We start from the raw sequence: 55,787 nt of genomic DNA on the forward strand, positions 1-55,787 counted from the left end.
CCATCCCCACTGTAAATCGAGAGGGGCTGTGTACACACGTGACGCACACACACTTGTACATGCACGCATGTGTGTATATACAGGCACATGTGATGCACACACTTGTACATGCATGCACATGTTACACAGGCACGTATACACGCATGTATGTGTGTGCACATACACATTTACACAGGTGTGTGCACGCATACCCAGGTACATGCGTACACATACACGTATGCACACGTGTACATGCATGTGCATACACATCACACGTACATGCATACACGTACATATGTATATACGTGTATACACGTGCACGCAGGCACACGTACACACATGTACGTGTGTGCACATACACGTACACAGGTGTGCGCACGCGTACACAGGTGCATGCATACACATGCACGTATGCACACGTACATATGCATACACGTGTATGCTCGTGCACACAGGCACACGTACACGCATGTGCGTGTGTGTGCACAGGCACATGTACACAGGTACGTGTGTACACATACACGTATGCACACATGTACATGCATGTGCATACACATCACAGGTACGTGCATACACATATCACACGTGCACACAGCATGTACACACCGGCGTGTGCACCCATACACATACACGTGCATACATGTGTACACACAGGCACACGTGCACATACATAGACCTGTGCACTCAGGCATGTGCACATGCATGCACACACGTGCACACACGTATACACACATGCGCGCATGCATACATGTGTGTACCCACATGCACGTGCATACATGTGTACACAACACACACACACACATGCCAGTCAGGAAGGCAGTCACTAGGGCACTGAAGTCCTGCCTCTCGGGGCTCGTGTGCGGCTGAGGCTGGTATTCTCTGCTTCCTTCCCCTCCTCCCCGCCCCGAGGCTGTGGTCCCCACATACCTTGACCAGTCGGGTCTTTCCCAAGAGAAAGGAGTCACATTTTCTTTCCAAAGCACCTGGAGCCTTTGGGGTCTTGCCTCCACTGGTCACAGGATCAGCTGGGAAGGAGCTGAGAAGCGCCCAGAGGGCCCCCTGCCCCGCCCCGCTGTCGTCAGCGTCTGTAACGGGGCCCCATCCTGCTGCCTCCCTGCAGGAGGACCCCCGACAGCTGCGACCACTAAGCTTGCAGAGCAGTGGCTGCACCGTGTCCCTCAGTAGGGGCATCCCACCCTGGGGAGCTGAGCCCTGGAAGACGGACGAGCCCGGGGCGGCAGAGAAGCTTCAGGGCAACGACAGCTGACCCCACTCACTGTCCCCAGGCACCCCCCCACCCCGTGCATCCCCGTGTCCCCATGCCCCCATAGCCCCTCTCCTGGGACCCGCCAGGCAGATGCTCGGGGAAGAGAGAAGACGCTGATGCTTCTGCAGAAGTAAAACGCCAGCCCCACTCACACTTCCCAGCCACTGTGCACCACCTGGCCCCAAAGTCCCACAGGCCGGACACGTGTCCAGTGGACGGTGAGCCAGGACATCCCCAGACACAGAGCCACACAGGCCCCGGGGTCACCAGGCGAGGGTGAGAAGAGCTTTCCCTCGGCTCCTCCCTCTGCCCCTCACCCCGCGTCACAGGTGTGGGCCCCGCCAAGACCAGCTCGACACACACCCGACGTGCCACGGGCACCCCGCTAGGACCGGCCCCGGCACTGAGGTGGCAGACGCTGACCCTCCATCCGTCAGGCCAGTGCTTCTGGTGGGGACTTGCTCAGAGTGCCAGGCTTCCCTTGCAATGAACTAAACCCCTTCTCGACGTAACACGAGGTGGGCAGTCAGCAGTGGTGAGCTCTGCCCTCGGTGGTGCTGGCGGAGACTCGGAGATGGGGAGAGGGACAGGGACAGCATTACGACAGGACAAGCCCTTCCCCTCCAGGACGGGAGGGGCCGGGGGCAGGCAGGGTCTGGCCAGAGCCACGCCAGCCTTGGATGCTCCTGGCTCGGCTCTGGGTGGGGGTGTGCGTCCCCCTAACCCTTCTGACCCTTGTCACCCTGTACTCGCTGGGCTGGCTGAAAAGAGAGGCCACAGCCACCACCCAGGTCCCACCCCGGATGGAGTACCTGAGATGCTCGCTGCAGAGCAGACACCGTGAGCCCCTCATGTACCCATGTGTGCGTCTGACGCAGCACACACGGAGGAGGAGGCCGACCCAGAGCAGCAGTAAGGGTCCCATCACGGAGACGCCATCCCAGAGGGGAGCACAGGACAGAAAAGACACCAAACAGACATTAGCCAGACTTTTCCCAAATCTATCAGCTCAGACGGCCAAGAAGCTCCATTAGCCACAAACGGAAGAAATATAACAAAAATACCACAAGGCTCATCACAAAAGGTTCTGGAAGCCGGTGGTAAAGAGAAACTTAAAAGGCAGCCAGATAAAAAGAAAATAATGCTGTGGAAAAAGGTAAGAGCGAGATGCATGTGGGAACCCGACTGCAGAAAAGTGTTATCTGAAGACTAGTGTTATCTGAAGGGACACTGTGAAAACTTAAAAATGTATGGTAAGCCTCCAGAGAAAACAAAAACACAGAGGTAGCAGTTGCCTGGTGGTCCAGTGATTAGGAACTGTCTGCCATTGCAGGGGACATGGGTTAAATCCCTGATCGGGGAAGATCCCACAAGCTGTGGGCAACTACGCCCGTGCGCCAGGAATACTGACACCCGCACCCTAGAGCAGGCTCTGCAACGAGAGAAGCCGCCTTAATAAGACGCCTGCACACCCCGACCCGAGAAAAGCCCGTGTAGCAAGAAGAGACCTAGCACAGCCAAAACTAAATAAACAAAAATAAATGAATTTTCTGAGACCTAGAGGCCTAACTAACAAGCCTATAGCAGCAATAAAATGGAATGTTTTCTGATAATAATTTCATCCAAACTAAGCAGGACAGCAAAGAAGAGAACAGGGAACAGAGAGTGCAAATAGAAGACAAACTGCAAATGTGAAATTAAATCCAACCATACCAGCAATTACACCGAACACAGACCCCGAGCTCCTAAAGGACAGTTGCTAGGCCAAACGAAAAAACAAACAAAAAATTCTAACTATATGCTGCTTAAACACATACTGAAAGTTAAAAAACAGGAAATATATGTAATATGCAAACATAACTCTGAGACAGTTGATACGGCAGGATTAATACCGCACTAAGTGACCTTTAAGACCAGGAGGATTACGGTGTCAAGGCAAACACTGCAGCTGATACAGGGTTCAGCTCCCCCGAAGGACCCGTCATCCTAAAGGCGTGCGCCCCCAGCAACGCAGCTCGGAACGTGCTAAGCAAACACTGGCAGAATGAACAGGGGAAACAAATCAGCAAAGAGAGTTGGAGATTTTTCACACGATTCTCTCAGCAATCGATAGACCCACCAAGGAAGAAGTGCAGTTATGCAGAAAATGTGAGCAACCTTTTTCACCAAAACTGACTTAATTGCCGTTAAAAATGCACACAAAGCAGCTGACGAAACAGACTCTTTCCCGGCTCAGGGTCCCGGCTCAGGGTCCCGGCTCAGGGTCCCGGCTCAGGGTCCCGGCTCAGGGTCCCGGCTCAGGGTCCCGGCTCAGGGCGACTCTCAATAAACCGCCCGACGGTGTCTGTCCTCTCACAGAGCTCACAAGCAAGGCCTGAAAGAATGGCCAAACTCTTTGCAAGGAGCTCACCTGCAGCCCAAAGTTCCAGAATATTCAGAGGGATATACAACTACCCAGCACCCAAAGGGTCAAGTTCACAACGTTCTGCCTCCCATCAGAGGTCATGTAGGTGCAAAACTCCAGGAAAGATGACCGCTCATCCACAGAAACAGACCCAGAAGTGACTCGGGTGATGGGATTAGCAGATGAGCACTGGCGATCACTACGCAGAATCGCTGGACTCCGTGTTCGAACGCCGGCTGGAAGCAAGGCTGGCCATGAATGGTTGCAAACGGTGTCTTTTAAAAGACACACGCCTGGACTTCCTGGCAGCTCAGTGGTGAAGACTCCACCTGCCAGTGAAGAAGATACGGGTTCCGTCCCTGGTCCGGGAAGATCCCAGAGGCCATGGAGCAAGTGAGCGTCTGCACAGCTATGGAGCCAGCGCTCTAGAACCCAGGAGCTGCAAGCACTGAAGCCGGAGCCCGCGCTCCAGAACAACAGACGCTCCACGGAGAGAAGCCTGAGCTCCGCGAAGGGGAAAACCCGCGCAGCAACGGGGCCAGCACAGCCCAACGTGCACACAGAAACAAAACCTAAAAAGACGCACATCTGAACCCTGCAGAGATGAGCCACAGCGCCTGCGGTGCAAGACGCCACGGAAGAGACGGCGAGGAGCTCGAAGGGCAGCAGCAGGAGCTACCCCAGACAGCACACAGACGAGAGGCAAGCAGCTGAGGGCGGGACTTCAAGTCGCCGAGAGACCTGCCGCTGGAGCCCCCACGGGAGGAGGGCGCACCGAGGAATGTGCGAGGAGGTGCTCTCCCAAGCTGGACACAGACCACGGACCCCCGGGTCCAGGAAGCGCAAGAATTCCAAGTAGGAGTGCCATGAGAAGACACACCAGGAGCACCGTCATCAGACGCTTAGACTAGACGAGGGACAGAGGCAGCAGAGCAAAGGACGCAGGGCGGCAGGGCGAGCAGAGGGCAGAGGGCAGAGGGCAGAGGGCAGGGCAGGCAGAGGGCAGGGCTGCGCCCCGCGGGGCCCATGGGACAGAGGACGCTGCACGAGCAAAAACACCGCTTTTGCAGTGTGTATTTTCTTTCCATTTTAATTTTTTTAACACCAAATAAAAAAACCCCAAAGAGAAACAAAAGTGTTTCTAAACTCAGAAGCTGAAAGAATTCATCACCAGCCGGCCAGCACACCTCACGGCACAGTGAGAATGCAGGTCCTTAAGCCTGAAGGGGACTCCGCTCTGGACTCGGGCCTGCAGGGGCTCAGCCGGAACCACGTGGGGGACAGAAACACTGCTCCTCGTCACTCAGATCTCCATCCAGGACAGTCACCTGAAGCAAAAGCGACGAGGCGTCCTGGGACTCGTGACACACAGGTGACGGCGGTGGCCGGGAGCGGGGACGAGTGGCGGCCCCGGGTCAGTGCAGAGGCGGCGACGCCAGGAGAGCACAGCAGAGAGACACGGCCCACAGTCCAGCAGAGGCGGGCGTGGGCTCAGAAACAAGCCCCCCGGCCTACAGGTCAGCAGAAACGCCACTAAGGGGCGTGGAGGGCACGGTGCGGTGCCTGGGGGACTGAACCCAGGCGTTTCAGCACCACACTGAACGGCCAGCAGAAACTGCCAGACAGGACGTAAAAGTGAGACCTGACCACGCGACGCTAGCAAGCACACCAAACACGGATGCCAGCGGGCCAAGGGAGAGGGCGACGCCAACTCCATCAAGAGAAGGTGGGGTGGACACCAGTCTCAGAGCCCAGCTGGTCAGCGGGTCTAAGCGAGGTCATGCACGACAGGGATGTCGCTCCCAGGAGGACGTGGTGACCCTAAGGCGTGCGGCTGACCAGAGGGCTTCCCCGTGAACAACACATGTTGGCAGGACCACAGGGACACGGGGGCCAGCCCACACGGCTGTGCCCCAGGTTCTCAGCACGTCTCTGCGTGACCCACAGGACAAGGGAATGAAACCGACCTGCACTTTACACCACGGGAGTGTAACGCGGGTCCTACACACGAGGGTGCAACCTGAAAGTTAGAACTCGTAGAGAAAAACTTAGGAGAAAGATGTTTGCGATCTTGCGTGAAGTAAAAATTTCTCAGATACAGCACTAAAAGCAGGATTCCCTTGAAAAGCTGGTAAGTTGGGCTTCATCAACAGTAGTAACTTCTGTTCTTCAGAAGACTCAGTTAAGAGAATGAAACACAATCCTAGATCACAAAAGACACTGGCAAGTCGTCTATCTGATGAAGGCCTTGTATCCAGAATATATAAAGAACTCCCCAAACTCAACAATTGTGTAAGAATCTAACATAATAAGTGGGCGTCCCTGGTGGCTCAGACGGTAAAGAATCTGTCTGCAATGCGGGAGACCGAGGTTCAATCCCTGAGTTGGGACCCTGGAGAAAGGAATGGCTATCCACTCCAGCAATCCTGTCTGGAGAATCCCATGGACTCAGGAGGAGCCTGGCGGGGTACAGTCCATGAGGTCACAAAGAGTCAGACATGACTGAGCAACTAACACTTTCACATAACAAACAACCTGAACGCGCAGAAGGTTTGAACAGCCACTCGACAAGACGTGATGAGGCCGGCAAGCAGACACAGGCCTGCAGAGCAGCGCAGCCCCCAGAGAAACGCCGATTCGATCCGTCACAAGAACCTACTGCACACTTGCCGCAGTGGCTAAACCAAGCGGCCATTCCAAGTGCTGACAAGGACACAGAGCGAGAGAAGCGCGCATGCACGCCGCCCATGGGAACGCCGAACGGCGTCACCGCTTTGCACAGCAATCAGGTTTAAAAACCAGATAAACACACATCAACACAAATGGCCCAGCCACCCCACAGCTAAGCTCTTACTCGAGAGAGGGAAGCGCATGTCCACACGGAGACGTGTGTGCAAGTGTTGACAGGGGTTTTATTTGTAAGATCCAAACGTCCATTAGCCAGTGAAGGGGTGAACAGGTGATGCTCCATCTATAATGATGGGAACACTAGTCAGCAATGAAAAGGAAATCACCGACTCGTGCAACAGCACAGATTCAGCTCAAATATGCCGGTGGAAGGAAGGGACCCAAAACACAGTCCTATGGTGTGATGCCATCAGTGTAGACTTCTAGGAGGAAGGAGGCATCTACAGCTGGCAGACGGTGGCTGCCTGAGCGGGGCGGGTAGAGAGGGATCTGCAGGGGCCTGAGGAGGGTCTGAACACAAGGAATGTTATCCTCACGGTGGGCGCGTCCTGTGACCACAGAAACCGCCTAAACTGTGCTCTTCACGTCCGTGCAGTTTATGGTTCGTCGATTAAACACCAATAAAGCTGTTCGTAAAGCAAGGACACAGATGGCGAGATAATGACAGAAAAGAAGATCAGCTTTACGCGGGTGGTGGGGCTACGAAACGTCCTGCAGTCTCGTTTTTTCCAGCAGTGTTTTGGCTCTCCTGGGTCTCTACACATTTAGGAACCAACTGCTTGAGGTCTTCAAAGAAGCCAGTTAGAATTTCAGTTTGAGAAGAATCGGCGTCTTCATGACACTAAGACTTAAGATCACGGATGAGGTCTCTCCACTTCCTTCAGCCTTTTAGTTCTTCAGCAGTGTTTTCAACATCTGTGTCTTGCACACACGGCAGTTTGTTTTGGGTCCTATTCTAAATGAAATCACTATGAGTTTATTTTACGGTAGCTTGCTGCTGGCACACAGAAACACAGCTGGCGTCTGCACGTCCAGCGGCCTTCTCACTTCCCCTGTTGATTCCAGCATCTGTCTTGCAGATTCACTCAAGACTGTCTGCATAGGTGATTATGTCATCTGCAGATAAAGCTCTTATCATCAATCCTCAAGTTTCTGTGACATCTCCGCGATACGCTAGCCAAGTGCAAGAATCACCGAGGCTCAGGGCGCCCTGCGGGGGCGTCGAGGCCCGCACCGCTGACTCTCCCCGCTCCTCAGCTCAGGGTGCCCTGCGGGGGCGTCTGCCCCCAAGAAGATTCCCCTCCCTCTGAGCATAGCTGCCTCGACGGCAGGGCCGGTGCACCGCGGGATCCGCATGCTTCTGCGGTCATACGGTTGTGGGACGTGCCCGTGATGCCCAGGAATGGGCTAAGGGAGTGCCACGGTTGGGGGCGGGGGGCGCGTGCTCCTCAGCTCACAGAGTCTCTGTAGGAGCTGGACAGGTGGGCGAACATTGTAACTGACGGGGCTCGGCTCCCCGGGCGACCAGGCTGTGGCTTGGAGCATACTCGCCTCAAATGAGAACAAGGGTTTTCTGAAGAATGTTCGGTTATTCTCCAAAACCCCCCAAGGTCTGCACTGAGTCCCTGAAGGGGCTGCCAGAGGCTCCACGCGGCACCCCTGTCTTCCAGAACCTTCCACACCCCATGGGCCCAGCCAGGTCCCTGCTTCTGGAAGTGTGGTCCGGGGACCAGCCGCAGCTCATCCCCCGGGAAGTTGTTAGGAAGGCAGGCTGCCCCCCAGGCCTCCCCAGCCCAGCTGAATGGCTGATGGGCTCTCAGGGTGAGCCCCAGTTCTGCACTCTAGGTGCGGCTGGGGTTCACGCAGCCCCCTCGGGGCTGCGGGGGTGCTGCTCTAGGCCTTGGTGCCCTCTGGGAGAGCCACTGGCTCCGGGCTCCCCTCAACATTCAACCTTGGGAACAACTCGGGCGTGCACCTGCTTACCTGCCTCCTGTGCGGTCTCTGCAGCTGCCTGCACGCACTCGGCCAGCTCTCCACCGCAGACTCCGAGCCGGGCCTCCTCGAGCCCTCGGGAAGCGTGGTCCTGAGCTTCCAGCCTCCTGCCGGGGGCGCCCGGGGTGTGGCCGGAGGGGTGCTCCCAAGGATGCATGTGGGGTGGGGGGGCGCCCGGGGATGTGAGGCGGGGACGGGGACAGGCACCCGGCCATGTGGCCGGAGAGGGGCTCCCGGGGGTGGGGGGGGGTGCCTGGGGCGGGGCGCCGGTCCTAAGAAAGCTGGGGGGGGCGGGGGTGGGGGACCCAGCGGTGACTTCTCACTCCGGCAACCCCACGCAGGGCCCCCGGGCTGCGGGGTGGCTCTTCCTTCTATGCTCACAGCCCTCCGTCCCCACATGAGGGGCAGGCGGGCCAGGGCGTTCGAGAGCCTCCGAGGGCAGAAGACTGCTGAGCAGAGAACCCCGCGGCACCCTGAGGGTCTGCGCCTGAAGCCGTGGCTCTTTGGGTCCTCTTTGCACCGTCTGAGGGTGGTCGGTGAGCAAGGGGGTGGACAGAGGCCAGGACACTTCATGAAGGCAGTGCGACCCCATGAACCTGGGGTCGGGCCTCAGGCGGGCACCCCGAGTCCTGCCAGCCCCACGGGCACCGACTCTCAGGGCAAAGGGTCAGGAGGGGCGGGGGAGCCGTGCACAGATGACCCAAGGGCTCCGGGCCGCAAGGAAGTGCGGCCACAGGGCTGCTGGCCCCTCACTTCTAAAGCATGGCTGGAGGGAAGGAGGCCTGAGCCAGGGCCCTCGGGTCCTGCCAGTGCCTCGGGAGGGGGCATCCTCTTCTGCCCTCCACCGGCAGCGCCCCCGGGAGTCCCTTCTTCCCTGAAGACATCAGCCCACCAGAGGCCAGCCCTCTTGCACCGGCTCTGGCTGCCTCCAAGTCTGTATGCCCTGGCCTGAGCTGTGGAACCACGCGTGTGTGCGTGTGTGTGTGCGTGCACATGTGTGTGCGCGTGTGTGCGTATGTGTGCGTGTGTGAGTGCATGTGTGTGTGAGTACATGTGCGTGTGCCTGTATGTGCGTGTGAGTGTGCATGTGTATGAGTGTGTGTGAGTGTATGTGTGTGAGTGCATGTGTGTGCGTGCGGGCGCGTGTGTGTGTGCGGGCACATGCCTATTCGCTCAGTCAAGTCCGATCTTTCCCCGTGTGAGTGTGTGTGCGCGTCATGAGTGTACGCACACGTGTGTGTGTGCACGTGTGTGTGTGCGTGCGTGTGTGTGCGTGCGTGTGTGTGCATGTGTGAGTGTGCGTGTGTGTGTGCACGTGCGCATGCTTAGTCGCTCAGCCAAGTCCGGTCTTTGCAGCTCCATGGGATGTAGGAGGCTCTGACCAGCTCTGAGCTGCTCCCCTGGAGAATGGGCTTGTTGCTGTTGTTCAGTCGCTAAGTCCTGTCTGACTCTTTGCCCCTCCATGGGCGCAGCACGCCAGGGCCTGTTAAGGTTCCCATTTGTTGTGGGTTGAACTGTGCCCCCAAATTCAGATGTCAAAATTCTAAGCCCCAAGACTTCAGAATGTGGCCTTAATTGGAGATGAGTTCTTTACAGGGGTTGCCAAGGTAAAAGGAGGCATTGGGGCAGCCCTGATCCAACATCACACACACACACACACACACACACACGAGCACACAGATATATGAACACCCACACAGACACACACACACACACATTATATCTGTGAGCACACAAGCGGAGAAGGGGTGGTGCTTCTTCAAGGCCGGGATACCAGCAAACCCTCAGGAGCTGCAGGTCTGGACCAGAAACCCCTCAACTCTCAGAAGGACGCAGCCCCTCCGGGACCTTCATCTCAGACTTCTGGCTCCAGAGTCAGCCCTGGAGGCCAGAGCAACCCTGCGTGGTGAGTCCTGAGCATTCCAGCTCTTCTACTGAGCTTGAGAATGCACGTGTCCCTCCAGCCAGGCACCTGCTAGCCTGTGTGGATTGGGGACGGACCAGCACGTCCCGCGCTGCTGACCTGCTCTGCTCCATCCCACCCCACTCAGCCACCCTTCCCTCCAGGCGGCCTTCTGATGTTTAGATAGAATCCTGCATTCACCCACCAGGGCTCCAGCCTCTCGGGAACCTCAAAGGCACGACCCTGATGTCAGCGCGTGGCCTTCATCCTCTTGTGAGTGGGGCGGGGTGCTGAGACAGGGCCACACCCGGCAGCGACCTTCAGTGGGGCAGAGCCGCAGTGGGGACAGCGGCCTGGCCACAGGCTCCCCTGGCCCCCCGCCCCGGGCCCTGCGGCTGCAGCTGGTCCACAGCAGACGCTGAGCGACTTCTCGAGGTCAGCAGGACGGGACTCAGTCACCATCACCTGTGGAAGCCTCCAAGCCAACAGCAGACACTCTGAAGATACACCCTGGGCCGAGTTCCAAGCCCGTGAAGCCTGGCTGTTTGATCAGCTCTGAACCCCACAGGTCCTACCTGCACAGGTGCGGGCTGGGGGGCCGGGGGGAGCCCCGCCCAGGACGATGCAGGCGCAGCAGGCATCAGGCAGCCAGGCTTCTCGGGCCTCTGCAGCCCGGCCGCAGGCCCAGCTCCCGCGGTCACTGCCCTCCAGCACCCTTGGGCCCCTCATCTTGAGGCCGGGCGGGCAGCAGCACCCCTGCATGCCCACAACACCCTTCTCCTCGCGCAGGTTAGCGACGCCGTGACAGGCCGCTCCTGTCTGGGTCTGTCTGGCACGGAGGCGGCAGCCCCGTCGGGGTGGGCTTGTGCCACACTGGCCCCCGCGGGGACCGCCCGCCTTCCCAGGCCTAGTGTGTGTGCTTGCAGACACACACGTCTGAGCTGGCTGGTTCCACCCCGTGTTCCTATGACCCTGTCCATCAAGCCCCAACCTAGGATGCCTCTTCTTCCTCGAAACTCAGGACGTGGAGCGTCTGTGGGCAGACAGCCTGCTGGGGTGGCCGCTGGTCCTCACGGGTTCGAGGCGATGCGTCACCATCTCATGCAATCCCTGTCACCTCTCTGCGTGCACGTTCTCAAATCCATGCTGACGCCGTCACCCCTCCCCTCCACCCCGGGATGGTCCTGGAGGGTGGGTCTGGCAGGTGATGAGGCCCAGGCAGGGGCTGAGCCCTCAGGAACGGGGCCGGTGCTCTTTTAAAGGCGGCTCCGGAGTGATTCTGGGCCCTTCTGTCTTGTGGGCACTCGACTTTGTGAGCCATCCAGCCTGAGACATCTTTGTTACAGCAGCAGAGAGGCTGGGACATTGAGTTCTGGGCTCTTCCCTGGACCCCAGTCCTGCCTGGGAGGGTGGTTCCCGCCAGACGCCAGGAACCCGCCCCTAGAGGGGAGGCTACGGAGAGGCAGCGAGACGTGGTCTCTGGAATGAAGCTGGAGCCCTGAGCGCGGTGGTATTGAGGAGCCAGGGTGGGCTGCAGGCCCTGGCAGAGGGACACGGCCAAGCCTGTGGCTCAGAGCGGAGAGAGCGGTGTGGCCGCCCCTGCAGGGGACGCAAGGTGGGAAAACCGAAGCTTACACGGAGGGGGAGGGGAAGGGGGAGGCTTGCCATCCGGGACTCGATCCCGCGGGCTCCTCCTTATGCAGAGCCAGGGTGCCACCTACCTGCACGCCGTCCTGCGCCTGAGGGTCCTGGGCCTGCTTGGTGACTTGGGAACTGTATTCCTCCGCGTTCCGAATGCACAGTCTTGCAGGGGGTCATCTCTGCAAAGATCCCAGTCCGCCGGGTCAGGGAGCGGGTATTGACCGCTGAGGTTTCCGGCCATCCGGGGAAATCGTTTTCCAATGCGAGTGTGATTCAAGCCCTTTGGTTCCAATCGATTCGCGCTCCAGGTCGGCAAAGCGCCGGGACGCTTCGCTCCTTGCCCGACGCGCGGACCCTGGATCCTGCGCAGGCGTCTCTCCGGCCACAGAAAGACGCGCGTCTCTGCAGCCCGAACCCAGACGAGGATCGGGTACCTCGCTGTCCGGGCGCACAGCCGGAGGAGAGAGGGCGGAGACCGGGCGGGGTCTGAGACTGCCCACCAGGGCGAAGCCGGGGTCGCAGCAGGACCCCCGCTCCCAAGCCAGGGACGACTGGTCAGGGAGATGTCCCCAGATGGCCAGACAGACCTCGGGAGGGGCGGCTGCCGGGGGAGGAGGCGACGGAACCGACAAGAAAGTTCCAGACTACTGGTCTGGGGAGCGGGGTGGGTACAGCGTCAAGGTGGAGGTCGGTGCAGCGGAGGGAGGCAAGACCCGCCTCGATCCCCGCCCGCCGCCCACCTCCTTCCCCATTGCGACTGCCCTTCCCGGGCTTCACTGGGGCGGAGCAGTGGGTGGGCCGAGGGAGCCCCAAGCTCCAAGCAGATGCCGGTGCGCGGGGCAGCTCTGGGGTGCAAGCTGGGGTGGGAAGGCCACGGAAAAGAGCCCTTCCTGGAGAAGGAAATGGCCACCCACTTCAGTATTTTGGCCTGGAGAATTCCAAGAACTGTATAGTCCGTGGGGTCGCAAAGAGTCGGACACGCTGAGCGACTTTCACACTTGGTCTTGCGAGGCCTGGGACCAGAGGCGTCCCGGGTCCCAGGCGCCCCAGGCCCCAGGACGCGCCAGGCCGCGGGCACAACGCGCTGCTGGCGGGGCACCGGCGCCGCCGTCCCGACAGGGCGGTGGGCTCCCGGGGCGGGGTGCCGGGGCGCGGGGCGCGGCCACGCTCACCCTCCGCCCACCCGGGGCGGCACGGAGGCGGAGCCAGGGCGGGCGGGCGCCCCCGTCGGCCGGCGGGGCGGGTCCCGGCGACAAGATAAGAGCCGTGAGCGCCGCGGGCCCGGAGCTGGAGCTTTCTCGGACGCCGGCTGGCGGGTCTCCAGCGGCGCAGAGGCCGGGCGCGCAGGTGAGTCCGGGCCACCCCCGTGGGCCGCGCCGCGCACCGGCGTCCCCTGAAGTCTGAGGCCGAGGGCGCGGGGCCCGGGCGGGAACCGTCGGGGCGGGGTGCGGGGGAGGCCACAGGTAAAAGTAGCCGACAGTTGGGATGCACAGAGCGCTGCAACAGGGCAACTGGCCATCTGAAGGTGAGGTGGCCGAGAGGTGTGAGCCCGAGAAGGGCGCGGGGCTTTTGTGTGTGCCCCGCCCCCGGCCGTGTCCCCTGCCCCTGCCCTGCCCCAGGCTAGGAGCGGGCACTGGGCAGAGGGGCGGCTGGCCCTGTGAGGCCGGGGCTGCTTGCTCCCTGTTGAACTAGACCTGGGCCTGGTGGGGGCCGCCCCCAGATCCAACCCGGGCGACTTTCAGCATGGCTTCTCCTCTCAGGGCTTAGCCTTTGCAGTCTAAGATGGGGCAGGGATGCCCAGGAAGGTGGGGGTGTGTGCAGGCTCTGGGCATCCAGGCTGGCTGTAGGGGCAGACTGCAGCTCTGCTTCTGTCCTGGGCTCAGAACCACGCTGCCCAAGCAGCACGTTTTGCTTTCTGTACCCAAAGCTGGCCTGTGAGGCCGTGGCTTCAGGCGTGAGGTGGGCTCACCCCACATGCCGAGCCGGGGAGTCCCCAGCAGGTGATCTCTGGCTCGACTGTGAGGGCCGCTGTCAGAGCAGTCCGCTGGGGTCTGCTCGAGCCCTGCCTGCTCCCCTGGACCCTGCCGAGGCCAGTTCCTCTGCTCCTCCCCACAGGTCCCTTCTGTGCCTTTTCATTCGTCTCAGGAATGTGCTGTGATGAGTTGTGTTGTGAGTTTCTGTCCAAACTCGGATGCAGAGGAAAGTCACCCCGTTTCCGCTGCCTCCTGCTGCCTTCTTCTTCAGTGTGTGTGTGTGTGTGTGTGTATGTGTGTGCACGCGCACACACACCTGCAAGCGTGTGCAGTTGAAACATCCAGACGCCAGAAGAAGTCATGTTTGAAGCTGCCCACGGCCTTGAGGGCCCACCTTGCTCTCCGGCATGACTATGTGACTTCTTCCATCCCCCCTGATTGCGCTACCCAGACTGTCGTGAAGGTGACTGGGAGGTGATTTCCCAAATGAAGCCGCTCCATGCGGGAACTAGTCCCGTGAGCTCCCATCCCTGCCTGGGCCGTCCCGGGACCGCGGTGGATGTGGACATGCAGCCGCTCCTTGACGGAGACTTTTGTAATCGCTACTTTGAAACTTTGACTTCCTGTGGGTGACCCTGGTTTTAAAATTTTGCTTCTGACTTTGGTTGCTGAGTGTAAAGACTGCGTGTGCACTGTTGTGAAGAGTGACTATGGAAAACCATTGGAAGATCATCACCTTACGGGGGCAGTGGGGGGAGCGTGGAGGTAGCCTCTTGCGTTATCACTGAAACCACATTAGAGGTGCCGTCACCCTGCCCGTCATGGAATGGGCTGGGGGAGGGGAACGGGGCAGGGGTCTGAGGTCCCCATGGCCTGGCTCCCAGCCCCACGAGGAGTGGAGGTCATCCGCTCATCTCGGCTCTGTCTCCTTAGGTGCTGGGACAGCTTGCGTTCTGCCCCCGAAGAAGCATCTGGAGCGCCACCCCTCCCTGCTCACTCCACCCGGTGCACCACACTTCGGGCTGCTAAGCCTGTGCGTCCCTGTGTGTGTTTCTCTTTCGCGCTGGCTGAAGACCGAGAGGGCAGCAGCACAGGGTCCCGGAGTCCAGGAGGCCATGAGTGAGGGCAGGTGCTCCGTGGCCCTGATGTCTTCCACGGCAGCTCCGGCCAAGGAGGCCAACGCCACGGGCCCAAAGGCGATGGAGCTCGTCCTGGTCAAGGAGCAAAACGGGGTGCAGCTCACGAACTCCACCCTCCTCAACCCCCCGCAGAGCCCCACGGAGGCCCAGGATCGGGAGACCTGGAGCAAGAAGGCCGACTTCCTCCTCTCGGTGATCGGCTTCGCGGTGGACCTGGCCAACGTCTGGCGGTTCCCATACCTGTGCTACAAAAACGGCGGGGGTGAGTCTGTCCACCTGCCTCCTGCCCTCCTGCCTCGGGCGCCGAGGGCGCTGGAGGCCGGGCTCCAGGGGGACGTGGCGGAGTGGGGCGCATGGACCTTGCACGGTAGCGCTCAGAACAGTCTCGTCCCCTACCGGTTCTGTCCGTTCGAGGACGCTGAGGCCAGGAAAGCAGGGGCGTGGCTGGAGGCACTGTGACTCTGCCTCCTGTTTCCCAAAGTGGCCTTCACTTTGGAAAAGAAAATTCTCCAAGGCCTGGAGAACAGCCTCTTTGACCGACCGCCCAGTGCTCACAAAGTGTTCGGCAGCCCTTGTGCTTGGAGCTCCAGGATGCCCAGGGAATGTGTCTCCTCCCCTCCCCAGCCCCGCCTCCCCTGCACACCCAGCCCTGGAACTGCTCCATCTGCGTTCAAGGCAGAAAACTAAGAAATGGGCCCGGGTCACCCTCAGAGTCCAAGCTGAGAAGCCGGTTAGATCAGTGCTCGTTCCCCGTGAGTCTCCTAGACACTGCCACCCCATCGGGGTCACTCCACGCCTCGCACTCGGGACTTCAGGAAACTTCCTTGGGGAGGGCCTACCAGGGCACCCGTGAGCAGCTGGGCATTTCTGAGCAGGCACAGAAGTCGACCCGAGACAGGCAGCCCTGGGGGGTCTCCCTGCCTCTCCCGCCCCTCCCGGGAAGAGCCGTGGCAGAATCACTCTCCCGTGGGCAGAGCGAGTCGGCTAAAGACGGCTGAGCTGGTGGGGCCCCAATCTCTGTGCTCAGAGCGCCGTCGCCCAGAGAGGCCCCAGCTGGGGGGCGGCTCCTGCCAACAGAGAGCGCTGCCACAGCCCCAACGGAGGCAGGCTGGTGTCCTGGGGACCAGGCTGCGTTGGACCCCAAGGGTCCACGGCTCACGAGGACAGACATCCCCACTGAGGAGAGAGAGGGGACCCAGGGCCGGGCAGGTGGAGAGCAGAGAGCAGTGAGGAGCAGAGCTGCCCCGGGCCCGGCTGGCACGCTCCGCTCTCGGTTGCTGCGCGTGCCTGGGGGCGGCGGTCCCCAGAGGGATGTGTCAGGGTGCGGTGACAGCGGGAGCCAGGCACAGACGCAGGAGGCCCAGCCTGCAGGGAGCTTCGAGGAAGGCTGACAGCGGCCGTGCCCGGGACGCGCGTGGACGGCGGCGCACTTGCTGGGGTGACAGCGGGCTGGCGCGCCCTCGGTCCAGGCTGAGCGTGCTGTCGCGTCCCCAGGTGCCTTCCTGGTGCCCTACCTGTTCTTCATGGTCGTCGCCGGCGTGCCGCTGTTCTACATGGAGCTGGCCCTCGGGCAGTTCAACAGAGAGGGGGCGGCAGGCGTCTGGAAGATCTGCCCCATCCTGAGAGGTAACGGAGTGTGGGCCAGGGTGCGCGGTGGGCTGGGGGCGAGGGCGGGGGGCAGGGGCGTGGGCCAGGGCGGGGCGGGGGGCGGGGCGGGGTGTGGACCAGGGACGGGGGCGGGGCGGGGCGGGATATGGGGCAGGGGCGTGGCTGGGGGCACAGCGGTGCACGGCGGGGCTGGCGGGGACGCCCCACGTGCCTGGCAGAGTGTGGGCCAGGGTGCGTGGTGGGCTGGCGTGGGCCGGGGGCGGGGGGCAGGGGCGTGGGCCGGGGGGGGCGGGCGGGGCAAGGCGGGGCGGGGAGGGGCGGGGCGGGGCGGGGAGGGGCGGGGCGGGGCGGGGCTGGGGCGGGGCAGGGCGTGGCCGGGGCACGGCTGGGGTGGTCGCTTAGCTGGTCAGCCACAGCTGTGTGTATTCTGTGCTGCTTTGCTGGGTGTCTAGGCACTTGGACACATCCTTTTAATGACCGAGGGTTTGCGAGCGTGTGTCCTTGCTCCCAGGCGAAGCCAGCCTGCAGTTCCTGGGTGGTGGTGTTTTGTCAAAGTGCTAACACGGTAGAAAAGGTAACACAGCCTCCTGTCTGCAGTTCTGTGATCCCCTCTCTGTCATCTGCGCTGGTTTGCTGGGGCTGCCATACAGAGCGCCACAAACCAAGTGGCTTAAATAACAGACGTTTGTTGTGTCGAAGTTCCAAGGTCTGAACTCAAGGGTGCTGGTTGGTTCCTTCTGCGGCTGGGGAGAGGGCGCTGGGCCTGCTCCCAGCCTCGCTCCTGCGGTCGTGGGGGCCGTCTTCTCCCTGCGTCCTCACGGGTGTCTCTTCGCCCAGGCTTCCCTGTTAATGGGGACATCATTCGCAGTGAACTAGGGCCCACCCTGACTTGATTTTCCTCTGTGAAGACCCTGCCTTCAGTAAGATCACATTCTGAAGTACTGGGGGTTACAAAACTCTTCCACGTTGGAGGCCACAGTCCAACCCGCAGCGCCCTCTGCCTCCCACCTGTGCGCCCGGCCATCGCTCTCCGTGGGTCTGCCTTGTCCATCTGTCACGGATCAGCTGTCTATCATCCGCCTGCTTACCTGACTTAGCGCGTCTATCGATCCATCTTCTGTTTCCATATCTGCCGCCCTTCTGCCTCCAGGCAGCTGTGCTGCTGCTGAGGGGCAAAGCGCATGTCCCCGGGGAGCCGTGTCAGCCCCAGGTGCCCTCGTCACTCTGCTGTGACCGTGAGCAACCTGGCCGTCCCGGGGGTTGGCTGTGCACGCAGCCCTGGGGCAGAAGGACCAGAGGCTCAGGCCACTCTCCCTGGGATACGGGGCTGGATCTGCTCTGGCGTTTGGTCAAAGGCGGCTCCGAGTCCCCCAGGCCACAAGCGGAGGGTTTGGTGAACAGAGTCGTCACCTTCTGGAGATTTTCAGCAGCCACCGACAGCCAGCTCACGGCCAGGAAGCTTCTGAGAGGCGCTCAGAAGCCGTGTGGCTTCCTGACTCTGCGGCTGCCGGGCGAGTCCACCGTGAGCCAGCTTCTCCCGGGGAGCACAGGGGACAGAAGTGCAGTGAGAAATTATTCCCCAAGGACGGGGTCTACCCCAGAGGAGGCCTTTGGTAGGGACAGCATAGATCTTGTCATCGCTGCTACTGAGCATGTCTCCCGAGAGGGGCCGTGCACCAGGGCCTGTCTGTGCTGTGTACGAGTCACTCCAGTCGTGTCTGACTCTTTGTGACCCCATGGACTGTATATAGCCCTCCAGGCTTCCCTGTCCATGGGACTTGCCAGTCAAGAACGCTGGAGTGGGTCTCCGTTTCCTTCTCCAGGGGTCTTCCCGACCCAGGGTCCGAACCCAGGTCTCTTGCCGCTCCTGCATTGCAGGCAGATTCTTTACCGCTGAGCCACCAGGGGAATCACTCCTGGTACTGGATCTGTTTAATGTCTGCACATAAGCAAACTGGAGTCACTCTCTTTCTGCTTTCAGGGTAGGAAGAGAGTTTTAATGAAGTGTCCTGAGCAGGAAAATAGCTTCTCCTAAGGGTCAGAAAACCTATGACAAACCAAGACAGCGTATTGAAAAGCAAAGACATCACTTTGCCGAAAAAGTCCCTATAGTCAAAGCTACGGCTTTTCTAGTAGTCGTGTACGGATGTGAGAATTGGACCATAAAGAAGACTGAGCACCAAAGAATTGATGCTTGAGAGCCCCTTGGACAGGAAGGAGATCAAACCAGTCCATCCTAAAGGAAATCCGTCCTGAATATTCATTCGAAGGATTGATGCTAAAGCTGAAGCTCCGGTACTGTGGCCACCTGATGTGAAGAGTGTACTCACTGGAAAAGACCCTGATGCTGGGAAAGATTGAAGGCAGGAGGAGAAGGGTGCAGCAGAGATGGTTGGATGGCATCACCGACTCAGCGGACATGAACCTGAGCAAACTCTGGGAGATGGTGAAGGACAGAGGAGCCAGGCGTGCTCAACCATGGGGTCTCAGAGAGTCAGACATGACTTAATAATTGAACAACAACAAACAAGGAGGGTTAGACCCACAAAAAACAAGCCAACGCGCTCCCTGCAAAAGTCACTGTGAAGATAAGCTCCTCCTGGCCACAGGCAGGCAGGACCGGGCCGTGCCCACGAGGTTCCAGGGTACTGATGCCCAGGCCAGTCCCAGCAGCAAAGCCGGGAAAGAATGTGGAAATGAGAGAAGTCTGTGTGGAGCTGGGTAAACTGAACCGCAGCAGCGGGACGCAGCAGTGCTTGCCCAGCACCGAACAGGACAGAGGTCTTACCGCAGACCAGCCGTCCACCACGGTCAGGATGACACGGCTCCAAAGACTGCTCGCCCCTCCGTTCTGCTCCAGCGGTCAGGAGCCCCTCAGCGACTCTCCCAAATTCCAGGTCTTGTGACCCTGCCCAGGGCACTCTGACAGGCCCAGGGGGCTCTGCGTGGTCAAGCACGGCCCCGGGAGATTCTGGGTGGTCATGCATGGACCTGGGTGATGTTGGGTGGACCCAGATGCCTCTGTCTACCCTGACTGGCCTGGGGGAGGGACGGTTAGTGAGGTGGCTGTGAGTGGCCTTAGGTGGCTGTAGGCAGCCCTGCTGGGTGGGGCTTGTCTTGGAGGCCTGGCTGGTCCTGGATGAGCCCGGGAGGCTGGGGGCAGCCGTGGAGACCCTGGCCATCCTTTCGTGACTGTTAGTGGTCTTGTTTGGCTCTGGGAGACATGGGGTATTCCTGGGTGACCCTGGGGCAGCCTTCAGGGCCCTGTTGGCAGGGTGGCCTGGGATGTCCCTGGGGGACCCTGAGTGGCTTGGGATGGCCTTCGTGGACTTGGTGTTCTGTATCCTTGGGTCTTCCTCGATGGCCCTGGGTAGCGGTGGATTTTTCTGATGGTTTTATTTGGCTGGTGGCCCTGGATACCCCTGGGTCAGATTGCCCTGGTGACCCTGGGTGGTCCTAGGTGACTTGAGCCTGGGCGACCCTGACTGGCTGTGAGTGGTGGTGGGCAGCCAAGGTGGCCCTTAGTTCCTCCGTGTGTCTGCAGGCGACCTGGCTGTACCAGGGTGTCCCCTTCTGGCCATGCAGGTCTGGTAGGCCTGGGATGGTGCTGGGGGCGGGGGAGTGGCCCCTCCTCCGTGACGACGGCGGGACCCACCCTGGGCCTCGGCTCCCGGCGTGCTTAGAGGCGCTGCCTGGTTTCAGGACGCCCCCGGCAGCTGCGTCCCGGGGGTGGGGGTGGGGGCAGGGCGGCGCTGACGGGCCGCTCTCCCCAGGCGTGGGCTACGCGGTCATCCTCATCTCGCTGTACATCGGCTTCTTCTACAACGTGATCATCGCCTGGGCGCTGCACTATCTCTTCTCCTCCTTCACCGCCGAGCTGCCCTGGACGCACTGCAACCACACCTGGAACAGCCCCCGCTGCTCGGACGCCCGCGCCCCCAACGCCAGCGCAGGCACCAACGGCACCTTGAGGACCACGCCCGCCGCCGAGTACTTCGAGTGAGTGGGGTCTCCTCGGGGCCAACGTCCCTGGGAGGGGAGGGTGCCGGCCCGGGGTCACCCGCCGGCCTGTGCTGCCCCCGGGCTCTGGGGAGGCGCCTCCCTGGCCTGTGTCTCGTTCCGCTCCCCGGGGCTCTCGAGGGGCTTCTTTCTGACCCCACCTCCAGCAGCTCAGCTCCGCTCCTGGGGGAAGACCTCGCAGGAAGGGGAACCGGACAGGCTCCCCCCAGCCCGGGCCAGCTGCCCTTCCCCACGTCATGACAGAGGCCGCTTCTCCTGAGAAGCACATTCGCAGGGCCTGCCGCAGACTCCTGAAGCTCCTGGTGGCTGGGGGGGTCTTCCTTTGGGACTGAAATCCCGGTTGGGCACAGTCTGCTCACGTTTCTAGGTGGAAATGAGCCCACCGACAATTCAGAAAAGTGAACCTCAGCCCAAAATATAATTCTGGTCTCAATCGCAGGTGGGCACAATTTCAAAACTTGCTCTGAGGTAGGAAACCATGAGCGTAAACACGAGGGCCATCTCACTGTGAAAGTTATAAACTCCGTCCTGGAGGAGGTGATCATACGCCTGGGGGTGTGAGCAGAGCCGCTGCCTGGCCCCAGCCGGCAGAGGGGCTTCCAGAGGACCCCTTTAATCAGCAGCCGGCGGTCCGGGGTGGTCCGTGAGGGGCGGGCCCTGTCCCACAGGGCCAGCGGAGCTGGGCGAGACCCCAGGTGTGCAGGGTGGGGCCAAGCCCTCGGGAGCCGGGAGCATCTGTCGTGGGGGTGTCAGAACGACCCCGCCCAGGGGACAAGTGAGTCCACAGAACCTGCGGACATCTAGAGTCTGAGGTTGTGTGTCCAGATAGTCGGAGTCTCGTTCTCAGCTCTGGGGGCCCCACGTGGGGAAGGTATCTCTAGGACCAGCTGCTGCAGAAGGCCACAGTGATGGGCAGGGACACAGTGCCAAGGGTTTGGGTGGGGGGCACTGGGGGGCTGCCAGAGGGGACCAGGGCCTTCCTCAGGAGTTGCCAGGAACAGCGTGGCTAGCACGCAGGTGGTGTGCGGTGGGACCTGTTTAAGTTTTTCGAAAGAGACTGCTTTTGGTGGTTTGGGATTAGCAGGTGGAGGCATCTGGAAGGAGGGGAGGGGTGTCCCTGATGGGGAGGTCAAAGGGCCACTGAACGCCCGCCTGCTTGGAGGAGGGGGCTCCAAAGCAGGGAGGTGAGGGCCTGGTCTTGGGAGCTCTCAGCAGCGGCCAGTGGGTTTCAGAGCAGGGCTCCAAACGGGGGTCCACTTGGGGTCAGCCGCATCAGATCCACCTGAGAGACGCCGGGGCGGGCATCCCCATGGGAAACACAGACCCAGTACCCTGTCACCTGAGTGTGGTCAGGACTCAGAGCGACAAGCAAGCAAGAGGCGGTAGATTCATCCAGGAAAGGACGCAGAGCTTTTCGTCAGTCGCTCCACCCTTGAGGAGCTTGCCCCACCCCGCCGGCTCATTGCCGCAGGTCCCAGACTTAGGAGCTTCTCATCCACAGGGCAAGGCGTGGGCTCCTGTGTGCTCCCCCGCCGTCCCGCTGAGCCCGGACCTGGCCCAGCCTTGACCTCAGTGTTAGCCTGTGATGGGAGAGAAGGGGCCAGAAGGAGAGAGGGAGGGGGCCCTGCGCCAGAAGGGGGAGAGCAGACATAGCTACAGTGCCTGGGGATGGCCCCGCCCCCCACCCCATCCCCCACTCACAGATGTCTGGAGGGAGCTCTCACTAGAGCTGGGTTTCTCATTTCACCAACAAAACCGCAGCAAAGCTTCCAAGCTGGGCTGTTTTCTACAGTTCTAAGATGGATTTTGGTGCCGTTCAGAACGTTCAGGAAGCTGTCAGGTGTGGAATGTGCCAGGTGAGGCCATCTTGGGGACACTTAGGAGAAGAGCATGGCTACCCACTCTAGTATTCTTGCTGGAGAACTCCGTGGACAGAGGAGCCCAGCGGGCTGTAGTCCATGGTGTTGCAAAGAGTCGGACACGACTGAGTGACTAACATTTTCTTCACCTTCACGTTTTGTTTGGGAGTTCTGGAAAAAGTTGATTTATGTAAGTGATTTTCAGATAAGAAAAATAGAGGGGAAAAAAGGTGACTAGTCAGTGATTTATTATTAAGAATGCTAAAAGGAAAGAATATATGTGATAAATGGATTTTTTTTAAAAAAAGAGCTGACTAGGGCAGTCTGCTTGGAACTCCCGTCTGGAAGAGAAGGGTTGAGATGGAAAGCTGCCCGCCCCTTCCTGGGAAGGGCTGTCAGCAGGAGCAGATGTCCAACCGTAGCTGGAGGTGACCCCGGGACAAAGGTGCAGCCTTTGAAGGTTTACAACGCAGTCAAAGATCGGTAACGACACAATCAATTATTAAACTGCGCCAGGAACACCCCCAGGTGATTCCACTAGCAGCGAAGACTGGGTTTCCCTGAGACAAGCTCCAGTGACTGTCAGGTCTGGAAAGGTTTTCTGGAATTTAAACTCAGTGTATAAAGCCTGGTGGGCCACCATAGAGGCCAAGATAGCTATTAATACAGTCACGAAGTTGTAAAGCTGTGAGTCCTACAAAGTGCAAGCTGACTCCAGAAACCCCAAGGTAACCGCATGTGACTCCAGCTCCATAAACACTTCAGTGTAAAACCGCCTTCGCCTGCTTTCCAATATGCACTTGTCGCAGCTCAGCCACTCAGTCGTGTCCAGCTCTTTGCAGCCCCATGGACTGCAGCACGCCAGGCCTCCCTGTCCACCACCAGCTCCCAGAGCTGGCTCAAACTCTTGTCAGTTGAGTCGGGGATGCCATCCAACCGTCTCATCCTCTGTCGTCCCCTTCTCCTTCTGCCTTCAGTCTTTCCCAGCATCAGGGTCTTTTCCAGCGAGTCAGCTCTTCACATCAGGTGGCCAAATTATTGGAGCTTCAGCTTCAGCATCGGTCCTTCCCGTGAATATTCAGGACTGATTTCCTTTAGGGTTGACTGGTTAGAAAGCTATGTATTTAAAGCTGCAAACTAGCCTCTAAGAGACCACTTTAACTGCCTCCTGCATGTTTGATACACTATGTTTTCATTTTCACTCGTTTGAAGTATCCCCTTGTCTGCCTTGGCATCTCTTCTTTAACTCACAGGAGATGCTTGGAAGTTTGTTCTTTGACTTTGAAATATTGGGAGGTTTTCTAGATATGTTTCTGTTATTGACATCTAACTTAATTCTGACTTGCTGAACTAGTATATTTTAAAGCTTCATTATTTCTAAATATCCTGAGGTTTGTCTCATTGCCCAGTATATGGTTTATCCCTGTGTGTGCCACGTGCACGTAAAAGGAATGTGTATCCTGCCGTTGATGGGTTGGAGAAGGAAATGGCAACCCACTCCAAGACTCTTGCCTAGAGAATCCCATGGACAGAGGAGCCTAGTGGGCTGCTGTCCATGGGGTCACCCAGAGTCGGACATGACTGAAGCGACTTAGCATGCATGCATGCCGTTGATGAATGGACGTGTCAACTAGGTCATGTCTGCTCCCACACCCTTACCCTCGCCTTGCTCTGCCCGCCACAGTGAAAGGCGTGTTGAACTCAACTGTAGCTGTGGATTTCCCTGTTTCTCTTCACAGAGACGGTAGGCCTGTGTCTCCACTAGGGCTGGGGCCTGGCCTTTCTGGAGTGGGGGACGGGGGTCCCCAGGCTGTGAGGCCAGGTCCTTGCTGCCGTGCCTAGCGGGGCAGCAGTCCTCCGGGCCGGCCGGCTCCTGGGTGGAGAGGCAGCCCCTGGGACCGCAGCCCCTTCCTCTGCAGGCGCGGTGTGCTGCACCTCCACGAGAGCCACGGCCTCGACGACCTGGGCCCCCCCCGCTGGCAGCTCACCTCCTGCCTGGTGCTGGTCATCGCCCTGCTCTACTTCAGCCTGTGGAAGGGGGTGAAGACTTCCGGGAAGGTGAGGGGCAGGGCTCGCCAGCTGGGGAGTGGGCAGGGGGCTGTGGTTGAGGAATGGTTTCAGCACAAGGGGAATCACAACAAAAGATTTGTGCCGATGAAGATATTTCGGTCACTGTCTGGGTGCCCAAAGCAACGATGGCCCAAACGCAGCCATCACCTGGGCCGGCACTCACAGTCATGATCCAGCCCCCGGAAGCCTGCCAGTGGTGCTACCCTCTGCCTCGCCCGTGACCCAGGGTCCATCTTTCACACATGACCCAGGTACACATTTGCACAATCAGTGAGATGCAAATCACTCGAATTTTACACATCGGAAATCCCGCCACTGGTGCCTACAGCCGTGGCCCAGATGCAGACAGAAGGCCCCTTCCCTGCCAGGCTGTCTTGTTTCAATCCCTGGGAGAGACAGGAAAGAGGGTCCTGGGCGGGCCTGCTCCAGGGGGCATTTGCCGAGCTGACATCCTGGGACTGTTCAGACAGTGGGCTTACCAATCCAAGGCCCTCTGTCTGAGCACAAGCCAGCAGGGTGCCCTGAGCCCAGCCCTGCCCACAGTGGCTGGTGCGGTTGGACAGCGTGTGCTCTCCCCAGGTCGTGTGGATCACAGCCACCATGCCGTACGTGGTCCTCTTTGCGTTGCTCCTGCGAGGCATCACTCTCCCGGGGGCTGTGGACGGCATCAGAGCGTACCTGAGCGTGGACTTCCATCGGCTCTGCGAGGCCTCGGTGAGTTCGCCCTCCGCTCACGGCCCATCCTCCGGGGCTGGCAGGTCGGGCCGTTGTTCTCTCTGCATCTTGGGCAGGAAACGCTTCACGTGGGGTGACCTGCCCTGCCCAGCAGAGTTCACTGTCCAGGTGCGCAGGGACCATGTGGGCACAGCATGGGGCTGAAGGGACCAGGGTAAGAGGATTAGGAGGAGGGGTCACCCCGGCCTCTGCAGGGACAAGCCAGGGCAGCTGCCCCTTAACCTCCTCACCTGGGCTGTCCACTCCCTGGAGAAGCCCTCCTGGGTGCTCAGACGAGCACCTGGGGGTGGGGGCGCCAGTCTGTGCCCAAGGGTGTGGGCGCCTAGCTGGACCAAAGCCCGAGCTCTGGCCACAGCATATGCTCAGAGCTGGGCTGAGATGCTGGCTTGCATGAACCAGGCCCACCTCGGGGCGCCAGACTTTGTGGTCAGACACCCCGGTGCCCACACAAGGTGGTGATGTGACCATCTCGTGGACAAACGAAGTCCACTGTCCGGCTGCAGGTTTCCTCAGCAAAGGACGACACCGTCTGGGTTTAAATACCAGGACTTGGCAGGGCAATGGAGGAGGGCTGGGCGGGGAGGAAGAGAGAAAGGAGAAGGCCGGAGAAGGCGGCAGGGCAGGGGTGGGGTGGTCACTGGCGGGAGCAGGGGCCACTGGAAATCCAGGTGGACCACACTGGAGCAGCTCTCTAGACCTGGGGCCCCAACAGCCGCCCGAGGAGGCTGGGTCACTGGGTGGAGCAGTCTTGGCCAGGTGTGGGGGCCCCGACACTGCCAGCTTATGAGTCGGGGGCAGCGCTTATGGGGCAGGAGGAGGTTCCACAGTGGGGAGAGGGTGGGCAGTGGGAGCGGAAGAAGGGCAAGTCGGCAAGGCTCCGAGCCCCCAGGGGCCCCGGGAGAGGGGGAGTTGGCGAGCAGACACTGAGGAGCAGAGAGAGGAAGGCGCCATGGCCACGGGCCCACAAGCTCACAGGGGAGGGCAGCCGTAGAGCCCGCCAGGCAGCTCACGGAGGACCCATGAGACTGTGAGAGCCGCACACGTGTCTCCACGGAGCCAAGGGAGACGGACACGGACGGCTAGGGGAGCGTGAGGTCAGTGGGGATCCCGGGGCCCCACCGCACGGCCGGGCCCAGGGCGCCGGTGGGTCAGCGGAGTGTCGTCCTCAGGAGAGCCCGCGGTGGGTGAGGTGTGCTGGTGGGAGGAGGTGGCCGTGGCATCAAAGGCCAGGTGGGGCATGACCCAGAAATCAGAGAAGAGTCAGGCGTCGGGCGGAAGACCACGCAGAACAGCTATCAGCCGTGTGAACAGCTGCGTCTGTGAAGCAGAAGGGAGTGGAGACCAGAGGTTGGCACAGGTGAGGTTGCTAGGCAGATGGGTGAGACAGACAGACAGCAGAGTTCAGGTGGACGCATGACAGGCGGCAGACAGGCAGACAGTGGGCGGTGGATGACAGACGTCGGTGGCAGGCAGTGAGGGGTGCGGCTGCCCTGTGTCCCCTCCTCTAACGTCCCATCAGCTTGCGCAGGAAGGGACAAAGTCAGGACAGAGCGTGCACAGCCGCTGGGTTCCTGGGAGCCCTTGGGCCCAGAGGCCGGGCCCCTGCATCCGCAGCTCAGAGGGCAGAGCCGTTCCTGTCCCCTCTACAGGGTCCTGGCTGACCTTCGCACCATCACCTCCAGGACAAGGCAGGAGCTGGACTCACCAGCTTGGTGGCCATCCTGGGCTGTCCCCTGGGCACCTCTCCCCAGGCTCAGGGTAGCCTCCCTCAGAGGCTGAGCGGCCCTGGCACCTTCCTGGGGGCTGGGAAGTGTGAGGGTAGGTCCCATTAACTCCCCTGGGATGTGGTTAGGGGCTGGCTCAGATTGGGGTGCAGGCCCCCAGCACCTTCCCAGGCTGTCTGTCCCCTGGGGGTTCACAGGTGGCAGCTCAGTCCAGGGGAGGCCACAGCAGGGAGTCCTTTCTGGACTTTCAGCGTCCTTTCTGGCCCAGACCAGTGGGATTGGAGGTTCCACTGGGGGCCTGCCCAGCAAGCGGTCAGGGCAGAAGGACCATCAGCTCTGTCCCTCCTCATGTCCCTGGCACCACAGACCCTGAGCTGCTCTGACATAGAGACAGACCTCCATCTCCTGGGGGCCATTTGTAGGTCTTCATGGGGACGAGGGGACCCCCTTTGGGGTCAGCATCCCTGCCCTCGGTGGTGTCCAGCCTCTTGGCCATTCATCTGCAGCTCTTGAGCCACCCTGCCGGGCAGGTGAGGTCTGGGCTGGGACAGACACTGTGCTGTCCTGGGATGGGGGCGGGGGGGGGGGGTGGCCTCCATCCTAACAGCAGGGAATGAGGCTAGGAAGTAAAGGAAAGGCCGGTCTGGGTCAGCCCCAAGAAGCTGCCCAGTGGGTCCCAGGGTGGGCTGTGGGCAGGACCCAGGCTGGGGCCTGGGGCAGTGGTGAGCAGAGGCCTGGCCAGATGGCCGGGAGGTGCCTCTGGGTGGGTGGGCCACATGTGCAAAGGCTCTGGAGTGACCACTGGCCACTAAGAGGACCTGAGACTGCAAGGGGGCAGGAGCGCCCCCCACCCCTGCGCCCCCAGCCCCTGCCTGCAGAAGCCTGCCCGCCCAGCCACTCCAGGCCTCGGGAAAGCCTGGTCGTGCTGTCCTCGGTGCTGGGCTGACCCAAGGCTCTGGAAGTGCTGCCCAAGGGACTGAGCCCCACAGGGCCTGGTGTAGGGGCTCCGTGTCCAGCCCCCTCACTGGGTCGTGCTCAGGTCAGCCACCTTGTGCCCCCAGCTGGGGGCTCTGGAGTCACGGCTGGGGAACCGGCCCACAGGCCTCATTTCAGGCTGAGGGACTTTGGGAACAGCCCCCAGGACCCTCCCATCCCCACCTTTCAGGCAGTGTGCCTGGCTGCTCTCCCAGGGCGGGTGTCCGCTGTCCTCCGCCTCCCTAGGCTGTGCAGGGCCCAGGGGCGCCCACGTCATCATCACCGGGTCGTAGGGTGGTCTCTGCACCACCCTGACCCGAGCAGGTCGTGTCCGACGTCTGAAATAGCGCCTTGGTCCAGTATTGACCACACAGCCTCATTTGTCACGTGTGCCAGGCGCCCGGGATGTCGCCTGTGCCACCTCCAGCGAGTGCAGAGCTTGGAGCCACCGCTGGCTCCGCGGGCCTTTCTGCGCGCGCCGTAGCGGGCCCCCACGCGTGCTCCATGTGCTGCTGCAGGAAGGGTGGGAGGCGAGTGCGGACAGAGGTGCCAGCGTCACACAGCTCCGTCAGGAATCCCTGCTCTCCCCGGGGCGTGGGCCCAATAAGTAACCCCAGGTCCCGCACCAGGGCGCAGCCCCCTTCTCCTCGGGCCCTCTCAGGGCTATTCCCTGAGGTGACATTTGCTCACCAACCGTGATGCCAAGTTTAAGTGCGACTCTGTCCTCAGAGCCTGTGGCACTGAGGGCCCAATCCATGACCCTGCCTCTCCCCAGGCTGGCCGTGCCCCACAGGGACCTCTCCCCTCGGGGCCGCGCACCCCGCCCTGTCTCCCCTCGGGGCCGCCCACCCGGCTCTGTCTCCCCTTGGGGATGTCTCCCCTCAGGGCCGCCCACCCCGCTCTGTCTCCCCTCGGGGCCACCCACCCCACCCTGTCTCCCCTCGGGGCCGCCCACCCCGCTCTGTCTCCCCTCGGGGGCCGCGCACCTGGCTCTGTCTCCCCTTGGGGATGTCTCCCCTCGGGGCCGCCCACCCCGCTCTGTCTCCCCTCGGGGGCCTCTCCTGGTGGGGGCCGCTCACTCTGTCTCTCCACTCCTGCAGGTCTGGATAGATGCGGCCATCCAGATATGCTTCTCGCTGGGCGTGGGCCTTGGGGTGCTCATCGCCTTCTCCAGTTACAATAAGTTCACCAATAATTGCTACCGGTGAGTCCCGCCCCGAGAGAGGCCTGTGGCGTCAGGCGGGCAGGTGTGCCCCTGGGTGAGGGGAGGGAACAGGAGCCGTGCTTACAGCCCCTTAACCGCACGTGGAAATGAGATGGGGAAGCCACAGGCCAACACTGATTCCTGTTTAAGGGAGGCTTTGAAGCAGGAAGATGCTGCCCCCTCCCTGGGAGGAGGTCTCTCAGGTACCCCCAGGCCCCTCCTCTGCCCGACTGGGCCACCCCGTCCTCCCAGCATCCGGGGTCAGGCTCCTCACCCGTCTCCCATGAGGAAGGGCCTGTGCGTGTCCCCACCTGGCCTTCACTGAGGGAGCGGGGGCCCCAGGCACACCTCAGACCCCGCAGAGCCCCCCCCAGACTAGCGCCAGGACAGGCAGGAGCGTGGCCGTGCCACGTGCCCAGAGCCCCAGCAGCCCGGCAGCCGGCGCTGCCCGGCCCAGGAGGACCTGAGCGACCTACAGCCACTTGCCAGCGCGAAACCGATCAAAAGACAGAGAAAGGGCTTCCTCCAGGACTGCTTTCCTTGACCTTTGAGCCAGTGTTTGTTTTCTTTCATATCATGAGGATAAAAATGCGGTTAAAAATACAAAGGCGGTGTGTGCAGCAGAAAGGCCAGACGGACCATTACCCAGAGGTCCACACAGGGGTGGCGTCTGGATGGCAGGCCAGACAGCGGCTCCCGAGCCCACCCTGTGCCCACCCGAGTCTGTGAGGGTCCTTGCACTCGGGCACTCGGGAGGGCTGGCCCCACGGCCCCTCCTCCCTGCTCTGAATTCTCTGCCCTCAGAGTGGGGTCCCTGGGCCAGCAGCCCTGACCCCCAGGCATGTAGGGGAAACACAGCATCTGGGCCCCACCAGACCCACCCCCCAACACCTGCACCTTAACAAGGTTCCCAGGAGGCATCTCCAAGCCCTGCCTGGCAGCCCTGTGGGTCAAGGTGGGGACCCCGTGGTCACCTGGGCTGCCCACCGGAGCCCAGCTTTGCCTGTGGGATCACCTCACCATCAGCGCTGAGTCAAGAGTCCCAGGAGCCCCTTGGTCCCCAGGCAAGCGCAGATGGCTGGTCACTGGAGGCCTGACCTGGCCAGGGTGTGGCCAGCGCCCAGAGCTGCTCAGCAGGGGGTGCAGGTGGGCAGCTCACCACTGTCGGGTCCCAGCCTCCCTCCCTCAGGGCAGCCCGGGACAGGGTCACAGGAGGGGCCGGCCTGCCCGTCTGGGGAGCACCCCCAGCCGCCAGCACCAGACACAGCCAATTACGAATAATGACGGGAAATTGCAGAGGCGCCCGGCCGGGCTGGCACAGCGTGTCTTGTTCCTGCAGAGACGCGATCATCACCACCTCCGTCAACTCGCTGACAAGCTTCTCCTCCGGCTTCGTGGTCTTCTCCTTCCTGGGGTACATGGCCCAGAAGCACAGTGTCCCCATCGGGGACGTGGCCAAGGACGGTGAGTGGTGAGGTCCCCACTTGCCCGCTCCCAGGCCGCCCAGTTCTCGAAGTGTTACCCTGCAAGCTGAGAGGGAAGCGCACAGGCACCCAGGGCCCTGCCCAGGAGCAGCTGACAGGGCGGAGAGCAGGGTACCTGGGCACACTGTGCCCACCACCTCCACGCACTCCCAGCTCCTGCCCCCTCGGGCCCTCCTGCTGGACGCCAAGGCCGGGTCGAGGTTGGCCCTCGGCCCAGGGCTCCTCACAGAAGCCACTCGGGCTGCAGGACGAGGGTCCGGTTCCCCTCACCTGGTGGGGGACATGCAGCTGAGGGCTCAGAGTCGTTCCAAGTGGCACAGATGGCCGGACCTCGGTGTGGTCAGCCAGAAAGAGGCTGGGCTGGCTTGGACGCCAGCAGTTACTTTGTTCCGAAGCTTTTCCCCCAGCCCTCCAGGGGCCATGGCGCATACATGTGGGAGCGGGGTAATAGCGGAGAAACACCCGGGGTCTCTGGCACACAGTGGCAACAGAGACCCACGCTCCCAACCTGCTCACCCAGCTGACGCGGACAGGAGTGTCTGCAGACAAGGGCTCAGCGGAGGGGAGCGGGCAGCGGAGGAGTGGGCACTGGTGACGTAGGGAAGCAGCCTGGGCCAGCAGGAGAGGACTGGGATTCCCGGCCCAGACCAGGGTGCTGGGGGGCCTGATTGCTGCGCCCCTGGGCATTCTGTGCGGGGGGGAGGTCTGCCTGTGCTAGATCCTGGGTGGAAGGCGTGGCTGAGGCAGTCTGGAGCTGGGTCAGTCTAGGACCTGGGCCCCAAATCGCCGCTGGCCCCGCCGGCCTGAGGGTTGTACTGTGCCTGCACCTGGAGGAGCCCCTTCCTCTGAGACCATCCCGCTCAGGGGCGGCCCCTCGTCCCCCCTACAAGCTCCTCTCCTCCTGGGTCTTCTTACTCTTGAGCAGGAGGGTTACCAAGGAGAGCAGAGGGCGGACCCCACCGGCGCCCTGAGCTCTCTGCGGGTCAGCCCGTCAGTCTATCCGTCGAGTGCTGGGAGCCCCACTTGGAAAGCAGGGAACAGAGTTTGGAGCAGGGCGGACGACCCCCTCCACGTCTGGCAAGAAAGCTGGGGACCCAGATGAATCTCCACGTGCTTCCAATCCACTCTTTCGTCCTGGGAAAAAAATCCAATAAGGGCAGGAAAGGGGACCTGGTGCAAATGAGGACTGAGCAGTGGAATTTACTCACCTTTGCTTTGTGCATTTTCACTGGGTTTTGCCCTTTATTATGATAAATAGCAGTAGTTTGCGAGAATCCCCATTAACGCCTGGAAGTTAGCTGACCGTCTTCATTGCATTTCCCAGAAAAGCAAAGTAAATGTCATCTATAGCTCTAATTCTCAAGAAAACAGGGGGAAATAGTAACCCAGGAGCAAAAATGAAAAGTGAGGATACTGGCTTTAGTTCAGCCAAGCTGATGGGCATCTTCCAGGCTCCTGGCGCTTAGACTTTAGGGCTTTTCAAACCATCTGCCCCTCCTGCCCACATCAGAAACTGTGCTCCTTCCCGGGGTGTTGGGAGTCCCAGAGCCCAGGTCAACACCAGGGCCCCTGACAGATCTTGGAGATGGAGCCTGGCTCCGGCCTTTGGCTCTCTAGAAGCATCAGTAAGTGCCCCGTTCCTGTTCCCGTCGGCTGGTGCCTGACCCAGGCCCCGCAGAGGACTGGGAACCAGGAAAGTGGTGAGTTGTGCGTCCCTGAGCAAGCTCTTGGAGGCTCTTGTGAAACTAACACTGAAAGTGACCAACTGGCAGCTTCCTGTGGGGTCTTCTTTACTTTGGGGTCACTTGCAGTCAAGTGCCTGAGTCCTGACCACTCCCACCCCTCCCCACCTCCACCCAGGTTCCACCTACTGGGGGTGAGGGAGCTGGCGTGGCCCCCTGTGTCCCCACTCCCAGGAGTGTGTCTGGGAGACAGTCACAGGGGACAGAAACACACCGCTTTGCAGGGAGCACATGGAGAAGGCGCGCTAAGTTGTGGGGTCTCTGTAACAGCACATGGCTTTTAAAGATCACACTTAAGCTGGCACAGAAAAGCATCTACCGTGTAGGCTGCCTGACAGCAGCAGCGAGCGTGAGTGTGTGAGTGTGTGTGTGTGTGTGAGTGTGAGTGTGAGTGTGTGAGCAGCAGGCACAGGAAACCAACCAGGAGGCCCCCAGGGTCTGGAGGGAGGAAGCACAGGGTGCCCCCCCCCCCCGAGCCCGTCCCGCCCTCTCCCTGCTGGTGTGCCCCCTCCTCTGGGGGCACGGGGTGTGGGAACGGCTGGAGCAGAGCCCTCGCTCCAGGACCTGGCTTCCCTTCTCCCAAGTCCTGGGCCCTGAACTCAAGGAGGGAGGCCTTTGCAAGGAGAGCAGTTTCTCACTGCCTTAGGGCCGGCTTCGGGGGCGGGGGAGGGCGGGGGAGGGGCCCGGGAAGGCCCGCCCTGGGTGACCGGAGGGCCTGCTTCCAGGGCCGGGGCTGATCTTCATCATCTACCCGGAGGCGCTGGCCACGCTCCCGCTGTCGTCCGTCTGGGCCGTGGTCTTCTTTGTCATGCTGCTGACCCTGGGCATCGACAGCGCTGTGAGTGAGCTCTGCGTGCCCTGGGGCCCAGCCAGGGACGGCCGGCTCGCCTGGTGCCCTCGGGCTGGCCAGCCTGGAGAGCCCCAGGGCCTGCACATACCTGCGCCTGTGCAGAGCCCCCAAGTGGGAGGGCAACGGGGCCCCGCAGTTCCTGGGGAGGGCTCTTCAGACCAGCTCTGCCCTGCTGCCCCTGGGGGCGTGGCGAGTCCTGGGTGGGGGGGCGGGGAGTAGCGTGCTGCGGGAAATGGGGGCCACACAGCACCCAGCAAGGCTGGGCCTGACTCCAGCTTTCCCCGCCCCGCGGCCTTCTGGTGGGAGCGGGTGCCGTTTTGGGCGCGGCGGGGGGCAAAGGTTCCCGCCTGGCCAACTGGACATCCATCCTGTGGTGGCCCTGTGGGCCCCTGGGAGGGCAGACTTCCTCACGCTCCTCCACGCGGCCTGCTGGGGACCAGCACCTGAGAGCTCAGGTCCCGTGTCTGCACCCCCTGAGCCTCCTGGGAGAGGGAGGAGCCCGCAATCCCTCCCCTGTGAAAGCTGGCCACTCCACCTGCCTCTCCCAGTCAGCCTTCCCACCCGCCCCGGGTGGACCGCACCCGGGTGGATGAGTCCCTCCAGCAGCACTTCCCAGAGGAGATGGTCCCAACTGAGCGGGGCAGAGGCTGCTTGGAGGCCAGGCTTCCTGGGCACACCCCCTCTGGACAGTGCTGAGAGTCAGGAAGGCCACGTCACTGGGGACACGGCCAGTGGCCAGGCCAGGCCTCCTGGGACCAGAGCTCAGCTGTGCGGTGGGGCAGACACTTGCTTAGAGAAGCCGGGCGGAGCTGAGCCTTTGTGGTGCCACATGGGGCAGCGTGACCCTGGCCACGCAGCTCCCCAAGAGAGGGCAGGACACGCACCCCGGTCCTCCATCTCCAGTGGCCGTGCCGGGGAGCAGCCCTTGCTGGGGGTGCCCTCTGCCCCCCGGGACCCCGTGCGGCTCCCGACTGAGCGTGTGGGTGGAGACGCCACACATGGGTCCCCAGGGGGGCAGAGGGCCACCCCGCAGCGCCTCTTCTGTCCCGGCTGCAGATGGGCGGCATGGAGTCCGTGATCACCGGGCTCGCAGACGAGTTCCAGCTGCTGCACCGGCACCGGGAGCTCTTCACGCTGCTCGTCGTCCTGGCCACCTTCCTCCTGTCCCTCTTCTGCGTCACCAACGTGAGTGCCTGCGCTGCCCCGGACGCTGTCTCATGGCAGACGGAGCAGGGGCGCTCCCCCGCAAGCCACCCGTGACCTGTAATGATACACGGGCATCCGTGCTCACGCACACGGTGACCTTGAGTCAGCCAGGGCGCCACCGATGGTCACTCAGCGTCCCTGCGGTCGCACGCGGTCCCCGGGCGTGGGAGGGTTTGGTCTCCAGCGTTTCAGCACCTGGATAGCTCCCTGTGAGGCGCCTCTGGGTTTCTGGGGCAAGAGGGTTGGGGGGCTTCCCTGGTTGCTCAGCTGGTAAAGAATCCACCTGCAATGCAGGAGACCCCGGTTCGATTCCTGAGTCGGGAAGATCTGCTGGAGAAGGGATAGGCTGCCCACTCCAGTATTCTTGGGCTTCCCTTGGGGCTCAGCTGGTAAAGAATCTGCCTGCAATGCAGGAAACCCCGGTTCGATTCCTGAGTCGGGAAGATACCCTGGAGAAGGGCAAGGCTGCCCACTCTGGTATTCTTGGGTTTCCCCGGGGTCTCAAACAGTAAAAAATCCACCTCCAAGGGGGAGACCTGGGTTTGATCCCTGGTTGGGAAGATCCCCTGGAGAAGGGAACAGCTACCTATTCCAGTATTCTGGCCTGGAGAATCCGTGGACTGTATAGTCCCTGGGGTCGCAAAGAGTCAGACACAACTGAGCGACTCACTTTCACTCAGGTTTGTGGGAGGTCTGTCCGGGGTGGAGGTGGGGGGTACAGGGCTCAGGGCCCCGCCTCACAGAGGTTCTGCCATTGTTGGCATTTCCTGGCTTTCATCCCTAACTGTACCAGGAGCCCTGGAAAGGCGGGGAGAGGTTGGTTTTTTGGTAACAGCCGGGTTCCCAAGTGGCTGCTCGTGGACTGAACTTTAGTTTCTTTCCTGAGTGACACTCCATGGAGAGTAAAATAGAAGGTGTCTGTAAGCTGGCGCCTCGGGCCAGGCTGATGTTTTGGGAAGAGCAGTTCCGTGGGCAGGCGTGAGAGCCGGGCACCCTGAGCTCAGTGGGTGCGCCCCTCCTTCCCCCCCAGGGCGGCATCTACGTCTTCACGCTGCTGGACCACTTCGCAGCTGGCACGTCCATCCTCTTCGGGGTGCTCATGGAGGTCATCGGGGTGGCCTGGTTCTACGGTAAGAACAAGTGCTCCTTGGGATGGCGCGCTCCTACCGGCAGGACAGAGCTGCTGTGTGGCGTTGTGACCGACCGGTCAGCTAGCATCTGTGGGGCTGGTCGCTGAGGCACCCAGTGGCCCTGCGTTGTGGGCACTGTGGCACCACAGAGCGAGGCTTGGCCGCTGCGGCTTGTTTGGATCCATGCAGGCAGTTAGCCTGGACGGCACCCTGAAGTCGCCCCTGTGGTCAGGGCGCTCGGTGTGGCCACGTGGTCCTGGGCTGGGCCTGGAGGAGGAGGGTGGGCTGGCTCTGGGTGCCGCCCTCTGGTGGAGGTGGTCTCTGCATCCCGCTGAGCAGAGTCCCGGCACCAGGGAGGCAGGGGAGCTGGCCGAGGGGGGCCTCGCTGGGGCCTCAGCTGATGGGAGGGAAGAGACAGGAACGCTCAGTGAGTCTCAGGCCAGAGCTCCCGCCTCCGCACGACGGCCCCACCAGACTCCTGACCCCCTCCCGCGGGGCCAGCACTCGGGTGCTAGGACTGGGAGCCCCTCAGGGTGGGGGGCCCACTGGTCGGCAGGTGGTGTGCCCAGCCTGCAGCCGTGTGCCCCCGCCCCTCCTGTGTGTCCACCGTGTTTCCCGGGATGTCCTGAGGCAGGACTGACAGCAGCAGAAAGCCGCCCTGCAGAGTTCTGCTGTGCCCTTCCCGCCGCCGTACCGCCCATGCTAGCTCTTCGTTTCTCTCCTGGGGCTTGGGTCCTGGTGCCGCTTGGCTCACCTGACCAGGCATCCTTGACGACGTTCGCCGTAAAGGCCCAAGATAACAGGCACACTTCTTGCACGTGTGTGTGCAAGACCTCCGGCCAAAGCCAGAGGTCTGTGCCGTTCGAGAACTGCAATCTCGAGCCAGCCCTGGTGCCACACGAGGGGTCATGGCCCCTGCTTCAGCCCTGAAGTTATAACCTGAAAAGCACTCTAGCTTTGAGAGGCTTAACCGACAAAGAGCTCGTATTCCGAAAACACTTTTCCAGTTACATTTCCTTTTCTACAGAAAAGGGAAATATCAGCCTCTCTGTACTTTCATTGGTACCTGGAATCAATACCTAGTCTACAGTTTTAGATTGTAATCTCCCCAAATCAACCCTGAATATTCATTGGAAGGACTGATGCTGAAGCTGAAGCTCCAGTACTTTGGCCATCTGAAGCAAGGAGCTGACTCACTGGAAAAGACCCTGATGCTGGGAAAGATTGAGGGCAGGAGAAGGGGATGACAGAGGATGAGATGGTTGGATGGCATCACTGACTCAATGGACCTGAGTTTGAGCAAGCTCCGGGAGATGGTGAAGGACAGGGAGGCCTGACGTGCTGCAGTCCATGGAGCCACAAAAAGTCAGACAAGACTGAGCGACTGAACAACAACATCTGAAAATAAAACCTCAGAGAAAGAGAGAAAGTGCCTCAAGTGTGTCCAGCAGCCAAGAACATCCCAGAGCTGGTGGAGGCCCAGGGGAGCTGGCCTTGCGGCGACCACACGCTCCCCAAAGAGAGACCGCGCTTCCTGCAGACAGCAGTTCTCATCAGAGCACGGCCTCTCAGTGCCCTGAGGTCCCTGTGGTCTCCGGATGGGCCAGCGTGGGAGGGGCTGCCTGCCCCGGAGCTGCCCGAGGGGCCCCAGGGGACACCCCGTCTCTGCGGGCCTTTAGGTTCAGCCTCCACCCTGCTTCTTCAGTCCCCCTCCGATCCGAGGTCTGGTGAGAGGGCTGAGTGTGAAGAGGGAATCCTGCGTGGAGTTGTCTCTCTGATGTCCCCGCATGTGACGTGAGACTCAGGAGGCCTGCCGTCACCCCGCCTCGGGGTGGGAGAAATCAGCGTGAGACCTGGAGAAACTGGCTCATCCAGCTTCTAGCAGGAGCTTTCCCTACAATATAGCGACTGTATGCGTGTCTCAGAGTGGGACACTCGGACACCTGCTCCCGCCTGAGCCGGAGGACGCTGTGCTCGGGGACGCGAGCCAGGCACAGGCAGACAGGTCCCGCGGGAGGCCCTCAGGTTCCTGGACGGCAGGGTCACAGAGGCCGCAAGCAGGATGGGGAGGGCCCGGCCTCCGCTGGGAAGGCGAGGAAGGCCTGGGGAGGATGGCCGGCGCGTGCGCAGCGGTGCCACTGTGCTTCAAGCCGCCGGGCCCTGTGCTCACGGTGGTTAGAATGGAAAGCATCACGTACTGTACGCCTGACCGTGACTTTTGTAAAGGAAAGTAATGTTCATTACAGAGGGGCGGCAGGGGTGGCCGTGGGCCTCGCGGAGGAGGGCGGGAGCCCCACAGGCCCTCCCGTGCAGTCAGTGACGCCAGGGTCACCCTGGGGACGTGCACGGGCCCAGTCGGCATGACCCACCCCCTGCGCCCTGGGCAGCACCGTGCGCCCTGAGCTCCAGGGGAGCTGGGGGGCCGGGGGGTGGGGGCCGCGTCTCCAGGCGGGCCGCGCTGACGCCCTGCCTGGCCCCCTGCTGCAGGTGTCTGGCAGTTCAGCGACGACATCAAGCAGATGACCGGGCGGCGGCCCAGCCTCTACTGGCGGCTGTGCTGGAAGTTCGTCAGCCCCTGCTTCCTCCTGGTGAAGCCCCCCTCCCCCCGCCCCGTCCGCCGCGCGCCTTCCTCCCCTCCCTCCGGCCCCCTCCTTCCCGCTGCCCCCAACTCTGCCCACCACCCCGCCCGCCCCGCCCCGCCCCGCCCATCCGCCCCGCCCACCACCCCTCCCGGGTCCAGAGTGGGGCTCGCGTGCCTGATGCTGGGGGAGGGTCGGGAGTCAGCAGGTCACGGGCTCGGCCGGGAGGGCAGGCTGGCCCCCCAAATCCTCCGGTCTCCTGGAAGCATGGCCCCCACTCTGGGCCCACCGAGACAGCCACGTGGGCGGCAGGGTGGTCCTTATCCGACAGCGCTTCTGCCCGGAGGTCGGGGGTCGTCAGCCGCCCTCTGCCAGGAGGCCTCGGAGGGAAGTCAGCCTCGGGGTCAGCGGGTGCTCCGCCCGAGGCTGGACGGAAATGGACAAGGTTCACCCAACAGCGCGGGCTGGAGCTGCTCGTGGTCTGGGCTGGGCTGGGCAGGCTCGGGCCAGTGGGCAAGTACACCTGTGGCCTGTTGCGCTGGAACCCGGCCATGCGTCCACTCCACGGCTGCAGGGCCGGATGGCCGTGGCCGAGTCCCAGTGGCTCAGGACCCCTGACTGTCCCCCCTACCCAGCGGCCCTGGCTGGCTGTTTGGGGCCATCCAGCTGAGTGCAGAGGCTGGGCAGATGCGCCCCAGGAGACCTCAGCACCCGTCCCCGCCCAGCCAGCCCAGCACCCCCCCGCCCAGGTGCGAGTGCGCGTGGGCAGCCCCGACCCACGAGGGGCAGCGGGAGAGGAAGTGGAGAGGGGGTGAGGCTCCCGGCCTGAGCCTGCGCAGGCGCTTTTGGTCGCCCCTCCTGCCTCCGGTCAGTGAGAGGTCCTGCTTCTCCCCACGTGGTAACCCCGGGGGTTTACGGAGGCCAGTGAGAGAGCCCCTCCCATCAGCCCCGAGCCTCGGGGTCAGATGCCCCCACCGCCGGGGCCCCGCAGCCTCAGGCCGTCGTGTGGGGGCCCCGCCCCCAGAGTCGCCGCTCGGGAGGCCCTGGCCCCGGCGGCCCTGACCCTGTCCCTCGGTTCCAGTTTGTAGTCGTGGTCAGCATCGCGACCTTCCGGCCCCCGCACTACGGCGCCTATGTCTTCCCCGAGTGGGCCAACGCGCTGGGCTGGGCCATCGCTGCGTCCTCCATGTCTGTGGTCCCCATCTACGCCGCCTACAAGCTCTGCAGCCTGCCCGGCTCCTCGCGGGAGGTGCGTGCCTGCGCGGGGCCCCCTCCTGCCCTTCTGCCCGATGCGAGGCCACCGCTGGTCTCTCCTCGCGGGAGGTGCGTGCCTGCGCGGGGCCCCCTCCCGCCCTTCTGCCCGATGCGAGGCCACCAGCGAGGTCAGGTGGGGGTCCCAGGCCTGCTCCCGGCGGCTCCTCTCGGACCAGCAGGAGAGTCTGGAGTGGGCGGTGACCGTGCTGGGGCGCGGCGCTGTGCCTGGGTGTGTCTGCGTGTGTTGCGTGTGTGAGCCTGTGTGTCCTCACGTGGGCACCCACACGTGTGTGCTCGCCAGCGGGGATCTCTGGGTGTGAGCGCGCCTGCTCTGCATCATGGGGACAGCCCTGGTCTGAGAGTGGGGGTGGACTCGGGACCAAGCCCCCCCGCCCCGCCCACCCCCCCCACCCCGGGGCTGAGCAGGGGCAGCGGGGCTTCCAGGCAGGACCCCCGTGAGGGCGGAGGTGGCTCTGGGCCTCCGAGTCAGGCCCACTGCTGTGTCCACTGTGAAGCGGGAGCTGGGGGGGTGTGACCTGTGACCTGAGCACAGGGGTCCCCCGCCTCCCATCGCGGTGCTGGGATTCCTGGAAGAAGAGATGGAGGTCTAGCCCTCCACGCTCTCCCCGAGCCCTCAGACACTGCTCGATGCCCGATTCCAGTCTCTCGAGAGTGAAGCCCCTGGCTGTACCCCAGCAGGTCCAAGCGTTCCCCGAGGGCCACGCGGCATCTCTCTGGCTTGGACGCAAAGGCGGGGGCCCCTCGCAGGCTGGCCCTTAGCCCATCCCTCAGCGTCAAGCAGGGCCAGCCCAGGCCAGGCCCCTGCGGCCCGGCAGAGCCGGAGGAGGCGCCACTCACAGCCCCCTCGCTGGCCTCCGGAGAGCAGCCCTGCAGACAGCAGGCGACCGCTGGCCCTGGGAGAGACCCCTCTGTGTGGGCTGGGGAAGGGTGTCTGCAGGCCAGTGGGCTGGACCTCCCGCCAGCCAGACTCACTCCCTAGAATCTCAGCAATGAGATGGGGGGACAGTGACACCCAGGGGGGACGTCTGGCCCCAGACAGTCCAAGGGCCAGCTGCTGAGAGGTCCGGGGCGGGGAGTTGTCGGGGCGGGGGGGAGGCAGTGGGAGGGAACCAGCCTCCCCTCCGGCTGTAAGACATCGGGGCCTCCCGGACCCCTACCCTGCGGGAGCCGCAAGCACTGCAGGAGCGTGTGGGCTCTCTGCCTGCGGGGCCTGCCACCGGGACTCCACACCCAATCCTGCTCCCTCCGGTCTGCCTGGACTTTCTCCAGGGTCTAAGGAGACCTGGCTGTCAGCCCTGCCCTGCGTCGAGGTCACCCTGGGCCCGCCCACCACTCTGGGCTGGCGCCCACAGCGGCCCCTTCTCTTCTAGAAACTGGCCTACGCCATCACGCCGGAGACGGAGCACGAACGGGTGGACAGCGGGGAGGTGCGCCAGTTCACGGTGAGTGCCGCGGGGGGCTCCTCCCGCCCCAGCTGCCCGGCCGAGTCCCCCAGCAGGTGGACAGTGACTCAGACACGCGGCTGCAGGACACGCTGTTGGCGCTTTGCCTCTGTCTCCTTCCTTCCAGCTCTGATGTCTTTATTTTTTCTACTTTCATTGGTCTGCTCTGTCACAGCTTAACTACCTTCTTAATTTAGACCCTGGATCGTTAATTAACCCTTCTTTTCTCACATAAGCATTCAAGGCTATGAATTTCCCACAAAACACCCTGGTGGCTGCATTCCATAGCTTTTAACACAGCTTTTTGTTTATTATTTAGTTTTAAATGTGTTTTAATTTTCGTTGTGACTTCTTCCAGCCATGAGTTGCTTGAAACTCTGTCTGAAATCCCGAAATACATGAGGATGTTATATTTTTTGTTATCCGTTTCTAAATTAATGGTATTGTGTTCAGACCCCTTGCTACCCATTCTTTGAAGTCTGTTGATGCTCCTTTGTGGCCAAGCGCCTACCCAGCTTTTATAAGTGTCTCTTGTGTCTTTGGATGTCTTCTCTAACTGTTGATACACAGTTCTTCTGTCCGTAAGATCACGCTGGTAACTATGTTGTTCAAATCTTCTACGACTTTGCCTGTTTCAGCTCTGTTCAGCCATCAGTAATCCGGAGACATGTACGGAATATGACAAATATTTCTCCATTTTCCCCTGTAGTTGTACTGGGTTCCGTTTTATCTGACCTGCGCCAGTTTTCTGGGCCTGGTGCGGGCTCCGGGTGATCAGTCTTCCTCGAAACCCAGCCTGTCCTCTTGCCCTTGAGATGCGTTTGCTCTTAAAGTCCTTTTCGTCTGGAGGACTGTAGCTGCACGAGGTTTCTGTAGAGTTTACCCGAAACATCTGTTGTAATCTTTTAACTTCCCACTTTGCAGTCATCCTAAGATTTAGGTGTCTTTTGCAAACCTCGAGTACACTGAAATGTTTTAGTCTGGCAATTGGGCAGATTAATCTGTTTCACCTTTGTCGGCATTACTGGTATAGCTGGGCTTGATTCTGCTATCTTTTTAACTCTGTTCCATTTTTTGATGTTTATTTTTCCCTGTCTGTTGTCTTTTATGATTGATTTTGGAGGATTTGTTTTCTTATTCTACTCTTTCTATTTTTTTGGAACTTACGTGCTTTATTGACTTTATATTTGTTTTTAAAATTGTACTGTGTGTATTTCTTTTTTTTGATGTGGACCATTTTCAAGCATTTTTAAGTTGTTAAATATGTACTTGTCTGTGCGTGGCCTTTAGTTGCTGACACGGCTTCGTCAGTAGTTGTGGCCCCCAGGTCAGTTGCTCCACAGCCTGTGGGATCTTAGTTTCCCTGACCAGGGATTGAACCCACGTCCCTTGCTTTACAAGGCAGATTCTTAACCACTGGGTCTCCAGGGAAGTCCCTGTACCAAGCATACAGGGACTTCAAGTATAAAGTTAAGCATTATATGAACCCCTATCCTGAATATCCCAAGGACTTAACTTCTCCTGCTATTGGTTAATGATACGAATAATGATCGTGGTGTCAGTCGCTCAGTCGTGTCTGACTCTCTGTGGCCCCATGGACTGCAGCACACCAGGCTTCCCTGTCCTTCACCCTCTCCTGGAGCTTGCTCAAACGCAGGTCTATTGAGTCGGTGCTGCCATCCAGCCATCTCATGCTCTGCCGCCCTCTTCTCTTTTTGCCTTCAACCTTTCCCAGTTTCCAGTGAGTCAGCTCTTAAATAATAATGAGCTATTATTAGCCAATGTTGCATTTATGTCTTTTCTAACCCACAAGTTAGGCACTGTTATTATTGTTGCTCTGGCTGTTTTCTCCAGAAACTCCCCTGGACGAGTGTGCGCGTCCAGTGTCTGCTCCCTGTACTTTTTCTCATCTGCATCTTTCCTTGAAAGATCACTTTCTTGCCTCTCAAAAAGTATCCTCCAGACAGTCCTCTAAGGGGGTGTTTTTTAAATCTGTTTATTTTTAACTGAAGCATAATTGCTTTACAGTATCGTGTTGGTTTCTACCAATGTCGTGTATCTGTGCGTATCTTTACTTTGCCCTCATTTATGACAGTTTCTGCAGGCACGCGGTTCTGGATTGAGTCACCGTCTCTCAGCATTTTGAGGACAGGGCTTCTCCACCTGCCGCCCCACAGTCCTGTTGGGACGGGAGGTCCCGCGGGGCGGGGTCTCCGTGTCCCATGGGGCGGGGTCTCCGTGTCCCGTGGGGCGGGGTCTCCTGCGGGCAGGCAGGTCCTGTGGGGCGGGGTCTCCTGTGGGCGGGGTCTCCTGCGGGCAGGCCAGTCCCGTGGGGCGGGGTCTCCGCGGGCAGGCAGGTCCTGCGGGGCGGGGTCTCCTGCGGGGCGGGGTCTCCTGCGGGGCGGGGTCTCCTGCGGGGCGGGGTCTCCTGCGGGGCGGGGCCTCCTGCGGGGCGGGGTCTCCTGTGGGCGGGGTCTCCTGCGGGGCGGGGTCTCCTGCGGGCAGGCAGGTCCCGTGGGGCGGGGTCTCCTGTGGGGCAGGGTCTCTGTGTCCCCGGGGCGTCCAGCGCCCTTTACCTTTGGGGCTGGCTGCAGTCTCCCTGTGATGTGTCTGAGCACAGATTTCTGTCGTTTTATTATGAAACTGTTAAAAGTAGTTTTACTTACTTATCTTTCCCAGAATATTTTGTGTGTCCAGGGTCTGTAAATTCTTGTTTTCAGTGAGTTCCGGGAGTTTTGCAGCTGAGTGTTAAACCTCACCCTTCGCCTCTGCGTGGCCGTCCTGGGCTCTGTGTGTGACCGTCTCCCTGGCCCCTCGGGGTCTCACCCTCTGTCAGGGGTCTTTTTAGACTCCGTGTCCGGGTTCTCCACTGTGCATTGGCCCACGCGTGGCTGTTTCTCATCTGTCTAACCACATGGCGAAATACAGCCTTGTGAACGACCAGACACGTTCCGCCTTGACAGCAGTTCACCTGCGCCTGCCCGTCCACCTCCCTCCTGCCCCCAGAGTCAGCACCGCCTCGATCTGGCCGGTCGTCTCCTGGGCCTTTTCTGCTGCACGGCTTTGTGGCATCTATGCCGCTGCTGCTGCTGCTGCTGCTGCTGCTGAGTCGCGTCAGTTGTGTCCGACCCCATAGATGGTAGCCCACCCTGGGATTCTCCAGGCAAGAACGCTGGAGTGGGTTGCCATTTCCTTCTCCAATGCATGAAAGTGAAAGTGAAAGGGAAGTCGCTAAGTCGTGTCCAACTCTTAGCCATGGGCTGCAGCCCACCGGCTCCTCCGTCCATGGGATTTCCTAGGCAAGAACACTGGAGTGGGGTGCCATTGCCTTCTCCATTGCATGAAAGTGAAAGTGAAAGGGAAGCCGCTCAGTCGTGTCCCGACTCCTTGGGACCCCATGAATCGCAGCACGCCAGGCCTCCCTGTCCATCACCAACTCCCGGAGTTCACTCAGACTCACGTCCAGGGAGTCAGTGATGTGTGGCATCTACAGGTACCGCTAAATTCCTGAGAAGCGGACTGTTTGGTTTCCGTCGTTTCGAACTTTATTGAAGGGCTTCATTCTGAGTCCTTGAGCTCGTCTCTCCACTGTGTGTGGTTATGCACCAGGATTCCTGCTTCTTATACCCACAGTCCCCTGAGCCTCTTGAAGCTGTGAGTTTACAGTTCCCAGTGTGTTTGGGAATATTTGCTGTCGTTCCTCCCGCTTTTTCTGCCTCCTCACCTTCAGGGGTTCCGGTCACACGGTTCAGGCTCCCTGGGCCTCTTCCCTCTGCGTGTTTTATTCCGTGTGTTTTCTGTTGCTTTGCTTAGTCATTAGTTTTTCACCTCAGCAAAGCCTAATCTGCCGATGAGCCCGCCCAGCGGATCTGTCCTTGCACGCACTGTCGTGTTCACCTCTAGAAGTCCACGCTGGACGTTTTATGTCGGTCACACCTCAGCTTACCTGTCTGGTCGTGCGGTGCAGTTACGATCACTGAGCCAGGCCCTCATCTGCCAGTGTTAACATCTGTGTCTGTTCTGGGTCAGCATCAGTTGACTTTTCTCATAAGATGTTGGATTTTGCTGATGCCTTGCATGTCTAGTCATTTTTAACTGAATTCTAGGTGTTGTGAGTTTTGCCATGTTAAAGCCTAGATATATCTGTGCTACTTTAAATACTCTGGGGGCTTCCCTTGTGGCTCAGTGGGTAAAGAATCTGCCCGCAGTGCAGGAGACTTGGGTTCAATCCCCAGGTTGGGAAGATCCCCTGGGAAAAGAAATGGCAACTCACTCCATTATTCCTGCCTGGAGAATCCCATGGACAGAGGAGCCTGGCGGGCTGCAGTCCACGGGGTCACAAGAGTCAGACACGACTCAGTGACTAAACCACCACCAGATACTCTGGGGCTCTGTTCTGGGTCATCATCGAATTACTTGGAGACAGTTTGATCTCTGGGGGACTTGCTTGTGAAGACTTGTTAAGTGGGACCACAGCAGCGTTGGGCGTGGGGCTTCCCGCCCTCCTGATGCTGGAGCAAGACCTTGAGGAACACTCTAGTCAGCTCCCGAGACCCAAGAGGTACTCCTGCCTGGTTGTGGGGCAGCCTCAGCTCCCAGTGTCTAGGTTTGGGGAATGAATCCTGCTGGGAGGGTCTTTCTGGACTCGAGTGCCTGGCCGCTCAGCTGGACCCTGGGTCCCCATGTACATGCTCAGAGCTCTGGGTGCTGCGACCCCCTCTGGAACTCCGTCCTGTGAGTTGCCGCGCCCTGGGGCTCTCCCACGCTCACCCCATCTCGCCAGCCCCGGGGTTCACCACCTGCCCTGGGCTCCGCGCCCCACGCTGCTGCTGAGGCTGCGAGTGGGGCAGCTGGGGGCCTCATCCTCCTGGTCTCTCTCAGGGTCTCTGTTCTTTGTCGTCCAATCTCCTGCTGTCTGAAAATGCATTGTTATATACATATTGTTCATTCTAAGTGGTTTTGGATGGTAGAGCCTCTTAGGTCCCCGTTACTCCATCTGGACCAGAAATATCATTGTTTTTCTTGCTTTTGGCTGCACTGTGCAGCTTTCGGGATCTTACTTCCCCAACCAGGGATTGAACCCAGGCTCTCGGCAGTGAAAGCCCTGAGTCCCAACCACTGGACCGCTGGGGAGTCCCTGGCCCAGAAATCTCTTTGTCTGTCTCTCTGGCACTGCCCTGCTCATCCCCCCGTACCCCCCCCCATTATGAAAGCTCCACCACCCACCCCCTTTCTGTGCCCCCTTCACTGACAGGGACCTTGTCCGCTACTTCTCAGGAAGCAGCCTCTGACCTTTGAACTGTGCAGCTCTGTGCCGTGTCCCCTTCTCAGCCAGTTATCACACAGCTGCACAAAGCAGCCGGCACCGCGGGGTGTGGGGCTGCCCCGGGACGGGATTGGAGGCCCCAGGAGTGAGGCCGCCAAGGGCTGGGGGCACCGCTGGTTGTGAGTGGGCTGGCGGCGTGCACTTTGGGACCCTCCCAGGCCTGTGGCGTCCAGTATCTGCCCAGAGCGGAGGCCACTGGGCCGCATTCTGGTCCCTTGAGGCCGCCGTGCTCTGACTTTGTGAAGCGATGACTTGGCTCCAGGAAGTGACTGGGGAGTCAGGTCTGTGGTGCCCAGGAGCCGCGCTGGTCCCCGCCCCCACCTCCTCCTGGCTACCGCAGGGCCCCCAGCCTGGGAGCTGCCTGTATCCAAGGGGCACCTCACTTCTTGTCTCAGCAAACCCTGTTTCCTCTGCAGCTCCGCCACTGGCTCGTGGTGTAGGCGGATGGAGGAGGAGGAAGAGCTGCTGGCTGCCGTCGGCGAAGACCAGGGCGAGGAGGGCACCCCACCCCCGGCCCAGCGCCCTGCGCCTCGCTGGACACGCACGCGTCTTTCCCCGGACGGGCGTGCCCGCTGTGCCCCGGGAGCCGCCCCGCCGTCCACGTGTTGCTGTGTACCTCCCCTAGTCTGTGCTCGTTCCGCAGGTAGAATCGACTGAGCTGTGTTCTGTGCGTTTCAGCCGCCGCCTGCCCTCCACCCCCGCCGGCCCACCAGGGCCCCCTGGAGCTCGGGCCGCGCCGCCGGTGCGCATGTGGAGGAGAAATAACGATAATTATAGGTCACAGTTCTCTGCCGAGAACCCCGGCTCTCGCAGTAGCTTCCTACACCCTTTGCTTTGCTCCTATTAAAAAGCCGAGTGTCATGTTTGCCCTTCTTGTGCAGCCGTGAAATGGGAGAAGCCGCACAAAAGGTGAAAAAGCATCCGCATGTCAAGTGGGTCCAGTCTGAGCCCCGAAGGGCCAGGGGCCTGGGTGGGAGACAGAAGCGCTGTTTATCTCCTTGTAGCTGAGGGGAAAACTCGGTAAAATCTGTGTGGACTGCCACTGGTCTCGCCCGACGTGGCTCCCTGTCAGCTCACGGTCACCTCACCGCGGACCCCCAGCCACAGAGAAGGCGAGCTTGCCAGGAGCAGGGGTGCCCCTGCGGCTTAGCCTGGACTCCCCAACCTTAGGAGAATCTCAGTTCTCGGAGGCGCCTATCTCAGCAGCCGCAGCTCTGCTTTCCTTAGGGAATGGCTTTCAGAGCCGCGTTGACCCGGGAGTCAAACCCGTGCTCAGAAGGCGGGGCCGGTTTCTGAAGCCCTTTGGCCAACGTTGCCAAGGTTGCTAGAGAGGATGTTAGCCTCTGGCGCTGCCGTCCGCAGGGCTCGTGGCCATGGTCCGGGGACGCCCTGCTGACCACGTGCCCAGGGCCACCGGGAGGCTGCCAGACAGGCCCGCGGAGCCCTCGCTGGGAGCGGCCCTCAGCCCAGGCCCGCGGAACCGGCTGCTCAGGGGAGCCATGGGTGGACTGGCGCTCGGGGGCGGGTGTGGCCAAAAGGAGTCGGCCCCCCCCCATCCTTCCCAGGAGCGCTGAGCACTCCTGAAGAATGCCAGTGGTGTCCGCGTCCGTCTGTGTTCACAGTGGCGTCTCGTGTGCTTGTCCCCAACAATAAAGAGACCCGCGGGGAGACGGCCAGGGCTGTATGGCCACGTTCCTGCCTGACAGCGTCTCGTCCAGGTGGCGCCTTGGGCGCCCAGACCCCTTCCTTGAGAACCCCCTTCACTCACCTCCGCCTGCCACGAGCGTGCACAGCTCCGCCTTCCCAGGTCTGCCAGGCTCAGCCCGACCCACCCGTGGCCCCGCGGGTGTACCCCCAAGTCCTCCCGTCTGTCTTTCCTCTCTCTCAAGCCCTCCTCTGCCCAGCCAGCTCCCCTGCAGGCTCCCCGGGGGTCCGGACCCCGGCCAGGCGGGCTGAGGTGACCGCGGCTCCTGCCCAGCGCGAGCACCTCTTCTGGAGACATGACAACAGAGTCCTGGGGCAGCTCCCTGCCTTTGGTCCCTAAGGATCTCCGGTCCGCTCTGGAGAAAGAGGTCCTTCCAGATGCCCGTCAGCTCTGGCCACAGCCCAGAGAAGAGCCCTGCGCTTTGTCCTTCTGGTTGGATGCCACCTCTGGGAGTCTGCTCTGACCTCTGCTTCTGGGGTCCACCCCTGATCGGTGCTCAGGAACCCCCACTCTCCCCAGCAGGTTCCCATGGAAGGGAGAGTGCTCACTGTCTCCCCAGTCTGAGCAGGAGCTCCCCCGCGAGCAGGGGCTGAGCTCGTCTTGTGCATTTCTGCCAGTGTCTTGGAGCTGGCACACAGTGGGCAGTGGCACTCAAGTTACATTTACAGATGAGGGAGCGAACAGGGAGGGGCACTGGTGGGTGAATGGAGGAAGAGGCGAGAAAGAGGAAGGAAGAGAGGAAAAGAAAGGGTGGGTGGAGGGGTGAGTGGATGGATGGATGGAAGGGTGGATGGGTGGGTGGATGGAGGTGTGGATGGATGGGTGGGTGGGTGAATGGAAGGATGGAAGGGTGGATGGATGGAAGGATGGGTGATTGGGTGGACAGGTGGGTGGATGGGTGGGTGGGTAATCTGTGTGCACGTGGGTGGGTGGACAGGTGGGTGGACGGGTGGAAACAGGTAGTGTAAGTTCTCATGTGACATCTAAAGGCCGTCCTTCTGGTCCAGCCTCACACACCCAAGTGGGGCTAGCCACCTGAATGCTGTGTTTGATGTCTGTTCTCCAAGGGGAGGTTACGCTCTTTAATACAAGTGAATCGTGTCAATTTTGAAACACCTGAGTACGTGTTTTCTTCCTGCCCTGACTGGAAACCAGCTCCTGGGGGGAAGAGGCCGCCTGCGCCCCAGCTCTGTCAATGGGGGCCTCGGAGCCTCCATCCACACTGTGCTTTGCCGTCGGACAGATGCTCTTTGCCCAATGACCTTTAGAAACAGTCTAGGTGTCACAGCCCAGAAAAGCCGTGTGATTTTCCCTTTGAGAGGAGCATTTTAATAAAGGCTTGGCAACAGTGAAACAGGTGATTTAAAGGGTAAGCGAACTCCTCCGTGTCTGGCTTTCCTTGGTTTTGCTCCACGGTGCTCGCTTAACCTCTGTAGACGCGCCTGAGCAGCATCTTTGCCCGTCTCCTGGTCACGGACGGCAGGAAAGGTCACCTTTTCTGAGACGGTTAATTAGCAAGCCCTGTGCTCCATGGTTCTCCCCGGAAGACGCTGCCATGTCCTGACCTTGGGAGACCTGCCTGCTTCCCACCTCCCCCCGTCCCCGAGGACGCCCAGGGCCCCAGTACCACCAGCAGAGCCTGAGGCACCGGAACCTCCCTCCTCCATCTCTCCCTGATGCTCCGGGGTCCTGCAAACCAGCCCCTCACCGCGCACGGGTACCAGCTGGCCACACTGAGGTCCATTCACATCTGGGAAAACAAGAGCTGACAGTCATTCTGGCCACCGCCCCCCCCTCTGACCTTAGGTGACAGAGAGGGCCAGGCAACTGGGCTGCCCCTGCACAGGGCCGCAGCCATTCCACAGGATGGGAAACATCGAACCACTCCAATTTAGTGGGTCTGGCTTGACTTTTTTTTTTTTTTTTTTCATTTTAACAAAATAGGAAATATCAGAGTCAGTGCCCCTGAGGGGGGGCAAGTCCTGCTTTGTGAAGTGTGTCTCAGGCATGCACCTTATCTCCCTGATGGAGCATCAGAGAGAGATGGAACGCCAGAGACAGAGCTGATGGGACGGGGAGAGAGGTCAGAGCCCAAAGTTGGGGCCCCGCCCTGGGCAGGGGTAGAAAGCCCCTCCAGGAGGACCCTGTGTGCAACCCCCTGGGGCCCCCCTGTGTCCCTCCTCGAGGGCTGGCGGGCAGCTTCCATGTACACAACAGAGCTTAAGAATTGAGTCCGTGTCGACTGGACGCCGAACACTTATCTAGAATTAGAATAGTTTTACTTATCCCCGGAGCTAAGTTCCTCTTGTATGTGCTAAGGCATTGCAGTCATGCCTAACTCTTTGTGACCCCACAGACTGCAGCCCTCCGGGCTCCGTTGTCCATGGGACTCTCCAGGCAAGGATACTGGAGTGGGTTGCCATGCCCTCCTCCAGGAGACCTTCCCGACCCAGGGGCCAAACTCCTGCCTCATTGTTTCCTGCTTTGGCGGGCGGTTCTTAACCACTAGTGCCACCTGGGAAGCCCAAGTTCCTGTTTGCCTCAAGTCATTTGTTGTGTAGGCAAGAGTTCCATCAGAGGGGACATTTCTCTGGGCTAAAAGCCACCTGCTTCTGTATTTACACAGCAGTGCACGCCACAGGCTTGATGCTCCTGGATCAAAGGCTAACCTCTGGAGCAGTCTTTCAAGAAGCATATTCAGAGATGGTATTACGATTCAGCAACTATTAAATGCTCTGATATCCTTTGTTCACAGAGAGACTAAATGTAAAATTCTAAACCGTTCTATTACTCCAGAGAAACCTCCGAGACGGAGGCCTCCTGCAGGTCCAGCTCCCGCGGAGCCACCGAAACCCCCAGGAGGGTGACCCTGTTGGCCTGGGTGCTCCAGGCTCCAGCTCCAGGGATGGGGCCAGGGAGCTCACCCTTCACCTCCCAGGCAGGGACCGTGGCTGTGTGAGGAGGAAGCTGGAGACGAAGGTGAGGGCAGGGCTGCCCCGCCACGTAGCCCGGGTGAGGGCCCTGACCTCCTAGGCCTCGGTCTGCCTGCTTGCTGCCTGGCTGGGCGGCCGCTGAAAGGATTAACGTGGTAGGATAAGGGAGGTGCTGAGAAGCTCGGCCTGAGCCTGGCGGGCGGGCAGCGTTGTTTCCGGCGGCGAGGCGACGCTTTCTGGCTGCTCCCTGGCTGTGGCGGGCACAGAGGAAGGTGTTTTCCATCCAGTCAACAGTTCGCTGTTACGGCTGTGTCTGATGCCAGAAGCTCTACTGGATCCAGCTCGCATCTGCCGGTCCCCCCCTCTTAGCGCTGCATCGCTCCCTGTGGGCGCGTGGGGACGCTGGGCACTCTGGCGGCATCCATGGTGCCCACGTGGATGCAAGGGCTGGGGCCTTGGGGGCAAGGGCATGGCCTCGGCCAGGAGGGCCCTGCCCATGCGTGGAGCATGCCCAGCGGCTTCCAGGACTGAGGAGGAGGAAGCGGGCAAGGCCAGGCGCTCACGGGTCCAAGGCACGGCCCCGACTGCCCTGCGCTGAGCACGCGGACACTCAGCAGATCGACCACTCACCGCCTCGCCTCCAAGAGCCCGCCCCTCACCCCGCGACCGGCACTGGGAAAGGCCCAGAGGTGATGCCCGGGGCAGGACGCAGCGAGCCCAGCCCAGGTCTCCAGCCCCGAGGCACCCTGCAAGGCCTCTGGGCCCAGGTCTGAAGTCGGGTTTAAACACCCGCTCTCTGTGCTGAGACTCTTCAGCTGGGAAAAACCTGAGACTTCCTGGTCCTCCGATGAAAGAAAGCGTCCCTGTGTCTGAACTCAAGTCAGGAAACCCTTGTTTTAGAAAACAAGAGACTTTTACGGGGCGGGGGCGGGGGGAGGCTTTCAAATTAAAACTGCAGAAAATGAGACTCATGTGAGAGCACAACTAGGGAGTCCCAGGGGACGCTGGGCTGGAGACAGGCTTTATGTTGGAGCCTCGGACGAGACCCCCAGCCCGCACAGGCCTCCCACCCAGGCCCAGGAGCACACAGGGTGGGGGGCCGGAGCTCGGGAACCCCCACCTCCGGAAAGGCCCTGGTTGTCTCCAAGCTGCCGACCGCCGTCCAGCCCCTGGGGTCCCTGAGTGGCTCCTCCTCACGTCACCAGACCCGACGTGCACCTACCTGGTCTGCCAGGGGCCTCTTCACCGACCCCCCAGGAGGGCGTGGCTCCCACCGCATCCCCCCCCCCCCCCACCGCCCAGGCTGCCTCACCAAGCCCCCACCCCAGCCCTGCAGAGGTCTTCACCCTCCTAGGCCAGGCGGGCCAGGCCCAGCCCTCCCCACACCGCAGGCCTACTCTGTTCCCAGGGGTCCCGCCGCCCCAGGGGGATCCACAGACTCTGACGGTCTGGCTTGTGGAGATGTCCCACCACACAGATGCCCCAGCCAGAGCCGTCCCAGGCAGGGCGGGCGATGGGGACCGCAAGGCCCATAGGTGGGACCCAAACACCGACCCAGCGCTCAGGAGCCTCTCCCAGACAACCCCCAGAGGCAGGGCTGCCCGCCCACCCTCTACCCCGTGGGGTCAGCCGCCCCCAGGTGCTGCCCGACCCCAGGACGGGGGACACATCCCCCACCCACTGGGACCAGCGGGCTGCCCCGGACTCAAGGTTGAAGGCCAAAGGTCACGATGTGACGTGCTCCCTGCAAGATGCCCACAGCCCACCTCCCAGAGTTCATGCCCTTGGGTGACCTCTCTACCCACGGCCGCCGTAAAATTGGATGCTGTTTGTTTAGTCGCCAAGCCGTGTCTGACTCTTTTGGGACCCCGTGGACTGTAGCCCGCCAGGCTCCTCTGTCCGTGGGATTCTCCAGGCAAGAAGACTTAGTGGGCTGCCATCTCCTCCTCCAGGGGGTCTTCCTGACCCAGGGTTCGAACCCGTGTCTCCTGCATTGGCGGACACAGCAAAAATGAAGGGACAGACCACTGAGGCCACAACCCCCGTTTTCCTGGAATCTCCTCCTCGGTAAGGATGGAGCTGGCCCAGGGTCACAGGCTGGCGGGCAGCCAGCAGCCAGCAACCAGCGAACCAAGTCCTGAGCCCCCTGCTCCGAGGGCAGCCAGGGGCTTAGACACGGTCCTTCCGCAGCAGTCCTCCGCCTGAGGCCCTCTCCTGCCCCAGCCCCCAGCCCTCCTGAACAGCAGCGGGCAAGCCACAGACCAGCGGCTGAGCAGGCAGGAGCGTGAGGCCCCCGGGCTCTGGGGAGGCCAGCTGGTGTGCCCGAGTCCAGCAGGGGAAGGACTCCAGGGCTGGAGGGTCGTGCCTTTGCAGGGACCCAGAGAGGGGGCCCTCGATCTTTCCTGCACGTGGGCTCTGGGGCAGGCTGGGTCCTGAGAGCGCTTGAGCTCCCGGCCTGAGGACTCAGCGCGCAGTGGGGTGTATGGAGCTGGGGCTGAAGAAAGACAAGGGGCCTTGTGGAGAGGCGGGGCCTGGACACTGGCTTCCCGGGATTTCCAAGACCCCACCCCCACCTCTAGTCCTCCCGCTGGGGCTGCGCTTGTTCCCCTAAACTCGTCTTGAAGACCGAACCCCCGGCACCGAGGCGTGTGGCTGTTTGGAAACAGGGCATCTGTGGCTGGACCTGGTGAAGCTGAGGCTGCCCTGCAGGGGCTGGGCCCCCGTTCAGTAGGATGGTGTCCTGTGAAGCCAGACGGCTGGAGACACACTCACAGGGAGATGCCATGGGGAGGGGCTCAGAGAGGGTGACACTTCCCTGAGTCCAGGCGCCAGCCAACGCCAGCCAAGCTGAGAAGCTGGAGGGGGCCAGGCCAGAGTCCCCCTCAGCCGCAGAAGGAAGCCGCCGCACCAACACTGTGGCCTCGGACTTGCAGCCACTGGGACAGGACACCCACACCCCTCATCCTTCTCTCTAGGGAACATACATGGCCTCCTGCCAGGCGCCGGGCACCCAGGAGGGGCTGCAGAGACTACGGGGCCGCAGACAGGCCTGGCCATGCCCCAGGGGCTCAGCAGGAAGACCCTCAGCCCAACAGTCATGGCACGCACTCATGCTGCCGTACAAAGAGGCCGGCGGCCTTGGGGGGTGGCAGGGGCGTCCAAGGACAGTGGGCGGGCCCAGGACGGGATGCTGGAGTGACCCGCTGAACTGAGAGGCGCACCGGGGTGTGGAGGACGCTCGGGCGCACCAAACGCGGGGCGGGTGTGGCCGGCACAGCCCCTCCTGCCCACCCTGGGAGCCCCGCTGGGAACGCGCAGGCTGCGAAGCAGGGGTGAAGGGCCGAGTGCCCGGCCTGCGGGTGTGCCCGTCAGCGGGTGCAGGAACCCAACAGGAGGGCAGCGACTCTTTCTTCAGTAAATTAGAAAGCGCCACGTGCGCTCGTGCACGAGGTAAGGTCGTTTCAGGAGACTTCGTCCAGTTGCCCACATGCGGGTCCTGTGTGCACCAGGCTGAGAACTAACCTGCTTCCTGGCAGGCGCCGCCAGGCCCTGGCCCTGCCAGGAACGAGGCCAATGTGCCTCATGCACACATCCGTCCTTCCTGGGACGGAGGCTGCGCCTGGGCCCCAAGACGGTCCCAAAGCCTTCCACAGCTGGCGGGGCCAGAGCTCTGGGGCCACACAGCCATCTTCCTCCTGAGCAACGGCGCAGGGCTGGCCTCAGTGTGCAGGGTGTGTGTACACGTATGTGGATGTGTGCTCTCATGTGAGTGAGGGTGCGCACATGAGTGTGTGCAGGTGTGCAAGGCGTGTGCCTGCACCGCTGTGGTGCTGACTAGCAGTGGGAGGTGCTGGACCTCCTCCCCGTGGACCCCGGAACAGAAGCCAGAGAGGGGCCATGAGGCTGCACAGCAGTCACTGGGCGTGAACTCTGGGGGAAGCAGGGCCGGCCCCTGAGGTCTCAGCACACGGGCTCCTGGGTGGCAGGGTGGGCGCGTGCAGGGGGCCATGTCTGAAGCTCCAAAGCGCTGTCCTCCACTCCCATGCCGTCTCCGCAGGGCCAGACCCAGCAAGTCCTACGACCGGCCGCCCTAACGAGGCCGCGTCTGGACTGTGCTCTCGGCTCCCCTCTCTGCCGCCCCCCAGGGGCTCCCCTCCATGCCCTGCGCCCCATGGGGAATCCCAGGTTCAGTCGCACATCCATGTGCCCCCCCAACAAGGAGCACGCAGGTGGTGCAGACCACCCAGGCCTGAGTCTGCACAGGGTGTGCCCACGAGGAGGGAGGACCCGAAGCTTCCACAGATCCCGGCCGCGGCACCGGGCCGGGTGCACGGCCACACCGGGCCCCAGGGGCCTCCGCAGAGCCGCCCAGTGGGGTGTCCAGGCGGTCACCTCTGAGCCCAACCAGGCTGCCGGCCGCTCGTCCAGTGTGGGAGGGGCCACGCTGCCATCTGCCCTCAGTCCACTGAGCCGCTGCCACTTGGTGAGGTCAGTTCAGTTAAAGCTGAACGGCCTGGCTGACCGGGTGCAGGCCACCCGGAGCCCAGCACCTGCTCCCGCCCCAGCAGATGGGGGCCAGCACCCCCCAGCCCCAGCCTGAGCACCCCCAGCGCCCCTCCCTACAGGGCCGGCTGACCATCCACTTGGCTGAGGGCATGTCGGGCAGCCCACAAGGGTGGGTGGGTGGATGGACACCGGACCCTGGCCAGCCCGGGTCTCTGCAAGACGGTGTTTTGACCGAGAACCAGAAGACGCAGGGCTGCGCCCTAGTTAGGCTGCTTGTTTTGCACAGAGACGAGTTAGCAGCCCTGAAATTGCCCGGCATTTTATTCTAGACTTGGGCGAGCAGGGGTAATCAGAATGGCTGCATAATTTGCAGGTTCTGTACAAAATGAGAACATGGGCCCATGTTCAAAACTCGTTAAGAATTCAGG

General features: G+C 61.2%; 1 protein-coding gene across 1 annotated transcript; it reads left to right on the plus strand.

Moving 5' to 3' along the window:
* Window positions 13,203-47,082, plus strand: SLC6A3 (solute carrier family 6 member 3). The gene is made up of 15 exons (XM_018065473.1): window positions 13,203-13,221; window positions 14,921-15,248; window positions 16,481-16,612; window positions 20,368-20,593; window positions 24,393-24,531; window positions 25,123-25,257; window positions 29,078-29,181; window positions 30,521-30,645; window positions 33,133-33,245; window positions 34,314-34,442; window positions 35,494-35,593; window positions 38,081-38,181; window positions 39,254-39,421; window positions 40,818-40,889; window positions 46,632-47,082. The coding sequence occupies exons 2-15, from the start codon at window positions 14,963-14,965 to the stop codon at window positions 46,653-46,655; spliced, it is 1,854 nt and encodes a 617-aa protein (XP_017920962.1). The 5' UTR covers window positions 13,203-13,221; window positions 14,921-14,962; the 3' UTR covers window positions 46,656-47,082.

This window comes from Capra hircus, chromosome 20 (genome assembly GCF_001704415.2).
Source record: "Capra hircus breed San Clemente chromosome 20, ASM170441v1, whole genome shotgun sequence".
In the NCBI taxonomy this organism is placed as follows: domain Eukaryota; kingdom Metazoa; phylum Chordata; class Mammalia; order Artiodactyla; family Bovidae; genus Capra; species Capra hircus.

Excerpts from the sequence above, each read along its gene's own strand:
- SLC6A3 (XM_018065473.1), top strand. The coding sequence starts at position 14,963 with ATGAGTGAGGGCAGGTGCTCCGTGGCCCTGATGTCTTCCACGGCAGCT. Across the intron at positions 29,182-30,520 it reads TTCACCAATAATTGCTACCG|AGACGCGATCATCACCACCT; the intron begins GTGAGTCCCGCC and ends TTGTTCCTGCAG. Across the intron at positions 39,422-40,817 it reads TGCCCGGCTCCTCGCGGGAG|AAACTGGCCTACGCCATCAC; the intron begins GTGCGTGCCTGC and ends CTTCTCTTCTAG.